Source organism: Martes martes (assembly GCF_963455335.1).
Source record: "Martes martes genome assembly, chromosome: 17".
In the NCBI taxonomy this organism is placed as follows: Eukaryota; Metazoa; Chordata; class Mammalia; order Carnivora; family Mustelidae; genus Martes; species Martes martes.
This window is the reverse complement of record NC_137905.1, coordinates 49,293,584-49,364,678: the sequence shown is the minus strand read 5'-3', so window position 1 is coordinate 49,364,678 and position 71,095 is coordinate 49,293,584. Positions and strand designations below refer to the sequence as shown.

General features: G+C 50.8%; 2 protein-coding genes across 2 annotated transcripts; both read left to right on the top strand.

Moving 5' to 3' along the window:
- Positions 1-14,799: 14,799 nt before the first annotated feature.
- On the top strand, positions 14,800-37,830 carry NOVA2 (NOVA alternative splicing regulator 2; the record flags this gene model as incomplete). The annotated part of the gene is made up of 4 exons (XM_080828742.1): positions 14,800-14,899; positions 23,393-23,536; positions 28,727-28,893; positions 36,748-37,830. The coding sequence occupies exons 1-4, from the start codon at positions 14,815-14,817 to the stop codon at positions 37,828-37,830; spliced, it is 1,479 nt and encodes a 492-aa protein (XP_080684868.1). The 5' UTR covers positions 14,800-14,814.
- A 29,335-nt stretch (positions 37,831-67,165) lies between these two features.
- Positions 67,166-67,582, top strand: NANOS2 (nanos C2HC-type zinc finger 2; the record flags this gene model as incomplete). Its single annotated transcript, XM_080829609.1, has 1 exon — positions 67,166-67,582. The coding sequence occupies one exon, from the start codon at positions 67,166-67,168 to the stop codon at positions 67,580-67,582; it is 417 nt and encodes a 138-aa protein (XP_080685735.1).
- Positions 67,583-71,095: the final 3,513 nt, after the last annotated feature.

Genomic DNA, 71,095 nt, shown 5'->3' with positions numbered 1-71,095 from the left:
CCAAGCCAGCATTAAGCGCTTTGCAGGCCTTGGCTTATTGAAACTTAACACCACTGCGACGTAGGGGCTACTATGATCCCCATTTTGCTATTAAGGAAACAATCGCAAAGAGGTACAGCCACTGCCCAGGGATCGCATGGCTTGGGAACATATATCTATTCTGAGCCAATGAGTCATCGACGGGGCTGGTAGAACTTGCGGAGTTTGGTGGGGGACTAGGGGAAGGGGGCGTTCCTGAAGAAAAGAAATACAAAATTACTAACACAAAATTGGGGTCTGTGGGGTGCCTGGGTGGCTCAGTAGGTTAAGCGTCTCCCTTCAGCTCAGGTCACCGTCCCAGGATCTTGAGATCGAACCCCCCGATCTGGCTTCCTGATCACCTGGGAGTCCGCTTCTCCCTCTGCCCTTACCTCTGTGCTAGTGCTCGCGCACTCTCTAATAAATAAATAAAACCTTAAAAAAAAAAATGGGTATGAACGTGAAAACTTAGAATATGAAATAATAACAAATTACATATTTAAAAGAGCTAACAAATACCACAAGCATTGCAAAATCCCCAAAGATAACGTAATGTTTTTATTAATTTACTGCCTGACACACCTCTTGTGGTAGTCGCCTACTTTTTTGGCTGGATATACTTATTTCATAATGTCCTAGTCTGCAGAGAGAAGAGAAAAGTAAATGAACTTTCCTCTAGTATGCGCTTGGTGGAACTTTTTTTTTTAGTCCTCATAGTTTAGAAGAAGTTTCACCCTCACAAGTCAGAATTGGTGATGTCATCGAAACATTTTGGAAACTGGTAAAAACTTTCACAAAGTTTAGCTCACATTAGCTATATTTTGGAAAATGTTTTTTGTGGACTAGCTTCTGGCTCAATCTTTTTTTTTTTTTTTTGAGATTTTATTTATTTGAGAGAGAGAGTGAGAGAATGAGCGTGGGGGGCGGGGGGGGGGGCACGGGCAGGAGGGGCACAGGCAGAGAGAAAAACAGATTCCCCTGCTGAGCAGAGAGCCCAATGTGGAACTTGATCCCCGGACCCTAGGATCATGACCTGAGCCAAAGGCAGACAACCAACTGAGCCACCCAGGCACCCCTCACTCAGTCCTTTTAATTACTAACTCACCTCCACAGGTGCTTGTGGAGTAGGCCACTGGAGCATAGGGTCAGGCCACGATAGACTATGGGCCTTGTACCTACTCAGCACCGCTCACAGTAGGAGCATTCCTGAAATCCGTTCCTAAAGCAGGACTGCTAGTTAGGCCATTTAAGTATATCTGAAAGTGGCTATGAACCACATCCCCATATCCCATGAAACCCAACCTAAATGTATCCTCAACTCACCTTCCCCTCCGCTAGATCCCACAAATGCTACTCTGGCACCACCCACGGTAAAGAGAAGTGCAACAGGGGGGAAGTAGAATTGCAAAGACAGTAGTCTTCACCAACTGCATTTAAAATATCCTCCTTTTGAAAACATGATGAAGACCTCAGACCTTAGGAGCGCACTGATGGACCTTTGCAAATGAGGGCCCTGAAGCTGGCATGAGCTTGGCTATCAACCCATCCTGAACATGTCATCATGCACTTAAGTGTCCATTGTGTGCCAAAGGTTATCACAAAACATCTTGCCCCAAAGCTTAAGGGCCAATCCTGCCATTGCCACTAACTGGTTGTGCACCGCCCCCCTGCCCCCCGGCCTTGGATTAGAATCCAAGACACATTGGGGAAGAGAAAAAAAAAGAATCCCAAAACATCCTCTCACCAGCTATGGAAGCTTCCATAACTCACGCCTCTTCCTCGAGCTTTGCTTTCTTCATTCATAAATGGAGTTCGATTCATTCCTTCACTCATCAAGCATTTACTGAGCATCTGCTATGCTCCGGGCACTTTTCTGGGTGTTGGGGGTAGGTACATCAGTGAATAAAGAGAAAAAGTCCATGCTTCATGAAAGGGAAACAAAGAATTAAAATATAAACAAATATATATATATATATATATATATATATATATATATATGTCAGATTGTAGTAGATGTTATGGAGAAAATAAAGCAGAGTGAAGGGGATAGGGCAGCCAGAGGTGCCTCAGAGAAGGTGACTTAGAAGAGAGACCTGAAGAAAGTAAAGGAACCAGCCTTGCGGGTACAGGGTTAGAACATTCCAAGAAAAGCAAACAGTGAGTGCAAAAGCCTGGAGGTTGGAGCCTGCCTGATGCATTTCAAGAACAGTGGGGAAGGGCACCTGGCTGGCTTATTTGGTAGAACATGTGGCTCTTGATCTCGGGGTCATGAGTTTGAGCCCCATGTTGGGAGTGGAGTTTACTTAAGAAAAAAAAAATCTGGGAGGAAGTCAATACTGAGTGAATGGGATTGTGGAATAAGACACCTGGGAGGGAGCCAGGGGCCAAGTCATGTAGGGTATTGGAAGCCACCATGAGGTCTCTGGGTTTTGTTCTGAAACGGGACCCACTGAAGGTTGAGGGCAACAGGGACACTTCTTTACTCATGTGTTAAGTGGTGAGGCTGGTGGCTGTGTTAAGAATAGGCTGTGAAGGGGGACCTGGGGGGCACAGTCAGTTGAGCGTCCAACTCTTGGTTTTGGCTCAGGTCATGATCTCATGGGTCATGAGACCGAGCCCTGAATCGGGCTCCCCTCTCAGCATGGAGCCTGCCTGAGTTTCTCTCTCCCTCTTCCTCTACCCCTCCCCCTAACTCTCTCTCTTTCTCTCTCAAATAAGTCAATAAATCTTTTGTTAAAAAAAGAATCAGGGAGGGGAGCCTGGGTGGCTCAGGGGATTAAGCCTCTGCCTTCAGCTCAGGTCCTGATCTCGGGGTCCTGGGATCGAGCCCCACATGGGCTCTTTGCTCAGTGGGGAGCCTGCTTCCTCCTCTCTCTGCCTGCCTCTCTGCCTACTTGTGATCTCTCTGTCCAATAAATAAATAAAATCTTAAAAAAAAAAAGTAAAAAAAAAAAAAAAAAAAAGAATCAGGGACACCTGGGTGGCTCAGTTGGTTAAGCGGCTGCCTTCGGCTCAGGTCATGATCCCAGCATCCTGGGATCGAGTCCTACATCGGGCTCCTTGCTCGGCAGGGAGCCTGCTTCTCCCTCTGCCTCTGCCTACCACTCTGTCTGCCTGTGCTCACTCGCTCTCTCTCTCTCTAACAAATAAATAAATTAAAAAAAAAAAAAAGAATCAGGGGCACCTGGGTGGCTCAGTGGGTTAAGCCGCTGCCTTCGGCTCGGGTCATGATCTCAGGGTCCTGGGATCGAGCCCCGCATCGGGCTCTCTGCTCAGCGGGGAGCCTGCTTCCCTTCCTCTCTCTCTGCCTGCCTCTCTGCCTACTTGTGATCTCTCTCTGTCAAATAAATAAATAAAATCTTTAAAAAAAAATCAGCTATTAGAACAATTCAAATGAAATAAAATAGTGCCACCTATGAAAAACATTTTGGGGGACGCCTGGGTGGCTCAGTTGGTTAAGCGGCTGCCTTCGGCTCAGGTCATGATTCCAGCGTCCTGGGATTGAGTCCCACATCCGGCACCCTGCTCGGTGGAGAGCCTGCTTCTCCCTCTGTTTCTGCCTGCCACTCTGTCTGCCTGTGCGCGCTCTCTCTCTCTCTAACCAATAAATAAATAAAATCTTTAAAAAAAGAAATTTTTAAAAAAGAAAAAAGAAAAAGAAAAACATTTTGGTAGTTCCTCAAAAAGTTAAACATAGGGTTACCGTTTGAGCCAGCAATTCCACTCCTTGATGTTGACCTCAGAGTATGGAACACCGGTGTTCAAACAAATATTTGACATGAATGTTCAGAGCATCCCATTCAAAACAGCTAAAAGGCGGCAACACCTCAAATGTTTATCCATAGATGAGTGGATAAACAAGGTATGGTATATCTATGGCATGGAATATTATTCAGCCATAAAAAGGAATGGAGTATTGGTCCATACTACCACATGGAGGAACCTGGAAAACATGCTGAGTGAAAGAAGCCAGACACAAAGGTCACACATTGCGTGAGTGTGTTCCTATGAAATGTCCAGAGTAGGCAAATCCGTAGAGACAGAAAGCAGATTAGTGGAGCCAAGGACTGGGGGTGGAAGTAGGGGTGGGAATAGGGGAGTCACTGTTTAATGGGTGTGAGGTCTCCTTTGGGAATGATGAAAGTGTTTTGGAACTAAATGGAGATAATGCTTTCACAACACCGTGAATGTACTAGATGCCTCTGGCTTGTGCCCTTTAAAATGGTTAATATTTTTAAGCAAAAGATTAAAAAAAACATTCAAATGAGAGATGATGGCGGCTTTTATGAGGGTGGTAGCGGTGGAGGTGGGGAGATGTGGTTAGAATCTGCACATGTTCCGGAGGTAGAGCTGACAGAATTCGCTGATGGATTGGGTGTCAGGAGGGAGATAAAGAAACGAGTCAAAATGACTGTGAGGCTTTTTGATCTGAGGAGCTGCGAAGATGAAGTTTCCACTTATTGAGATTGGATGACTAGCAGGTGGGGGGCAGGGAGAAGGAGGGATCAGGAGTTTGGTTTTGGACACGATGGAGTACCTCACGGACTTTCAAGTGGAAGTGCTGAGAAGCTAAGTGAATATATGAGTCTGAATTCTGGGGTGAGGTCCAGCCTAGAGAGATCTATAAATTTGGGAGGCCAAGAGAAGAAGACCAAGTGCTGAGCCCCAATGTTTAAAGACGGGGCACTTGGGTGGCTCAGTTGGTTAGGCATCTGACTCTTGACTTTGGCTCGGGTCGGGTCATGATCTCCAGGTCGTGAGATTGAGCCCCACATGGGGATCTGTGCTAAGTTTGAAGCCTGCTTGGCATTCTCTGTCTCCTTCCTCCTCTCTCTCTCCGTCCCCACCCCCAGCTCGCAAAGAAACCACAGAGAAGGAGCAGACACTGAGATAGGAGGGAAATCATGAATGTGAAGGGAAGAAAATAAACCTAGGAAGAGGGTGTGGCTATCAGTGAGAAGGCTCAAGCAGCATGAGGGCAGGTCACTGGACTGTTGGGTTGAGCCACATGGAGGTCACTGGTAACCTTGAGAGTTGATTTGGCCAAGTGGCGAAGCCACACCCTGGTTGGGGTGAGATATTAGTACAGACCTCTCTCTCTCTCTCTCTCTCTCTTTTAGGGTTTTGCTGTAATTCCATAAAGAACAGCAAAACACTGGAGCTGTAGTTAGATGAGGTTAATAAAGCATATTTGTATTAAAATGTGTTTTATGCCAATGAGAGCGACCCAGAAGAGAGCACACAATGGATGGTGCAGGAGAGAGAGGGAAGAATTGGTTGATTTATGTCCCTGAGCAGACAAGAGAGGATGGGATCTAGTGTCCACTAAGAGCGTCTCTGTATCTAATAGGAAGGAAGGCAGAGAATAGGGTCTCAGGTGCAGGTAGGAGGTTGATGTCCTGGGAACGTTCTGATGGCTTCTCTTCTCCCTCTGAGAATGAAGCAGGGTCCAGGGTGAGAATAAGGAGTGGGGTAGGGCTAGAGGTTCAAGGGGAGGAGAAGGTGTGTAGTTATTCCAGGAGCGTGAGAGAGTGAATGGACAAGAGGAGGGCTTCCAGGCCACCCCCAGGCAGGTGATCACGTAGCGTGTGTTTGTGTCCAGCCACATTGAGCTGGTGCAGGCACAGAGTAGGCGGAGAGCTGGGTAAGAACTGCGCACTGGTCTCATTCACATAAAAGCTGGGAACAAGACCTGGTGCCCAGGGAGTGCTAGAAAGGAGGACAACTTAATGGCTCGAAGTGCTTTGATTTGGGAAATAGAAGGGTTATGAAAAGAACAGGGACCAGGGTCTTGTTCAATCCTATCCGTTTACAGACAGGGAAATAGAGGCCCAGGCAAGTCCAGGTTTCCCACACCTTAACATGATATTTTTTTAAATTTTTAAAAGATTTTATTTATTGATTTGACAGAAAGAGATTGAGAGAGAGAGAAAGAGCACAAGCAGGGGGAGTGGCAGGCAGGGAGGGGGAGAAGCAGGCTCCCTGCTCAGCAGGGAGCCTGATGTAGGACTCGATCCCAGGACCCCGAGATCACGACCTGAGCCACAGACAGATGCTTAACCAACTGAGCCACCCAGGAGCTTCTAACATGATTTTTTTTTTTTAATGTGAGGTGCTATAATTATTATGCTCATAAAATGTCCCCAATAGAGGGACGCCTGGGTGGCTCAGTGGGTTAAAGCCTCTGCCTTCGGCTCAGGTCATGATCTCAGGGTCCTGGGATGGAGCCCCGCATCAGGCTCTCTGCTCAACAGGGAACCTGCTTCCTCCTCTCTCCCTCTCTGCCTGCCTCTCTGCCTACTTGTGATCTGTCTGTCAAATAAATAAATAAAATCTTTAAAAAAATAAATTGTCCCAATAGATAAACCCATGATCAGATTGACTGAGGTCATCAGCAAACATAGCCCAAGCCACCCTGGATTGTCCTACTGGTTATTACAGCTGATTACATAGAGAAATCATTAAGCCATAGGTGCTTTTCCTTTATGTCTCAGTGAGAGGCAGTGAGGTGGTTAATGAGCTTGTCTGCCTGGGTTTGAATCCCGGCTCTGCTTCTTACAGTCTACTTCTCCTGTGTCTCAGGTTTCTTATCTGTAAAATGGGGATGATAACAGCAGAAGGGCCTCGTAGGGATTTTTGGGGGGAGGCATGAATAGGTTACTACATGTAATCTCCTAGTACAATGCCTGCAAGAGAGAAAACACCAAATAACCATGGTGATTATCATATCGTCAAATCCCTTTAACAATCTAAGAGAGAGGTACTATTATGATCCTTTTTTGACTGTGACAGGAACTAAAGTTTTAATGCTTGAATGGGTTAGTATTCAAAGCCTTACACACACACACACACACACACACACACACACACACACACGGCTGCGCGTGTTTGTAATAATTCTGGGTGGAAAGGAAGAATAAAGAAGCCCAGGGAAGCTAAACTAATCTACATCGGTACATAAAGCAAATTTTTCACATTCACTAGATTGGCCAAAATTAGGTGGTCTTGGAACATCGAGTTCTGGAGAAGTATATGAAAGAACAGGTCATCTGGCTCGGGTATAAATAGGGGCATCCCTGCTGGAGAGCAGTCTGGCATTCTCGGAGGAATTAAAGAGAAGGATGCCTGACAACCCAATTTCTCCACTCTCCAACAGGTCTGTACGTGAGGTACGTATGAGGATGCGAATTGAGTGCAGTTCAGAGGCAAAGGATTGGAGGGAATTTGATGTCCACATTGGAGGGAATTTTAGGGCTTGAGAAGCGGGATGTCGACTCTATGGTGGGATACCCCGCAGCCACAGAGAAGAGAAAGATTCGCACGTCACTGCACTGCTTAGTAAATGCCTAATGCTAAATGCTTTAAGATGCCAGCTGGCAATGATCCTATGAGAAAAGTGCCATATATATATATATATATATATATATATATATATATATATATATTTTTTAGAGGGAAGGAGACGGAGAGAGAGAATCTTAAGCAAGCTCCATGCCCAGCCCGTGAACCTGATGCGGGGCTCGATCCTACAACCCTGAGATAATGACCTGAGCCAAAATCAAGAGTTGGATGCCTAACCGACTGAACCACCCAGGCACCCTGAAGGTGCCATTATTTGACAACCTCCCATTCTACCCAGAGAGGTTAAGAAACTCCCCTGAAGGCATTCAGCTAGCAAGCAGCCTGGTGGGTTACTTAAACCCAGGCAGCCTCTCAGAATCCTTTCAAGACTCACTCATCCTGAGCGAGAAATAAGCATAGCCACACAGAGAGCTCTCCAAAAGCACAATGAAAGAAAGATAATGAGGTTTGTGGCCCAATGACACTGTTGCAAATTTAAAACACACACAAAGAAACGAACTGTAAGGATACACATGAATCTTAATAAAAGAACAGAAGAAGGATGGAGGCCAAAAATTAAGCACGCTAGAGTGGATGCCTATGGGAGGGGGGCAGATGAAAGGGGGAAATTTCTAAAATTAAATTCAATCAAAGATGATTGCACAGAATCGGTTCAAGTCTGTGCGCTTGTGGTACCAAAGTAGGGAAGTATGGAGACTCCTAGGGGGAGGGGGAGATGGCGGGGGAGGGGGTGGGGGGACACATGTACCTGGGAGAAACTTGGTTGGAGAAGAGGGACCAGCAAGAAACAGAGGCAGGGTGGTAAAGCTGTGATGCAGGTAACCCTGCAGCCAGGCTGCCAAGGGTTCGAATCCCAACTCAACCCCAGGGGATTCAAATTCCCTGTGTCTTTGTTTCCTGTATTTTTTTTTTTTTAGTAAGTAGTTCTTTATGATTTTTTAAAATTAACATATAATGTATTATTTGTTTCAGGGATATAGGTCTGTGATTTATCAGTCTTACACAATTCACAGCGCTCACCATACTTCTTTTTTTTTTTTTTTTTTAATGCCAACATGGGGTTTGAACTCACGACCCAGAGATCAAGAGTCACGTGCTCTAGCGACTGAGCCCGCCAGGCACCCACCCACCCTAATATTTTTAAAACCACACCCTCCAGAGATATAACATAGAAAGCCCCTTTCCGCACCCCCCCCAGACCTAAGGCAAGAAATCTATATTGCTCCTGGATGTTCTTACGGAAAGTCCATTTTTCTCTCTCTTGGATACAGCACAGTGTATCCTCTGACTTGCCTTTTAAAAGGCTGGCTCTGGCTGCTGTGGAAAGGGGGCAAGAGTAAAAGCGGGGAGCCCAGAACGAGGATCCCGTGAGAGTCTAGTCGGGACCCGTTGGGGGCCAGTTACCTCAGTGGTGATGACAATTGGGGCGGGCGACCTGGGGTCAGATTGAGAATCTAAGACGGCAAAGGCTGATGGATTGGATGTAGGTGTGAGGGAAAGAGGGGGTGTCAAGGGCAAATGCAAGGTTTTTGGCCTGAGCGACAGGGAGAGTTTGGAATTTATCCCAGAGGCAGTCGGAAGTCATAGGAAGATGTTGAGCCTGGGGTGGGGGGAGCGGGGGGAGGGGACTCGGTCAGATGCCATAATCACCAAGGAGGCAGCCAGGACTGGGAACACAGGCCTGGGAGACAGGCCACGAGGATGGATTCTAGCCCTGGCTCAGCCCCCAGCTCACTGTGGGCTCCTGGGCACGATAAAACTATTCTCTGGGCCTCCATTTCTCCATCCTACAAAGAGCCTGGTAGGAATAAAAGCCCCCCGAAAGCCCCCTCAGGGCAAGTATTTTTGGTCCAAGATTCTCTGACTCAAATATTCTCAGGATGAGAAAAATACACAATCATTATTCAAGGACCAGCCTCTTCTTTTGAATCCTCCTCCCTGAAGTCCCCTTGGACGGGACACAGAATTTCTCTGGTCTGGGCAGGAGGGACATAACATCAGTGACAATGGCAGGTAGTATTTGTTGAGCGCACATCCTTGTGCCAAGGGCTGTCCGCGCTCTGTCAACACTAAAATCAGACAGGAGCCCTGAGAGGTGGGTGCTTTATTATCTGCCCCTATTTGTAAATGGGGAAACTGAGACTCTGAAGAGATGAAGTGATTTGTCCAAAGCCACGTAGGAGCGCCAGGACTCCAGTGATGTCTCCCCACCTGCACGGCTACCTATCACCCTGGTCCAGCCAGTCACCAGCCCCGCTCACCTGGATAGTCAGAGTCACCTTCTCGCTGGGCTCCTTCTACCCTCCAACCTCCCACATACCATGTTTTTCATACACAACTAGAAGGATCTGTGATAAAGCCGATGTCAACTCACATCCCTCCTCTACTCAAACCTCTCCCACAGTTGTCATCTCACTCTGAGTAAAAGCTAAGACTTTACAGTGGCCCTCAAGGCCCCGCACGGTCTGCTCCCTGCTTAACTGGCCTCATTCCTCCCACTCTCCCCTCCCCCACTCTGCTCTAGCTTCCCTGGGCTCCTCTTTCTTCCGCCAACATGCCAGGTGCACTCCTGCCTCAGGGCCTTTGCACCTGCTCTTCTCTCTGCCTGGACCCCTCTTCCCCCAGAGACCCATATGGCCCACTCCCTCACCTTCTCCTCCTTCAGGTCTCTGCTCAAATGCCACCTCCTCAGTGAGGCCTCCCCTGTCCACTATATTTAAACCCAAAGCCCTACTCTCACCCTCTTGTGTTCCGGCCCCTCATCCCCCTTTCCAGATATATTTTCTCTGCAGTCCTTATCATCTAACACACTATATATATATATTTTTTAACTTCTTTTGCACGTTGATTGTCTATTTCCCTAGCATATGAGCTTATGAGGTCAGGAGTTTGTGTCTCTTTTGTTCACTGCTGTATCTCCAGTGCCTAAAACAGTGCCCAACACATAGCACATGCCTGATAAATATTATTGTCAAATGGATGAATAAGGATTTGTCTTCAAGGCTGATGCTTGTAACCACCATACATTGTGTTCAAAACACTGTGTTAAATCTTCATGTGTTGGCTTCTGATCACATCTCTCCATCTCTCCTGCCCCTGCTAGGGTCCAGACAAAGAGCCCCTTCCTCCCTGGAGTCTGTTCTAGCTGGCCCCTCCCTCCCCCACATTGCCCTGTTGGTGCCCATGTCACTCCCCTGTGTAAACTCCTCCAGTGACTCCAGGATTGCATCTCATAACCGCCACACCAAGGTTTTTCATACTGTTGGTCACAACCAGTTAGGGGACTGTGAAATCAACCAACATTCTTCAGCAGAAAAGAATAGACCGGAGTCTGTGCGCAGAGTGTAGACGTAATGCAGACATAGGTAAAGTATGATTTCATGAAACTTTTGTTTCAGTGTTGCATGCATTCAATCTTGATGTAATGTCTCTTATCGTGGTCAAAACAGCTTGCAAAATCCTGTACTCCATAGTCTGGACTCCTAAATCCCATGCACAGACGGGAGGGAGACTATTGATACCAGCTCAGATTTCTCTCTTCGCTGGTGGGGAATCCAGGCCAAGTGGTTTCACCTGCTTTGGTTCTCGGACTCCTTGCCACACCCTAACCACTGTTACGGTTCTCCACTGATAGATGATGAGATGAGGCTCAGACTGGGGAAAGCCCATGCCTGAGGTCACAGGGCTGGGAAGAAGAGCTGACCTCCCTCCTCAAACTGCCCACTTGCTGGCTTGCCCTGCCCCTCCCAATCTCCCCCCCACCCCCATCTACATGGATGCCTCAGGTTTGCCACCCCATCCTCAGCACCCCAGGTGCAAGGTGCCTCATAGATCTTCAGCGGGCAGTACCATTTGAACTCCCATTTTGCAGGCAGGAATACTGAGGCTAGCAAGCATTTCCAGGAATCCACCATTCTATCACCCCGTCTCCCACCTTCTTTAAGTGGCAGGAGAGAGAAACGGCTAAGGCCATGCCTTTGACTGCCTGGGTTCAAATCTCATCTTTCAACACCGTTGATCTCAAGCAACCTCTCTGGGCCTCAGTTTCCTTTCCTGCAAAATGGGAATAATAATAGTACTTACCCTTCAGGCCATGCTTAGGACTTCAGTAAGTTGGAATACATGCAAAGTTCTTCGCTCAGCAGGCACACCCCTTTGCTGGGAATCATCCCAACAGCCCTATGTAATTAGATTTCTCTGTGCCCCCCAACATTGTTGTGGAGACCCAGAGGCCCTTGCCTGTGTTCCTACAGCTAGAAAATGGGAGGTTGAGAATTTGGAGGCAGATAGGGCTGGGCTTTTAGCCACTGAGTCACAATAGCCCTTGGGGTATTAGTATCGGCAGCAACAGCAGGAGCATTTTCCAAATTAAGGAACATGAAACTCAGAGAGGGTAAGGACATGCCCAAGTCACACAGTGTGCTGTCAGAACCAAGATTTAAACCCAGGTTTGTGTGTGTCCGGGGGCAGGCTGACCTTTGCCCCATGACCCCCACCCCCCCCCCCAGTAAAGCTCTGATGGAGCAGGAGGAAAAAGCACATCGAGGGGTGCCTTTGCCTCAGCTCGGTCTGAGAGGGGGTCTTCTACCCTTGGCTCCAGCCCCTCCCACCCTAAGGTGACTGCTCCCCTGAAGACCTGGGGGTAGAGGTACTGGGGTGGCATGGATGATGGCCTCTGATTGGGGCCCTGCAATCCCCCAGGATTTGGTGCTTGGAAAGCTGACGTTAGGTTGCTATGGCAATGGGTTTGGGGCGGTTGCCATAGCAGCAGAACTAGCCTGGGTTTAAAAATATCTAGGAGGAGGTTTGTGTTTGTGTGTGAGTGTGAGTGCGTGACCAACCGTGCTGTCGTGTGTGTCCAAATGGGAGGGCTTGGGGGGGGGGTGGTGTGAGCTGGGGCTGCAGACATGACTTGGGGGGTGGGGGCTGACCGATACTGGGGATTTCCGTGTGTGCTGAGCATGTCGCTGAGTGGCCTGTGAGGTCCCGTGTATTTTGTGCATTCGACTACGAGAGCCCTGGATCTGAATGTGTGTGATTATCCAGTTTGTGTAGAAGGCAGGATTGGGTCTGTTTGTCAGTCTACATATCGCATGTCACTAGCATGTATGCCTTATGTAACATAGGCTGTTTATGTCTTATGACTTTGATCATGTACTTGTAACTTCTCAGGGTATGTGTGGCCAAGTGTGGAGTTATTTTGGCTTTGAACATGTGCACCTGGGACATACTCGGGTATCAGATGTGTGTCTCTCTATTTTTGCATGAGAGCCTGTGACATATATGGTCCACATGACTGAATGTGCATTATGCATTATGGGTGACTGTGTGTGTGTGTACCTATCCCCATGACTCTTCTTCATATATCAGCCTATGCCTGTGTGAAACTGTGGAGTACACACCTGTGTGTCTGCAGGAGGGCTGGTGTGACTGCGCGTGTGCTGGGGATGTGGAAATTCATGCCAAACTCTATGGATGTAGGGATATGTACCTGTGTGATGGGAGTATATGTGAATCAAAGGGTCTGAGGTGTGGAGCTCGGCCTGACCCGGGTGCTTCCCTGCATCTCTCTTGCCTCTTCCTTGTCTCCATAGCAACTAGCTCCTCAGTTCCCTCCAGGAAGGCGGAGGGGGAGGATCCAGACTGCAGTGGACCACAACCCCCTCGAATCCCCCTTGGCTCTGGGGACAATGGGGGGGAGGGGACAGATGGGAGGCCACTTCATCCTCCCCAGGCCATCTGCTACCGTCCCCATCCTGGGGACCTGAGAGCATGGCAAGGGAGGGGCAGAGTGGGATGGAGCAGAGGGAGGGCCCCCCAGCTGCCACAATTACCCCCACCTAAGCCCCCTGTGAGCCTAATCTTGTGTCTGGCTGACATAGGAAAAATCCTTGAAGACAAGGAATTCAGGGAGAACACTGAATATTAGCAATGATCCACTCCAAAGAAGGGCCCCCTACTTCAGGTTCTGAAATTAAGCTTGTCCTGAGTTCAAATCCCAGTTTCCTCTCTGCTTGTCTACCTGTGTGCCTTTGGATGAGCCACACTCCATTTTCCTGAGCGTCCACTTTGTTGTCTGAGAATCAGGTTTTCTTAATGACATGAATAGTAATACTTTGTCTATCTACAAGGGCCAAGACTGTTTTGTTCGCTCTTGTACCCCAGTGTTTGGGACAGTGTCTGACACTTAGTAGGGGGTTTGTAAGTGATGTTGATTGACCTGGGCACCACCTGGATGTTAAGCTCAGCTCTACACGGCTAACACAGGTATTCATTAAATTCAATTCCCTGAGCCCTTGCAGTAATCCTGTGTTGATTCTTCAAGAGATGAATGAAAGATTCGAGAGGGAACTTCCCAGCTGTCAGAGGTGGGAGACATGTGAAGTGAGATTTCTTATTGGGACCAAGTGACGTCACTGAGGCTCAGTTTCCTTCTCTGTAAAAGGGGATAGTAAGAGTACCAGAGTCGGTTGCTCTTGGAATTAAACGTGGTATGGTTTGTGGAGCGCTTACTTAGAACCAGAGTTAGCACACAGTAAGTGCTCAATAAACGTACATTACAGGTGAGGGCTGCGGAAGGTGTAGATGAGCCCAGGGTCCTTCCTGTAGCCTGGGGGAGCCTGGTCCCTCTCCCAGCTGAGAGAAGGGGCGTGGTCAATTCGGGGGGCGTGGCCCGAGCTTCAAGGGAAGACCAATGGGGGCGCCGAAGGGCGCGGCCCTGCCCGGCATGGGCGTGGCTTTGATCGGGTGGGAGGGGCCAGGCCTCTGTGGGAGCCTCCGGGAAGAAGATGCTCGGGCCAGCAGCCACCGCCAGCCCTGCCGCCGCTGCCGCCCGCACCCGCCGCCCCCCGGGTCCCCACTAGCGGCTGCCTCCGCCTCCCATCTCCGGTCCCGCTCCTCCGGCCCCCCGCCCCGAGCAGGGTCTGGGGGGCTCGGCCCTCCACCCGGGGGAGCAAAGAAGGGGGTCCGGACCCCCCCAGTGGCGCGGCCAGTCCCTGGCCTCGGTAATCTTGAGAGAGACCCCACCCTTCAGTTCTCTCCGGGCCCTATCGGGGACCCCCCTTGCCCTCCCGTCCTGCTCACATCCGCTCTCCAGGCTCTGTCAGCCCCCCAGAACCAGCTCCCTCCCTTCTTCCCTCTCCAGGGTTCCCCCTCCCCCATCCCTCCGCCGCCGCCCCCTCCCCCTCCCACATCCCCTTCCCTCCCCCTCCCCCCACTCCCGTCCCCCGCCCCCCCCCGACCATGAGGATGATGGCCGCCGGCGCGGTGCACGGCCTCTTCACGGCCTCCGCGGCCCCGCAGCCGCCGCCGCCCCCGCCGCCGCCGCCGCCGCAACCCCAGCCTCCCCAGCAGCCGTCGCCGCCGCCACAGCAGCCGCCGCCGCCGCCGCCGCAGCCGCCGCAGCAGCAGCAGCCGCCGCCCCAGGCCCCCCCCATGGAGCCCGAGGCCCCGGATTCCCGCAAGAGGCCCCTCGAAACGCCCCCCGAGGTGGTCTGCACCAAGCGCAGCAACACGGGAGGTGAGAAAGGGTTGCGACTCGGTGTGGGGGAGCGGGCAGGGGGCCTCGCCTTTCTCCATCCTCCTCCCCCCGCCGTGGCAGGTGCAAGGGCTCTGGGGCGGGGAAGGGCGCCCCTCCCTAGACCCGGGAACTGAGAGGGGCGTTGGGGAGGGGGCCGGACCCCCTCCCCCTCTCGCCGCTGCCCGGGGCTGGGAGCTTTGTCTGCGATGAGAGGGGATGGGGGGGAGGGGGTGGTTAAGTGTCCTTGGGGGGCGCAAAGGATGGGGGGCGTGGGTCCTTCTGGGCGGGCGTCTCTGTGTCCTTGAGGGGTGTGTGATGTGACCCTTTCGGGGCAGGGGTGTTCCCGGGCTGGCGTGTCCTGGCGGGGGGGGGGGGGGGGGGGGGAGGGGAAGGAGTAGAGGAGGCCTGTGGACCTGGAGCTTCCCAGCCTCCCTCCCTGGGGATGTCCTGAGCAAGGGTGTCCCAGAGGGAGGTGTGAGTGGGCCATGGCCGAGATTGTGCGTGGGGACAAGCTGGGTGGGTGTGTTGGGTGAGATGGAGGAATGGGTGGGTGTGTAAAGCTAGGTGGGAGAATGTGTAGCTGGGACAGGTGTGTGTGTGTTTGTGTGTATGTGCGCGTGTGGGCCCTGTAAGGCCTGGATGTGTGACATTAAGGATCATGGATATGACAGGAAAGAAGATGTGTGTGTGTGTGTGTGTAAGAGACAGGGTGAGATGAGGGGCTGGGCTCTGTGTTTGAGACCCTCAAAGGGGTACGTGTGGCAAGGGAAAGTGTGTGCATGTCACCCTAGAGGGGGCTGTGGCAGTGTGACACATAAGTGAGAGGGTGTGTGTGACATGCAAGGGGGTGTGTGGGGGAAGCTGAATGGGCCAGCTCTGGGTGTGAGCCATGAGAGGCTGTGTGGATCAAGGAAGGCAGTTCAGTGTGTGTGACACAGGCGTGTCTGGGGTGGGGAGGGACCAGGAGAAGCTGGCGAGGGTATGTGACAAGAAAAGGGTGTGGGTGTGACTCCAAAGAGGCTGTGGCTGGGTGTGACACATGGAGGTGTGCAACAGTGACATCAGAGGGGGCGTGTGCGACAAGGGAAGGTGGGTGTATGACGGGAGAGGTTAGGGCTCTGTGGGTGAGCTGCACGAGGGTGTGTAACAAGGGGAGGGAAGGATGGTGCCGGTGTGACAGGGAATGTGTGTATATGACACCTAAAGGGTATGAAAAGGGAAGGGGTGTGTGTGTGTGTGTGTGTGTCTGTAACAAGGGGAGGGGGTGTGTGTGAAATGGTTGAGTATGTAACTAGAGATGCGGGAATGTTTCTGTGTGTGAGAGAGACAAGGGATTGTATGTGTATGTGTGTGATGTCTGAGTGTTTGACAACACAGAAGGTATACGTGTGTAAGACAGGAGGGCCCCCACTGTGTGTGTGACCTGAGGAAGTATGTGTACCAGAGAATAAAAGACAAGCGGGGCACTCTGGCGGGTGTCTCTCTGGCCAGGGATTCAGGAAGGAGGTAGGGAATTTCAGAGTCTCAGAGCTCAGCCTCTTAACTCCCTGGATGGAGGGAGACCCCAGAGCAGACAAGCCCCTCCCTGCGGTCACCTTGGCCAAAATCTGCTTCCTCTGGCCTTTTCCTCCGGATGGGAGAGGAATGACCTGGGGCAGAGTGCATGCTCTCCACTCCGCCAGGCCCTGTAGTGGGTGGGGTGGGGACCTCCCACCTCCTCCCCTGGATGGAACACAAGCCAAGTCTCTTTCCTCCATTCCAGCACCGCCCTCCCCCTCACCTCCTGCCCAGGTGGGACAGGAATCGGGGACCCCCTGGCTGCCTGTGAGAGGGTGTCCAGCAGAAATTGAAGGAAAGGGAAGTTGGGGGAGGGGTGGGAGGGAGCTTCCTGTCCTTCTTCCTGCTCCCCCCACCCCCAGCACACACATGAATATGTCCCAGCCAACTTCCTTCCCTTCTTCCTGCCCCACTGCCATTCCCAGTGCTGGAGAGAATCAGGGACCCAGGCGGGGACCCAGGCGGTCCCTGGGCCTGACCTGGCGGCCCAGCCCTGCCCCTGCTTGTGTGTGTGTGTGTGTGTGTGTGTGTTGGTGGTGGTGGTGGGGCGTCTCATCCTTCTTTTAAAGGGGCTGAGGTGCTCCAAATCTGATTGCTCTGGGCAGCATAACCTAACAATAGTGTCGGTCAGGCCCAAGTATCTGGCACCTACTAGAAGTCAGGCTCTGAGATATGGGTTAATTTCCTAATACAACACTCTGGGGGAGAGGATTTGAGCTGCTTTTTTGCATGAGGAAAACAGGCTCAGCAAAATGAAGCCACTTTTGCCCAAAGTCACCCAGCTCATAAATTGGTGGAGCTGGGATCTATCCAACCCTGGGCCGTCTGGCTCCAGAGCACATGTGCTTTAACCCTGGGCATCCTGCCTCCCTCAGCAGTGGGGAGAACTAGGATGAGCCCTTAGGGACCCTCCCCTCTGGGCTTTTCCACCTCCCCTCCTGGTGACCTGTGGGGAAACTGAGGTCCGGAGATGCAAAGGGACAGTCCTCCATTTACAGAGACACTCAGGAGATAGTGTTGGGCAAGGATCCGGGATTTTCATCTCAAAATTGAGGACTCCTTGCGATAATAACTGTCATGACTGGGGGATGCTCCCTCAACCTCACCCCTTTCCTGAGCCTCAAGAGTCACCATCTGTCAAGTGGGAAAATCACAATAACCACAAGGATAACAGTAATAATCACTACCCGTATTACGGCTCTCTGCTTTATAGGCAGTAAGTCATGTAATTCTCCCCACACTCTGTGATGTAATAATTAACCACAATAAATTATAATAATGGCTAATATCTATGGCCTGCAGAGCGCCAGGAAGTCTTATGGAAAAGACTCTGTGCTCGGCACAGACCCATCACGTACTCTGTACAATTCTTGTATGTTCCCCTTCTTAACAGATGACACACTGAGGCACGGAGAGGCAAAGTAACTTGCCCAAGGTCAGTCAGCTAATCAGAGGCAGAGCTGGGGTTTGAACCTGGGAGACTGGCTTCATTATATGGGTAGACACTATAGTGAACCCCATTTCTGGGTGAGGAAACCGAGGCCCAGAGGGTTGAGGGAGACTTCTGGGGATGTCATGACAAATCATGGCAGACGGGGCAGATCAAGCTCGGGCCCGCAGAGCCAGCCTGCCTGCCACTTCTGCCTGTTCTCCGGGGCTGAGAGAGGAGATGGGGGCTGTTCCCACTAACGTCTGGGCTCCGGTACTGCCAGACGCCATTGGGAGGGAGACAAGGCACTTAAGGACAGGAGGACTGGGGAGGGGGCCCGGAGTTGAATGGAAACTCAGATCAGGAACTCACTCATCAGAGAGACAAAGGGCTGTAGTCTAGCGGGACAATACCAAGCGACCCTCCCCACCCGGAGTACAGATGAAACTTCAAGGTGTTCCTTGCTCATAGACACACGCGCATGCGCACCAGTCACACACACACACACACACACCCTTCCCCACACCCCCTCCCCGCCCCGAATGAGCTTCCGGCCCCCAGGTCTTGCTCCCAGCATCCTCGCTGTTTCCCATAAACACGATGTCACCAAAGTTAAGAGCCCCAAGAGTGAGACCTTCCAGGGTCCATCTCATCACAGCCTTGGGCTTGGTGTGGGACCTCAGGCAATTGATTTCACTGCCCAGAGCCTCAGTCTCCTTATCTGGAAAATGGGAGCCGTTAAGATCTGCTGCTACCACTCCGGGCTATTGTGTGGGTTAAATAGGACTGTATATATGATACACACCGCAAATCGTCAATACACGGTAGCTGTCGTTACTACGATCAGTGCCACCGAGAATGTCATCGGAGACTGTTGCGCTATCCCGCGGCGCTTCGCCCTGTGGAAATCATTCCCGACGCACCTTTCTTTCACTCAGAGACGGTGTCACAGCTCGAAGATGGCATCACACCTTTGGCATGCCGTTCCCCCCCCCCCCCCCACTTCAGTTGTATTGCATTTCACGGGAACGGGCAACACCGTCATTCACAGAGACTGCCTCACACACCTGCCGTCCCCGCCCTCCTGAGCGGTGCTGCTCCCCGCTACCGTGTTGTCTTGTCTTCCACCAGCCACATCCCCACACGCTCCCACGACAGTGTCAACATCACACCCCTGCCGCCTCACACCTCCGTGGAACACATCGATACTTCCGTCCCCAACCCTCAAGCCAGAGCAGGTCCCATGAGCTCGGCACCCCAACTTTGGTTTCCCCTAGACCTCCTGTCATTGAAAACAACACACCCCCATCCCTTCAGCTCCCTTTGTCATTAATGACCCCTCCCCCTTTAAAACCGCCTATCAGGGTCAATTCTCTGATAAAACATTGTGACTCTTACCACACAGCACCCCAAATATCTGGGGTAGGTTATCATTATTTAAGGAGAGAGGGATATTGGTTGCTTTTTGGAAACTCCAGAAGCATTTCTGAAGAAGGTGGGCACAACAGGGAGGGGGAGACTAGTAAAGGGAGGACGGCCCCTTCCCAAGGTGGGAATGCTTGAAGTTGTAGCAGGAGGAAAACCAGCAGGAGAGAAATGGGCACCTCTAGTTCTCCAGTCACGGTCAAGGGTAAAGGGAGCTGCCTGAACCCCAGCGGAAAAGCTAACGGGGTGGGGGGGGGGAGGGTGGAAGTAGGTGGGTGTGGAGTTCTGGCATTTAGATCCTACTTCAGTAGAAGGAAGAACTTTTTCACAAGCAGAGCCTTGGTTTCTCAAACCGGGTGGGAGCGTGTGAGGTCTGGGGGCTCCGGCTTCCGCTGAGGGTGCATGTCTCCCCTTGCTGCAAGGGAGGCTGGAAAGAGAGGCCTGGCTTTTTCCTGGGGGACGTGGGACTCACATAGCTCATTAAAGGGGAGGGGGCAAGCATACTCCCAAATGGGAAAGACATGCAAAGGATTCTGAAGAGGATCAGAGGGGTCTGTTGGCCACAATGGGGACCCCTGTCCTGCGTTCTGAGCTTCTGCAAGTGGGAGATCCCACCTAGTCATTCTCCATAGGAGGCTGGCCTCCGGTCGAGGCTCCTGGTTTATACTAGTCTGATACAGGGACCCTCAAGCACCCAGTAGGGGCTTAAGAGGATCCATGGACAAACTTTTTTTTTTTTTTTTTTTTTTTTACCATTGTATGTTTATATTCTATGCTTTGGAGGGGAAAACATAACCAGCCTTCAGACTCCGAATATTAGCAGTGGTTTTTAAGTGTCCTCTTTAAAGAGATGCATTTACATTTTAAAAAGTGAGTGGACTTGGAGGAAATGGTCTGTGTCATGTTCCCTGCTGTGTCACCAGCACCTCAAACAAGGCCTGGCACAGAGTGGGTGCTCGGGATGGATTTGTTGGAGGAAGGGAGGAAACAGCACTGACGGGATACATCAAGGGCAAAGGCAAAAAGTGGCATGAGGAGGAAGAGAGTCAGAGAGATGCGGGACAGGGTCTCACTTCCATCAGTGAGAGCTCATTCCTCCTCCAAGAAGCAGAGAAAGGCCTGGGACATCCTCTAGGGAGGAAGTGATGAAGGAAGTGGGGTCTCCCCTCCTTCTCCCATCACCCAATGAAAACCTCAGGCCTCAGAGGCTCGTCTCCCCACTTGCAGAGCACTTATCCTGGGCCAGACACTGTCAGAAGAACGTTGCTTGTGTGTCTGACATTGGTAAATGTCATGATGATAGTGGAGGTGATGATGGCTAAGGTTTCTTAAGTGTTGCAGGTGCCTGAGACCAGCCTAAGTACTTTACGGTTTATCGCTTAATTAATTACTATAGTCCCGTGAGGTAGTGCTTTCATGTCCCCATTTAGCCGATGAGAATACTGAGGCCCCACGAGGTGAGGTGGTTTGCCCAAGGCCCTGCGTCCCGTCAGGGACAAAATTCACACTCAGTCTAAGGCTGTTTCTGCTGTTGCATACAGAGATTCCTGGGGAAGGGGAAGGCAGAGGGCACAGAAAATGGGGTGGGGGGGTGTACCCAGTTTTCTTCAGAGTAGATGAATACCTTCTACCTTCAAGAAGGAAGTTGGGAAAGAGGCCCTGGCTGGAGAGAAGATAAGGGTTGAAGTTAACGAAGGAAAAAGTGGATAGAGTCCTTTGTGAGAATGCCCTCCCCATCTTTCTGAGCCTTTCAGAGATGGAGGACTGGTCTCCCATCTCTGTGACAGGTTTAGGGGTGGGGGCAGGCAAGAGGCTGCCTCTGTGAGCCCAGGGAAGAAAGTGAATTCAGGGGGGTCAGGATGATTGATGGGAAGGCACTCTGGGGGGCTAATTACTTAATAGGTTTAATGGTCTGATGAGGCAAGTTTAAGTGGATTGCCTTGGGCTTAGGGCAACCCCTTCATTCTGGACCCCCTCCCTATGCCTATGAAACCACATCCAGTCTCTCGCCCCCACACCCCCATCTTAACACATCAGGGATCCCAGAACCTTCAATCTAAAGGGATCAGGCAGAGATGGGCAGGGCTTCCGCCGCCCCCCCCCCGCCCTGCCCCCACCTTTACCAGAACAGTTTCTCTTTTATCTGCTCTGTGTGTTGGAGTTTCATGTGAGACATTGAAAATAGGTTTCCTTTGCTTAAAAGAAAAAAATTTTAAAAACCACTAGGGGATGTTTTAAGACCTTAAGCTTTGGAAGCAGAATGGCCTGGCTCCTCCCTTCCTTTCCCCAGTGTTTATTGCATGCCTACTGTGTGCTGGGCCATGGCATGAGTCCCTGGGACACAGGGGTGAGCTCCAGTGGATTTCTGTGGTACCCTGTTCTGAAGGCACAAAACGAACAGGGGAGGATCCATCTCCTCCTCAGAGTTCCAGGAAAGCTTCCAAGAAGAAGCAACATTTGAGTGGGGACCTGAAGGACAAGAGGAATTTGCTGTGGGAGGGGAGTTCCAAGCCAAAGGAACATGCAAAGGCCCTGAGGTGGGTGGGAGGAGGGAATGTTTAAGGAATAAAGAGGAAGTAGGTCCAATGCACAGAGAGGAAGATGAGGACGTGAACCTGGAAAGAAGTGCAGGGCCAGGTCACAGAGGATCTAATACTGAGAAGGCTCCAGAATTTCTACCCTATGAGAACTTAGGGACAGCAGTTGGATTAGAAGGTAGAAGAGGTTAGGCATGTGCCTTGAGTGCATTAACAAAGCGCTTTACACATGACCAAGAAAACTGGTCCCTAGCAAAGGATTGCCACAGCCCCACAAGGGACCACTGGCACCACCTCACCACCCCTGGGTCTTGGAGACTGTCCTTGAGTGCGTTGGTCTTCGGAAAGTGCTAAGCAAGTGAGAACTAAGAATGAAACAGAATTGCATTGGAATCTCAAACCAGTGACTTTCTGGGTGCCCTTGGGCAGCCGACCTTGGGTTGGTGCCTTCACCACCTGCATACCTCAGTTTCCTCCCACATAAAAATGGAGCTCATTATAACTCCTTCACTGGGAGTTGTAGGGAATGGTTGAGGTCAAGCTTGCAAAGCACTCAGCCCGGGACAGGGTCCATATTGAGTGCCGAGGGATCTTCTGGAAACCTAAGTCAGATCCTGTCCCTCCTCTGCTCAGAGCCATCTCTGGTTCCCATGGTCCCCATCTCACTTGGAGTAAAAACCAAAGAGCCTACTGTAGCCCCACCACTACCACCACCCCTCGCAGCCCCTCATCCCTTTCCACTCTTTACCTCTCTGCCTCAGCCCCAGTTCCACTGGCTACCTCACCTTCCCTCAGACAACTCAGGCACGGTCCCACCCCAGGGCCTTTGCACTTGCTCTCCCACGGAGGCACATGTTTCCATTCCCACCTCCACAGCCTGAAAAACAATCAGTCATAAGGGTTCAGAGCCTGGACTCTAGAGCCAGGTTACAAAGTACTGCTTTCATAGCATCAGTGTGAAAATTAAAAGAACTAGTATTTGTGTAGTACTTGGAACAGAGTCTAGTGTTTACTAGGTTTTGTAGAAGTGTTTGTTAAACAAAAAATGCCACATTCTTGGGGAGGGCTTTCCTGCCCACCGGCTCTGACACTACAGCCCCTGCAATCCCCCTTCCCTTCTCCTGCCCCCTTTTGTGTTCTTGGTGCTGACCACCATCCGACATAAAGCATACTGTCTGTCTCCCCCTCCTTCTAGAAGAATGTAGCTGTGTGAGCTCTTGGCTGAATCACTGAAACTCTCTCGGCCTTATTTGCCTCATTTGCCTGTGAAATCAGGGAGTTTGTCTGTTTTCCTCACGGCTGTTTCACTAGAACACTGCCAAGCGTGTGATAGCAGGTGCTCAGTAACTATCCATGGAATGAATGAATGAATGAGTGAGTGAATGAATGAAGATCATTATGTCTTTATTCTCCCTGCTGCTATTCTCATGGCCATTGCTCCTGTATGTTCCTGTGATGCCAGGGGTTTCCTATGACCACACCATGCTGAGGGGGAAGACCCCTTCCCCGGCCTCCCTTACCTCCCCTCCCCATGTGCCCCTGCAGAGGAAGGCGAATATTTCCTGAAGGTGCTGATCCCCAGCTACGCGGCAGGCTCCATCATTGGCAAGGGCGGGCAGACCATCGTGCAGCTGCAGAAGGAGACAGGAGCCACCATCAAGCTCTCTAAGTCCAAAGACTTCTATCCGGGTGAGCCCTGGCCCAGGACTCTGCCCTTGGCCTCCTGTCCCTCCCACCTGGGCCCTGGATAAGGGGGAAGAGCTGCCCTTGGGGCAGTCATAGTGATGGGGGCCTCCCCTCCTCCTAAGGGGACAGAGCTGCCCTCAGCCCCAGGGGCCAGGCCTGAGCAGATGGGGGTGGGGGCAGGGCAAGACAATGGGCCTGCTGCATATTCATGAGCTCATTTGCATGATGTGCTGGCAGATGTGCCCCTTCCCACACACCTGCCTCTTTGGGTCAGTTGGAGTTGCTGGAGGGGGGTGGGCAGGGAGGCAGGTGTCAGGGTGTCCCCTTGGGGTTGGGGGGCCAGCCAGCCGTGTTGCACACTCCCCCCCCACACACACACACAGACTTCTTTTCCCTCACTCTTTCCTTTCGGATTTCTCTGTTACCCCATCTTGCCCAGTTCGAGTCCCGCTGGTTTTCTCTGTCTGTGTCATTCTTCCCTATGTCTCTCTCATTCTGTTTCTGACTTTCCCGTCTCTTGCTCCCCGAGTCTCCATTCCCATCCACCTCTCTCTGGCTCCTCCTGCTCTTCTTTTTGTTTCTATCTCTCTGATTCTGTTTGGATGTCCCCCACCCCTTGTCCCCATCCGTCTGTCTTGTCCATCTCTGTTTTCACTCCTCTCGCCCTCCTCTATCTCCCCCGTCTTGTCTTCCCACCCCCTACCCCATCTTTTTCTTGCCGTCCACCTCTCATTGTCTCATGTTTTTCTTTCTCTTGCTCCTTAACCCTCTCTGGCCAGGCATTCACTCAGCCAATATCCAGTAGCACCCCCTAAATGATCTGCTGGATCGCCCTTCATTTCTTCCTGACTCTAGTCACCCACCTCTCCCTTCATGTTTCCTTCCCAGTCTCAACCCCCACATACTTTTTCTCTCCTGCCTCCAAACCAGCCCCTTTTCTGCCTCTCCTCCAGCTCTCTCTCTCCCGTGGCCATAACATTTCCAAGTCCCCTCCCTCCCTCTACTGTCCCCTGCTTTATCTGTCACCCTCTTTGGCTCCCCCTCCCAAGACCAGTGCCTGGGCTTTGACATCTAGGGATATCCCCCGGGAAGGGCCCCCAGAATTGCATCTTTGGTCCAGAGCTGATTCTAGTTCATCCTTAATCCCCTTGGATTTTTTAGGTCAAAAACCAAAGCTGGAGCCCAGGGTCAGGACACATTCATATTCTCTCTCTCCCTCTCTCTCTCTCTCTCTCCCTCCTCCCTCCACCCACCCTGCCGCCCATCTCACTAAGCAGCTTTAGCAAGAGGTTTAGAGAACTGTCCAGGGAACCAGGCACACACCCCCAACCCTGCTTTCCTCTTCTACCCTGCCCCAGTTTCCCCCACACACCCCCTAGGCCACAAGATATGGATAAGACCTCTGCTTGGGGCATATATCTGAGGACACTTGGTTCCTTATGCTTGGACCATATTCTGTGACATGAAACACATCATCTCCTCCCAATTCAGTGACATACCCCACAGGCCAGGCATCTGAGAACCCCAGAGGATGGCACAGTCGTTGGCTTTCTTGGGCCAAATACTATTCAAACAAGCAATATGAGCCAGCATTTCTCCCCAGCCCCAGGACATGTGTCCAGCGCCCCCTCCCCACTGCTGACATGGAATTTTCAGATCATAAAGCTTGTGCCACCTCATAGATGCAGGACGTGGCCCCACACATCCTAGTCCAGCCCCTAGGACTTCCCAGGACCCACAGGAACACAAGAAATGTGTTGAAAGGAAGAGCATTTTTCCCTCTGCTCCTGGCTAACACCCTTTCATTCATTTATTCAACCTACATTCTCTGATTACCTATTTTATGGACAGAGATGAGGATAGCAGTGACTGAGATATCCCCCCCCTTTCCCTCACAGATCTCACGGCCCAGTAGGGAAGACAGACTGAGCACCAGCAATGACCCAGCATGGTCAGGGCTAGGACAGGGACGCCCAGAGAATGGTGGCAGCCCAGACAGGGCACCTGACCCAGCCTGGAAAGGTCAAGGAGGGCTTCCTGGAGGAGGGGCCCAGAACAATAAGTAAAAGTGAGCTAGATAAAAGCAGAGAAGAGCACTCCAGGAAGATGAACTAGCATGTTCAAAGGCTGGAGGGGGAGTTTGTTCACTGTGACTGAAGCAGACAGGGCAGATGAGAAATGACAATGGTGAAACACACAGACAGATGGACACACACATACACATGCATGCACACATAGGCACACACACACAAACACACACACACTCACTTGTGTCTACTACATGAAACAAAAACCTACCTGACCATTATCCCCAAGAGAGGGGCAGAGCACAAAGGTTGTCCCCTCCTTGGTACAGGAAATGCCAAGCCCCAGACTATCCTTCCGGATCATTCATAGAGAAACTGAGACCCAGAAAGAAGCAGGCATTTGCCCAAAGCCACGCACACAGACTTAAGTACACGCACTCAGATACCGTAGTGATTCCAAACTGCTTCTGATTTGGAGCATTTGCCTTAAGCTCTGTCCCCAGAAGAAAAGCACAGACACACAACACACACTTTTTTAAAAATTACTGATTTATAACATATTGCCTTAAAGTACAAAACCGTAAGAGATTACTTCATAAATCCATACATACTCTTTTTTACTATCAAAAATACGATAGCAAAAACGGAGTCATCTTATGCCTTCTTTCCAACACATGCACAAGCACACACACAGTCTGCATACCCCACATCGAACACAAGGGTGGCTCAGTGGTTAAAAGCTCAGACTCTGAAGCCAGACACCTCGGTTCGGGACCCTGAACTTTCACTACTGGCTGAGTGAACTTGAACAGATCCCAAACCTTCTCTATGCCTCAGTGTCCTTAGCAGTAAATTGAGAATAATAATAGTGCCTACCTCCTACATGAAGTGCACAAATATATACGAAGTGCTTAGAATAGTGCTTAACGCTTGGTATTTTGTAAGCACCAGCTGTCATTATTGGACACTCTTTCAGGGGCTAACTGAACCCCCCAAAGCCCTCATGGACCCAAGTTAAGAACTACAAAGGGTGGGAAATCCCAGACTCCCTGAGCTGGAAGGGAGCCTCGCCAAAATGGAGAGCAGACCCATTTCAGCCAGGCTCTCCCTAGGGCCCCCCCCCCAGTTCCCACCCTGACCCACACCCTTTCCTATTTACACCCAGATGGAGGCAGCCTGCACGCTGACTCACCCTTGGCTCAGACCAGTCCATTGTTCTGGGGTTGGGGGGAATAAGTGAGGAACAGTGGCCCAGAGGAGATGGAGGTTATCAGCTATCCAAGTGCCCCCCAAGACAGTGACACCTGGACACATGGATAGACTGGCATGCCAGGCTGAGAGATGCCAGTGAGGGCTCAGGATGGGGGCACCAATGTGCTGCGCTAGAATGCCCACGGGAGACTGGGCCCTCACCCCCAAATGTCCCAGACACTCAGGCACGTGGAGCCTGGCGCGGGCTCAAGACCTTTTATAGACCCAGGGAGCTAACTGGTCCCTACAGGCAGTCCCACCCAGAGAGAGAGAGACAGACACCCACTCCACACAGCAAAAATGTGCAGCTCGGCCAGGCACACACACTTTCACACCGGTCGGTCACAGTAGAGCTGTCTTTGTCTGGCGGTAATGCATACAGACACACACACACACACACACACACACACACACACTTCAGTCCTCCTGTCATACTGACGCTTGAGTCTACTTTTCGGTCTCTCTCTCTCGCGCTCGCTCACATTGGCACACACCAGTGATAGAACCTTGTCTGTCTGTCTCCTACACACAGGCTCATGCACATAGACATGCATACCACACACCAGGCACCCAGATAATCTTTCGAGCGCCGAAAGGTGTCTCATGGTTTCTTTGCTGCCAACACTCACGCTGACATCCAGTCTCAAAGTGATAGTCATTCATCATACAGCGTCAGCGCGGCTTCCTGAGATCCTTTGTTTCTTTCTCTCAAACTCTCCTGGACAAGCAGCTCGGTCTCACAAATGGTGCATACATAACCTTGAACATCGCAGTGATACCCAAAGTCTTTCCCATGAACAAGGGTGCACACATGGCTACTGGATTCACTGTGTCGTGCTGTTGGTTTACAACTCAGTCTCTCCCACTCTTTCTCTTACACACATACACAGCTAAAGACAACTGAGCCATTCCAGCCCAGGTATACACATGCATGGACACCTGCTCATGCACACACACACACACACACATACACACACCACTCACCCAAACAGCCGCACAGGTATATTCGCACTGGTCAGCCTGTCACCCAGAGTCTCTATCCCACACACATATCCCAACATCACCCAGAGTTGGTTTCTCTGCTCCTCGCTGCCTCCCTACCTCTAGAACACACACATACACACACAGAGTGAGGATGCCTAGGTTAGAACCACAGCCAAAATCTAGACACTCTCCAGCAAAGGCATCCACCCCACTCTCCTTTCTCCATCCCTGAGCCCCTACCCTTCCATAAGTTGCCTCTGCTCTCCCCTGTCCATACCCTTGCCCTCCCCCACCCTTCAGCGCTCCATCTGGTGGGTCCAGGCGGGCACTCTGGCCTCTCTTCTGCCTCCCCCATCCCCCAGCCCTTCCCCATCCTCTCCAAAAGCCCAGAGGCCTTCGCTGCAGGCTTTCAGGGGTTGCCACGGCAACGGGGCTTCGTCCCTCGTCCCCCTGGGGGTGGGCTGAGGACCCGGCCAGCCAGACCGATAAGGGGGTTCCAGTTACTGTGGCAACCGTTGCAGGCCTGAGCTCTCGGCTTCTGGGGTGGGGGGTGGGGGGGTAGTGAGTGAATGGTTGCCAGAGCAACCAGGAGCCGGCAAGGACTGGGAAGAGGCAGCTGAGCCCTGTCTTCCCTGCCCAGGGCTGCTGTGGGCATCGCAAAGCACTTAAGCATCATTCTTCCATCCCCTGGGGTTGTTTTGGGGGAGGGACACGAAGTGCAGATTATAAAACAGGCATTCCACTCACTTTCCCAGCTACCCATCATGGCCTGGGAGTCCATGCCAACTTCCCCAGGCTTACCATGTGACCTGGGCCCGGTTAGGTCCACTTTCCAGATCGAGGTTTCTCTTTCCATTAAATGGGGCCTGTCTCCCAGGAATCTTCTCATTCCTGTGTGATGAGGGTGCCCTCTCTCTCCCTTGCTCAACAGGAACCACAGAACGAGTATGCCTGGTACAGGGCACAGCAGAGGCCTTGAATGCTGTGCACAGCTTTATTGCTGAGAAGGTCCGAGAAATCCCACAAGCAATGACCAAGCCTGAGGTGGTCAACATCCTTCAACCCCAAACCACGATGAACCCCGACAGAGCCAAGCAGGTCAGCAGGGGCAAAGACTGGGTTTCTGTAAAGCCGGTGAGGCTCAGGAGAAGACACTTCTCCCATATCACTGGATTACTGTGGGAGTTGAATGGGATAACGCCGATAAGATATTTGTCAAGCAAATACATGGTAGTAATTAGTCGTATATTTAGGGAGTTAGCCTAGGGACTCCAACCTCTTAGAGTGGGCTTATGCAGAGACGGAGTGAAGGTCTGGGAGAATTTGTCCTAGACGCCCCCCCACTAACGCCCCCCTACACCTTATCCCTCCTTCCTGGGATTCTCTAGACCCTTTCCTTCCTTCCACCTCATCCCATTGTCTCCCAGAGCAACCTGCCTCCCACTTCCTGTTCTCACCGGAAGTGACTTCATTGATAACCCATCCACATCCAGAAAAGTTTAGAAATGGCCTCATACTCCCTCTCTCCATTAATTATTGTATGGTGTAGCCACCACTTGGGAGAAATGGGTATTTTGCTAGCGAGAGAGGGGGCAGTTCCCTCTCCTACACAGCCCTCTCTAGGAGGGATGGAAGGAGGAGGACAGCGCCTCTTGGTTGCCTCAGTTACGGGGAAGCGGTGGCGTAGGGGCGTGGCAGGGAGCGGACCAATCACTACCCCGGCCTCTCTGGTTGCCATGACCGCGGTGTTCTCTGGGCAGGTGGGCTTGCTGCAAAGCCCCTGGCGTGGCCCTGGACGGGTAGGAGGCGGAGGGCAGTCGAACTGCGCACACTCCCCGTTTTCTCCCCCCTTACCCACTTCCAAATACTTGCAAACACGATGCAGAGGAGCAAGAGCTCCTGGCAGGAGGACAGGGGGCTTGTGAGGGTTCCTTAACTTCCGCCTAGAAGCAAAGACCAGAGAGAGACCCTCGGTATAAGGAATCCGAAATTCTTGGGAATTCAGTTACCCTGAGATGGGAGAAACCACGGACCTGAGTTCCCCCAAGCTCCTGGGGAAAGGGTGGGCGGAAAGCCCTGGAAGAATGCTGCCAAGCGAATCATTCCCAAAAAAGACTTCGGGCTTGGGGCTTGGAGCGTGGCTGCTGTCCTTGGTGCTGAAGCGGCTCTGCCTGGTCTCTCCCGAATCCCTTCGCACCAGCAGGCCTCGCCATCTACACGGTGGCAAGGATATTGCCTTTTTCCTCCGCCTTGGTCGTGGCCACAAAGGGCTCAGAGTTCATGAAGAGTCTGCACATGTTTCAGGGAAAATGGGGTCAACACCGTCTGCACCTGATCCTTCCACCCCTCCCCCAAATCCACAGAAACTCTGAGATAGTGGAATCGAAAGGTTATAGGACCAGGATTTTTCCTCTCCTTATTCATTACTTAGGGGGCTCTAAAGAATGAAAGAGATAATGGCTGAAGGCTCTGGAGTCAGATGTTGAGCTGAATCTTAGTCTGATAACTTATTTCTTTACCTGTGCGACCTTGAATAAGTGACTTGATTTCTCCATGCCTCATTTTTCTCATCTGCAAAATGAGATTCATTATGGCACCTACTTAAGGGCAGTGATCAGTGTTCACTGTTGTTTAAAAAGCACTTAGCATGTATTCCTAATTCATAGAAAGTTCTCAAAAAATGTTAGCTGCTGATATTATTATGGGATTTTTAAGTCAGGAGACAGGTCTACTCTCTTTCTACATTGGACTTGCTGTGTTACTCTGGGTTCCTTTCCCTTCCATAAGCCTCAGTTTCCTTTCTTTACAGTGTGGAAGCTGAGCCAAACCAGGGATTATAAATTGAAATGCCTCCAAGATTCAGCAAGGGAACATAAAGAATTGAGGACTCTGGCCTCACCAGAGAGATATGATGCTATCCCTAAAGGGGGCAGCTGCTATTCAACTCAACTCAATTCTTGCCCTTTGGGAATGTAGACAAAGTGTTGCCACATCTTACAATTTTTCCAGAAGAAGACAGAAATATTTGAAATCAACCCATTTTTAAAGGTTGGCTCAACCTTAAAACGACTATGTGGCTGTGGGCTACCTGCGGCCCAAGGACCACCAGTTTGGCACCTCTGGGTTATACCAGTGGTTCTCAGCCTTGGCTGGTATCTGAAACATCTAGGTGGCTTAGAATCCAGATTCTTGGTTCCCAGCCTAGAGCCACTGAATCGGAATTTCTGGGGTGAAGGCTTGGAAATCTGAACAGAGATTCTGGACTGGGATCATATCCTGGCTCTATTACTATCTCTGTGACCTTGAGCAAGTTACTTAACCTCTTTTGCTTCTGTTTTCCAAGCCTTAAAATGTGATAATAATAGTGTCTGCCTATTCTTGTAAGGTTGCTGTAGAGATTAAGTAAGTGACTATATGAAAGTGTTTACCAAAGGGTCTGGCAAATGGAAGGACTGTTAGCTGTAAAATTATTATTCTACTATTACTATTTGAAAATCTCCACAGACTTGCAAATCAGGGGAACAGATGTTCTCTGAGGTCTTTCTGGCCCTAAAACTCCTACAATTCTATGGCTCTGTGATTTCAAGATTTTTGATGTACATTATTCTAAGACTCTGCTGTTCTGACTGATGTCCTGGCACTCCAGATTCTATGAAATTGCACCTGTGATCTCTCTGAGATGCTGTGGGTCTACCACCTGGGCCCATCATGAAGACAGTTAACCATTTGCCGAGGACTTCCCATGTGACAGGCACTCCAGTCATTGAATATTCCCAATGGTTGTATGGAATAGCTGTGGTTACATCTGTGTTGGAGGAGAGGAAATGAGGCACAGAAAGGTGAAGGCATTTGCTTTCACCATTTCTTGGTGAATAGTTAATTCATCCTTTCTTTTTTCCTCTGAATGCTGTATCATACTAAATACCTTTTGATTCTTAGGTCTGGTTTCATGCATTCTATTCTAACCTCTTGACTTGTCGGACTCTTTTTCTGATGATTTTTTTGAATATATAAATTGAGATATTAAAAAAATTGAGATATAATTCCCATACTGTATAGTTCACCATTTTAAAGTATACCATTTAGTGCTGTTTAATATATTCACAAAGTTGTGCACTGGTCACCTAATGTAATTCCAAAACGTTTTCACCACTCCAAAAAGAAGCCTTATATGCTTTGGCAGTCACTGTCCATTGTCCCAGCTCCCCCTTCCTGTCCCTTCCAACCACTAACCTATTATTGGTGTCTATGGATTTGCCTATTCTGGATGTTTTATATAAATTGAATGACATAACACATGGCCTTTTGTGTCTGGCTTCTTTCCCTTAGTGTACTGCTTTCAAGATTAATCCGTACTGTAACATATATCAAAACCTCATTCCTTTTTACGGCCAAATAATATCCCACCATACGCATGTATCACATTTTGTTTGTCTATCAGTTGATAGTCATTTGGGTTGTTTCTTTTAGCTATTATGAAGAATGCTGCTATGAACATATGTGTGGGTATGGTTTTCAGTTCTTTGGAGCATATACCTATGGATGGAATTGGGTCAGATGATAGATCTAAGCTTTCGAAGAATTGTCAGACTATTTTGCAAAACAACTATACCACAGATGTGAGATTTAAATCCAGGTCAGCCCATGGAGGTAACAATGACAACAACCATTTCTTGAGCATCTACTATGAGCACATATTACCTGAACACTCACATGGCACCGTACACTAAGCACATAGTAGGTGCTCAGCAAATGGTGCTTGTTTGATTAATGGATAATGATCTGCCTGCCCGTAAGGGCCAAGCAGAAACACAGCTAAGGGACACTGGTCCCTGAATCAAGCTCATCATTTCATGCTCAGTTAAGCTTCATAATAAATCTGTGGAGGAGGGATGGATATCCCCATTTTATAGATGAGAAAACTGAGTCTCAAAGAGGTTTAGGTCACTTGCCCAGCATCAGTGGTGGAGCCAAGATTTCCAACCTGAGCAAATGTCTCGAGAGTCCAAGGCATTCACACAGTCTTTGCTGAATGCATACCAGGCATTCCCCTAGGCACCGAGAACCCAGTAGTAAACAATACAGACAAAAATCTCTACCCTTGTAGATCTAACATTCTTTCATGTGGAAACCGAAAACAAGCAAGCAAATAAAAAAGTCAGAGAGTGAAAAGTGCTATGACAAAAGACAAAGCAGAAAAAAGAGGGGGAAAGAGTCCTGGGGAATTTTTTTCTCCTAACTTTTTATTTTGAAAATGTTGAAGAATAATACAATGAACTCTCTATACACTGCCCTTAGATTCAGTAAGCGTTAACATTTGCTTTATCTCTTTACACACATGAACACACACAAGCACTTGTTGGCTTTATTTGCTTGGTTGTTAGGTGGTCTGTTTGTTTTTGCTGATCCATTTGAAAATAAGTATAGACCTCATGACTCTTCATCCCTAAGTTCTTGAGCATGCATCTCCCAAGACTAAGGATGTGTCCTGTGTTGTTATGTTACTGTTATCGCACCTACAAAAATTAACACCAATTCCACGCTATCAGTTAATAAAAAGTTCACATTCACATTGTTCCAAAATATGTTATGTCTATAAAGTATTTTCCTATCCAAAATTCAGTCAGTATTCCTGCATTGCATTGAGTTGTTATACCTTATTAGTCTCTTTTAATCTAGAATAGTCTACTATACATGTATTTTTAAAGATTTTTTTTAAGATTTTATTTATTTATTTGACAGAGAGAGATCACAAGTAGGCAGAGAGCAGGCAGATAGAGAGAGGAGGAAGCAGGCTCTTCGCCGAGCAGAGAGCCCGATGCGGGACTCAATCCCAGGACCCCGAGATCATGACCTGAGCTGAAGGCAGAGGCTTAACCCACTGAGCCACCCAGGTGCCCCTAAAGATTTTTTTAAAGTAATCTCTACACCTAACGTGGGGCTTAAACTTACAACCCCAAGATCTAGAGTTACACAACACTCTACTGACTGAGCCAGCCAGGCACCCCATCTACTATGTATTTTGAAGGTAGAGTCAACAGAATTGCTGACTGGATGCTGAGTGGCAGGGAAAGAGAGGACTTCTAAGTCTTGAGTCTGAGGAGGGAAAGGGTGCATTTTCCACATACTGAAATGAGGAAGACCGTGGTAGAAACACATCTGAGCAGATGAAGTGTTCCACTTTGGATTTTAAGTTTGAGGTGTCCATTCAATATCATTCCAGAGATATGAGGTTAGCAATTGGATACAAGTCTGGAGGTGTCTCTGCTAGGGACATAAAATAAGCAAATAAACAAGTATCAATAACTGGGGTGGTAAGGCCTCTTTGTGCCTTAGTGCAAAGACCTGAATGATGAGGTGAGCCTCCTTTTCTGGGAAGGAGCATTCTAGCTGAGGGCATAGCAGGTGCAAAGGCCCTGAATCTGGATGAAGCTTGCAACGTGGAGGAACAGCAGGGAGTCTAGTATGCCTGCCATGGAGTCAGCAAGAGGGAGGGAGGGAAAAGTCGAACTCAGATCAACAAAGAACAGAGCAAGTAGAGCAGTGCTTCTCAGGCTTGTCAAACCCCATGTCCTCTTTCTCCAACAAATATTTTCCCAGCCCTCTTTCCTCTGAAATTACACACACACACACACACACACACACTCATTTCAGTACATGGAAAGCACATATAATGTAGATGCATTACCTATCTAAATCCCTTAAGATTTTCAACAGTTTTATTAAGATATTAATTCACATACCTACAATTCACCCACTGAAAGCATGCAGTTCAAAGTTTTTATTATATTCAGAATTGTGCATCCATGCCCACGATCAATTTTAGAACATTTCATTTCCTCATAAAGAAACCTTGATCCCCTTAGCTATCACTCCTCAATCCCCACAGCTCAGCACCAGCCCCCAGCCCTAAGCCACCACTAATCTACTTTCTGTCTCTATAGATTTCCCTGTTCTGAACATCCATATAAACGGAATCCTACAATATATGGTCTTTTGTGTCTGGCTTCATTCACACAGCATGTTTTCTAGCTTCAACCGTGTTGTAGCCTGGATCAGTACTTTGTTCATTTAAACTGATTGCCAAGGAATATTCCATGGTAGGCATGTATAATTTCTTTATCCCGTAAGACTTTTTTACATAAAGGAGAAATGAAAGGAAGGTGATGTGTTATGAAATGAGATGAATTTTAATAGGTAAATGTTACATATTACTACAGCAGAAGTAATGCCATAGTCAGCTGCTCACACCTAACACAGCCCGAGAGACAGTGACAAACACAGTGACCCAGGGTGTCTTATCAGAGATGCAAATAAGACACACGGCATTACTACTGTTGTCATGGTGGTGGTTGTTGTTGTTGTTTTTAAACGATGAACCAGTCTTGGTAAAGTTCAGAACAAAACGAAGTACAATCTTCCCTTCCTTGACAGGTTAGTTGCATTCCTGGAAATTTCAGTAGCTCTTAACCACGTGGGAAAAGGAAAATACTAGGTACTTATATGGATCGTGGGGTTCAGGTCTGGGCTCTGAGTTTTATAAACAGACTTTTTGCCAACACGAATGTCCAGGGAGTCACTTAAAAAGTCATACGGGCGGACGATTGGTCGGTTGGAAGTTGTAAAGAACTGACATCCAAGGCCCAGCCCCACAGCGTGGCCGCATCTGCCTCCTCAGTCGTCATGACAACCAGAAGCGCTCCCACAAATTTCCCAAACAACCCTGGGGGCCGCCTCAGAGGCGGAGAAGGGAGGCGGGGGCTTTAGCGGGTAGAACCGCCCGGTGTGAGAGGATTGAACAAGAGGAACCTATGTGTAGAAGTGCTCTTGGATATGCCAAAGGAGACTTTTGGTTTTGGAAGCTCCCCCTCCCCCACCGCAGAATTAAGATAGATCAGATTGCGGCGGCAAAAGATGGGCCTTTCTGCACCCAAGAAGGGGACCACTGTATTTAAGTGTCCAATCATCTCAGATGTGAGGTTTATCTTCATTTTACAGCTAGGACAACTGCATTAGATTGCTAGGGCAGCCGTAACAACGGACCGCAGACGGGGTGGCTTAAGCACCAGAAATTCATTTTCTCAATAGTTCCGGAGGCTAGAAGTCTGAGATCTGGGGCAGGGCTGGTTTCTTCCGAAGCCTCTCTCCTGGGCTGGGAGATGGTTGTCCTCCTCTCCGCATTCTCACACCATCTTTCCTCTGTGTGCGCCTGTGTCCTAATCTCTCCTTCTTATAAGGACATCATTCCTTTTGGATTAGGGCCCACCCCAATAACCTCACTTAACCTCATTGCCTCTTTAAAGACCCTCTGTCCAAATGCAGTCATATGCTGAAGTACAGGGGAGGGGTGGGTCAGACCGCAGCATCCGAATGTCGGGGGCAACAATCTGACCCATAACAAAAAGAGGGTTAAGCGCAGTGACCTTGCCAGTAGGGTGGGAAACACCACGGAGCAGGAATCCAAGAGGCCGGATTGCAGCTTCTCCACAATCTGGGTAACCCTGGGGGGAGTCCCTTCCTCTCCTAGGTCGCAAGTGACTCCTCTGTAAAATGAGACTTAATGACTCCTTTTCTGGGGCTGGGAGAGTGTTTAATATTTCTAGAAGGCGTGAACACCAATGCAAGCTGGGAGCACCCGCTGTCCTGGAGGGCACCCGCTGGGTCAGCCATTAAGTCTTTAAGGTGCTGGAGGGAAGGGAAATCCCAGGGGTCCCAGGGACACGGGACAGGGTGCCTGAGAACCTACCGAGAGGACTTGGAGTACTAGCTCTTTTTTTTTTTTTTTAAACCAACCAATATGAAAGTATTTCCCTATTTTTTCAAGGGGGCACAGCGGGCCTGATCTGGGCCAGGGGAGAGCGGGGGCGAGTGAAGAGTGCAAGGCCTTGCCTAACGTTAAGGTTCAGTCTCCACTCACCGTCCTAAAGACCCTCCCTCTCGCCCCACACGCAGGCCAAGCTGATCGTCCCCAACAGCACCGCGGGCCTGATCATCGGCAAAGGGGGCGCCACCGTGAAAGCCGTGATGGAACAGTCGGGTGCCTGGGTGCAGCTGTCCCAGAAGCCGGAGGGCATCAACCTTCAGGAGCGCGTGGTGACCGTCAGCGGCGAGCCGGAGCAGGTGCACAAGGCCGTGAGCGCCATCGTGCAGAAGGTACAGGAAGACCCCCAGAGCAGCAGCTGCCTCAACATAAGCTACGCCAACGTGGCTGGCCCCGTGGCCAACTCCAACCCCACCGGCTCACCGTACGCCAGCCCCGCCGACGTGCTGCCCGCCGCCGCCGCCGCCTCGGCCGCTGCCGCCTCCGGCCTGCTGGGCCCCGCGGGGCTGGCGGGCGTGGGCGCCTTTCCGGCCGCCCTGCCCGCCTTCTCAGGCACCGACCTGCTGGCCATCAGCACGGCGCTTAACACGCTGGCCAGTTACGGCTACAACACCAACTCCCTCGGCCTGGGCCTCAACTCGGCCGCGGCCTCCGGGGTCCTGGCCGCCGTGGCCGCCGGTGCCAACCCCGCCGCCGCCGCGGCAGCCAACCTCCTGGCGTCCTACGCGGGGGAGGCCGGGGCGGGGCCCGCCGGAGGGGCCGCCCCGCCTCCGCCCCCGCCCCCCGGAGCCCTGGGGTCCTTCGCCTTGGCCGCAGCAGCCAACGGCTACCTCGGGGCCGGGGCGGGCGGCGGGGCGGGCGGCGGGGGTGGCCCGCTGGTGGCCGCCGCAGCTGCAGCCGGGGCCGCCGGGGGCTTCCTGACGGCGGAGAAGTTGGCAGCCGAGAGTGCCAAGGAGCTGGTGGAGATTGCGGTGCCTGAGAACCTGGTGGGGGCCATCCTGGGCAAAGGGGGCAAGACGTTGGTGGAGTACCAGGAGCTGACAGGCGCGCGCATCCAGATCTCCAAGAAGGGAGAGTTCCTGCCTGGCACGCGGAACCGGCGGGTCACCATCACGGGCAGCCCTGCGGCCACACAAGCCGCTCAATACCTCATCAGCCAGCGGGTCACCTACGAGCAGGGAGTGAGGGCCTCAAACCCCCAGAAAGTGGGATGAGGCCTGTGGTGTGTGCTCCCACCCTCCTCCCGGCCCCTTCTCCTCCTCTTCCTTCTCCTCCCCTCCCCCACCCCACCCCCAACTCCTGACCTCAGCTCGGGTGTAGTCCTGCTCCTCGTGGGACGGGGCTGGGGTAGGCCTGACTGCACCCCCCCCCCCCCGGTAGTCATAGGCAGGATTGAGTGATGGCTGGGGATGGGGCCCAGAAGCCCCCTCCCCCATCTCTGAACTGACCCCCTTCTTCCTTCCTCCCGACGCTTGGCTGGGCCTGACCCTCCTCTCCCAGGGCCCGGGTCTGTGTGATATCTGTATATATTGCATTTTGTTGATTTTAATAGAAAACAAAGTGTTATTTTCTCTTTCTTTCCCTCCTTTTTTTTTCTTTTTTCTTTTTTTTTCTTTTCTCCCCTCTCCACACCCCGCCTTTTTTTTCCTTTTTTTTCTTTCTTTCTTTCCTTTTTTTTTTCTTTCTTTTTTTTTTTTTTGGTGAGGATTTTTCCCCCCTTTGTAAGTTTTTGTTTTCATATGGGAGGAGGGGAGGGAGCCTCTGGGCCGCCTAGAATGAGGGGCCTCCCCCAAACAACACCCCACCTCTCCTGCTTTCATTTCTGGATCTGAGAGAAGGGACGGGAATAGAGGTAGCTGAGGAGTCTGAGCTGAAATGGGGTATTTGGAGCAGGGACCCCAGAGTTCCCAGATTTTCTCAGCGACTCTACCCTTACTGGAGTTGCCCCTCCTACGTGGGACTGTTCACTGTTTTGTTGTCAGGTCCTATGGGGGGAGGGGGTGCAGTGCTGCTGGGAATGAGGCCAGCTCTGGGATTGGTCCAGTCCTGTGGGCAAGACTCTTGTGAGAGAGGCTGGAACAACTTCCTGGGGCATCTTCTGTGGTTTTACCTAGAGTAATGGGAATGAAGGTCCCTGTTGGGATATCACTGAGTCAAGTATTTTCTGGGGTGCTGCTGGTACTCCTCATGATGTCACGGGAAGTAGTTCCCCAGAGGTCACTTCCTGTGATGACAGGACAGACAGGTACTTCCTATGATGTCTCAGTAGGCCTCCCTTGAAGGTTACTTCAGCGACATCATGGGGGCATGTACTTCCTGTGGCAGCTCCAGGTTATTTCCTGTGATGTCATTGGGACGGAGCATGCACTTCCTGGATTGGGCCGTGGCCAGTCACTGACACTCCTTCTCTACCCACACCCCTCCTCGGTGGGTCTTGGCCTGGGGGTCTGCCTAGGAGGAGAATAAGGGGTGGGACTTGGATCCTATCTGGAGAACTCTAAGGAAAAAGACCCAATACTGTCAGGGTCATCTCTATCCAAATACACCAAGTCTGTGAACTCACCTGACAGGGAGGGGTGGGAGACGGAGCTAGTGAAAACTGTTAAAGACCCCCCATTCCCACCCCCGCCTTTTGTGTGCATGCTTGTGTCTGCGTGGCTTTGTTTCATTGAGTCTGGTGAGCCGAATGTGTGGTGGCTTGGTCGGGCCACCATGACCCAGTGTAGGGTTCAGTGAGCCACGGTAGGGTCCCTGGAGCGCGAATGCTTCGTGTGGTCTAATAGATTAAGTTGGCTTGTGGTTTCCAGCAAGCTGGAGTACTTTGGTAGTATCGGAGGGATCAGAATGTTTTGGTGCTCTTGCCATGGGCCTTGAGGAGCTAGAATATTATGACAGAGTCTGCTAAGCCAGGCAGCCCTGAGAGTTGGTTTGGGAGTGGCTCCCTGAGCACTGTGACTGTGGTCAGCTCTAAGGCCTTGTTGGCAGGCTGAGGTTTCAGGGCCTGACAACCCTATGGACTTAGGATAGCTGAGACCCACCTCTACCTTCATCCATCTCCCCCTCCCCCTTGGAGACCACCTCCACTTCCTCCAACCCAAAGCAGGGCCTCCAGTGCCCTGGTTCCATCATCAGCATCTCTGGGGGAGGGGCACCCCATGCCCACCCTCTCCCCCATTTGTTCCCCTCCTAGGTCTTCCAGACCCTTCTCTACTCCATGGCTTTGGGGGAATCAGGCCTCCTCGTCTCTCTCCCACAAAGGGAGAGAAGAAAAGCCAGAGACAATTCCCACCCCTAAAGCCTGGGAGACCCCTGCCCCTCGCTAGAGAGCCACCCCCAAATCAAAATGTGAAAATCCCTAGAAAGCAATAGCCTTCAAGGTACCTTGCACTGAATTTCCCACCCTGGCCCTTCCACCTGATGGGAGGCTGTAGCTGGGCACTAGGGTGACTTTTTCCATGCCCTCTTCATCTCCAGGGTGGGGGGCAGGCCCCATTTCCCCATCCCCCATCTCCCATCGCTGCTGCCCCCACCCCTAATCTCCAGACTGAACCCAGATGGAGATTCGAGTGCCAAAACAATTCTTGATGTAACTTTGTACATATCTTCTGCAGGGGGGGAGCTTTTGGGGTTGGAGGTAAAGGTGGCCCTGGGGGCCACTGCTCCCCTCTGCCTCTCAGAAGACCCTATGGTATTTCACAGTCTCTCCACCCACCTTGGGTGCAGTGTCTAGCTGGAATATCCCCCCTACAGCCCCCCAGGCCCCCATGAGGAGGGGAAGGAGCCAGGGAGAGGTAAAACACGGTCTGGGAGTGGGGAGGTGGGATTTGAAGGCATTCATTTGCATATCATTTGCATCCTCAGCTGCCCTGGTCTGTCCTATGCTTTCTATAGCCCCATTCATGGGAGTCTGGGTCCCCATCGGAGGGACCCAGTACTCCTCTCACACAGACACGTCTCTGGAGGCTGGGCCTCCCGAAAAGTGTTCCCTCGGGGTATCTGTGTGACAACCCCCTCCCTATTCACATTTCTCGGGGACCCCCTACCCCACCAGCCAGGACTATCTGAAAGGTAGTTTGCTAGCTCAGTGAGCTAGTTTGCTCACCAGGTTGGTGAGTGGAGAGCCACACACCTTTCCCTGTTTTTACCCTAGGAAACTCACTCTACCATCTCTCCCGTCCCTTGAAAGTCTCTTCTGCATTCTGACCTCAATCTTTTGTGCTGCAGTATGTTCAGAGGGGACACAGATGTGGGGTCAGGGATGGGGATCATTGAAAAACCCACCGCCTCTTTTTCCCCCCTCTCCCCTGTTAGCCAGTCAGATCTCAGAGACTCTGAGTGCCCCTGCTCTTCAGCACCCAGTAGGTGCTTAATAAGTGTTTGCTGCATTGAATTGTCTCCCTGTTCTTTCCCATTTGCCCTCCAGCTCCCAACATCTTCCTCTTGAGTCTCCCTCTCTCTCTTCTTCTCTCGTTTTCTTTCTCGGGCTCCCTATGGCTTTCTACTTTCTCTCCTTGTGGCTCCCATTGTCACCTGTCCTGTCTCTACCTTTGTCTGTCTTTTCCCCTCTTCTCACCCCTCTTAAATCTCTTTCCTCCTCCCACCTTCCCACTGATTAAAAAAAAAAAGTGCCAAACTTCCTTGGAACTGAGCCGCTCTGGGGGGTGGGGTGGGAGAGGGAACCTCAGATAGAGGGGAGGAAATGGGACCATCCCTCTCTGAGGAGGCCCCTAAGAGGCATGGAAAAAGTCTGTGGACACTTAGCTAAATTGGGTCCCCCTTCCTCACCCCTCCCACCCTGAGTTTTTCTTAGAATCTTTGTAAGAAAAAAAAAAAGACAGAAAAAAACTCCTCTTAAACTAATCCCTAACCTTTTGGACCGCCCCCCCCCAATTCCACCAGCCGGGGAGAACCCCACTTGCCTCCTTCGGACAAATCTGTAGAAATTGGGGAGGGGGAGACAAGCCCAGCCCCTCTTCTGCTGGCCCCAGGGATGGTGTCAGCTGGATTCCAGAGAAGGACCTCAAAGCACTTATGAGAAGGAGGGGTTCAATGTGCCAAATTCACCTCTTTCATCCCCCCTCTCGGGGGCTCTGAGCCAACCTGCCCCAGCCACCTTCTTCTGCCCTGTCCCAACCATCTCTCCATGGGCAAGGAGACTTCACTGCAATAATTATTAGGGGATTAGAAGGTGAAGATCGTGCCATCTTTATCTGCCCTAACTCCTGCCCTGGACTTGTAGGTGGGAATTATTATGGGTACCCCAAGTGGAGTTTGGTAAGAGTTGACTTATAGACGGTTGGGGACCTATACTTGGAAGAATATGGTACCACTTTCCTCTGAGTGGTATTTCTTCTCCCCCTTCTTAATCCCCAAGTCCGTCAATAACCCCTCTTTCTGTTTCTCTTGCCTAGTCCTCCATCCCACCCCCTCTTTATTTTGTTTCTGATTGGTGGCCTGCTGTGGAAAGTGAGGGAATCCCCCTGCATTCATTATTGCTGTTGCAAGACCAGGATTTGAGGTCGTGATGCGCTGAGCGGTGGGAAAAGTATTAACCAAGAGTGGCGACGAGGGTGGCAATTTGGGCGTCCAGGCTGCTGATTGGGTGCACACCTCTCGCGACAGCCAGGCAGGCCTTCGCGCTGTTTGCCACGCACCCGCCCCGCCGACTTTGAACTCCGAGGCCGGCTGTCGCGAAAGCCTGAACCGGATGTCACGACGGGGAGAACGGGATCGCGATGCCCAAGTTGGGGCTCTGAGGGCCGGGGACACAAGTTTACGGCTCTCGTGGAGTCGCGACACCCAGCCCTGCTATCCGATCCCTCGCCACTGCAGTCAGCTGTCTGGACGCCGTGGTTGAGAGACTTGTCTCCGTGGCGCCGCTGCCGGTGTGTGTAAGGTCCGTCTCGGTGCCCTCTGCCAGTCGCGTTGGGGATTGCTGGGTGGCAGGGAGGGAGATGGGGAACGTCTCTGGGTAGGCTTGGTGGGGGTGGGGGCTGCTGGTATTTAACCCCCTCTCAGCCAGTCCAGGACACTCTTGTCTCCCAGAGATAATTGGGGGGGGGACCGCTTAATCCTCCTCCCCCCAACCCTTTCCTCCTCCCTACCCGCTCCACCCCCCCCCCCAAAACCACCAACCTCTCATCTTCTAAGTGACTCCATCACCACCGGCCACCGGGACCTGCGGCCTCATTGCTCCAGCCCGCCCCACTCGACCGTCAGACTCGCTCATCGAACTCTTTTTGATTAACCCTTTCTGTGTTCATCCCACGGAAAACTGTGTGTCCGGCGAGGGGGAGGGGGTAGGCGAGGGGCAGTAGCTACCTTTCCTCCATCTCCTCCCACCGCCCATGCCTCCCCACCCTCACCCTATCCCATGCCCTACCCCCATCCCTCACCACTAGGGTCCTCCCCGCTCTGGGGAGAGTGACCTTTATAAATATCTCAGCTGTTTGGCTTTGTCCCTTTCAAAGGCGGGGCCAGGGGCGTGGCCTCCAGCCAGCGGAGCGCTCACTCTGGCCCCACTCCTTTCTGTGCCCCCACCACTCCCCACCCCTTCATTGTAAATAGTCACTTTTGTACTGGGTTTGAGCCAGGGGACGTGGGGAGTCATTTTTTTTTTTTCTTTGTGTTGGCATCTCAGGCCCCTGGAGGCATGGCCCACATCCCGGTTACATTTGGGAGAATCCCAAGGTGTGTCCTCTTACCTGTCCCCAGTGCTAAGGATTTCAATGTATCAGTATTACTCCTAGAGCGATGCGGTGACAGATCCCCAGGCAGGGAGGTGGGAGAGGCGTGGAAAGGGGTAGTCTGACAGGAACGTCTCAGTTGTTCCCATCTACGAAATGGGTTAGCTCTCCGGGTTCCCTGAGGAGCCCCAGTGAGATAATGGTGGAGTTAGACTCTCTCTGCCCCCTTTCTCTGTTTGGGGCAGCCGGGGTAGGAGGGTTGGGGGAGGGTATGACTATCTTTGGACAACTGACTGCTGAGTCCTTATTGGGACCTTAAGCTCGCCTCTCCCGGGCTTATTCTCTCTCTTGGAAAATGGGGGGCTTGGAGGATCTGTAAGGTCCCTTGGGTGTCCCCAATCCTTAGATTAACAGTCCAAGCCCAGTGCTGGCCCGCTGCCTGCTGTCCCGCGCTGACATTCCATTTCTTGGGCCCAGACCATCCGCCATGTGGCCATGCCTCCAGTGCCTCCATTCAACCCCCTCTAACTGATTCCTTCCATCCTCTGCGACCAGAGACGCCGCCCACCCCCACCCCACTCCCCACCCCCCACCCCACCACCTCCAGAAGCTCCTGGCTGGGGCCCGCTGCCCTCTCCTCTCCCCCCTCCGCACATTGCCATGCCTGGGCCACGCCCCCCACCCCCCCACCCCCAGTGTCCGTCGTGTGACCTAGTGCACCATGTATTAGCTTCCATGGCCCCCACCCCGGCCCCCACCACACCCCTCCCCCCCTCCCTCGGCGACTTCACCTTTTTTTGCCGCGATAAACGCCATCTCAGCATCTGTGTCTAATGTTGTCTTTTTTGCTTGACATCACACACTCCTTCTTAACCCATCCCCTTCCCTCTCCCTCCTCCCTGCACCTCCACCCTCATCCTAAATTCTTGCCCCCCTTTACCTCGGGGCTCTTGGGTGTCTAGGGGAGGGGGTGGGGGGACCCCTGAGGATGGGCCCAGGAGGGGGAAGGAGGGGAAGGGTGGATTATTCTCTCTGGACTGGGTGAGCACCCAGAGGAAGTGTGTCCGAGGGAAGCAAGGCTCCAGGTGTAGCTGAGGGGTCAGGGGGCGCTCAGTGTCCAATCAGGAGGGTCGATGCCACCATCGCTGCCACATATACTTGGCACCACAGTCCCACAAACGCACCCCTGGACTCACGTCCACACACACACACACACACACACACACACAGAATTGCAAATGCACAACCCCAACTAGAGTCAGGATAGCCTCGGGTTCCCTTTTGGAGTCAGGTAAGATCCAGATTCAGATCCCAGTGCTGCTCCAGAACCCTGGGAATTTGCCCCTCAGAGCCTCTGTCTCCCTACGTATACAAAGGAAATGTTTTTAATGGTATTTCTATGATTCATGCTAGGATCCAGTTACAACACCCACTTAAAAAAAAAAATAGTGAGCACATACAAGGTGTCAGGCACCTTTCTCAGTGCTGGAGGTAAAGCTGTTAACGAAACAGACCCCCAAAATCTCTGCCTTCATGGAACATATATTCTACTGAAATCTGGAAATTCTTCTTTGGCTCATGGAACTAAACATAATTCAGACATTGCCAACAATCGGCCGGCAGGCCTATCTGGGGCGCACGTGATCTCATTTGACCTGAACAGCGTTTTGTGTGAATTTGGTGCCAGCAGTTAAGCCTCGGGAGACTTCTGAAAATGTGGGTTGCGAGACCCTCTTGAGAAATCCGATGTGGCATCTCTGGGTGACCAGAACTGGCTGGAGTGGGCCAGGCTCTCCCCATCAGCCAAGGCAGACAGCCTCAGCCCCTCCCGACCCTCCACTACTTTTTTGTGTTATGTGCCCCGCCCTGGACACATTTCAGTTCGTGACCCTGCGGTCAGGGTTTAATATGAATGTCCTTACATTGTGGAGGAGTCAGGGCTGGCTGGGCAGGTGACGATGTGCCAAGGAGAAGGGAGAATGGCACGTGAGATGGCTCTCCATCTCACAGGTTTAGGGTCTGCTGTGACCCGGGCACCTCGTTTCCTCTCTCTGGGTCTCAGTCTTCATGTATGGAAAAGACCCTCCAAAGCTGTACTTAACCTTCTGGAATATTCCAGGAGGATCCCACGAGTGCCTAACCCCTTCAGTGCCTGACACAGAAGAGATGCTCAGCAGGTGGTGATCACTGTGGAGACCCCTCTGACCGAAACCTAATAATAAAATAACTCTAGGGAAGGACAGAAACCAAGGGAGAAGGGACAGGGCAGGGACAAAGTGAGAAAGAGACAGGGGGTGGGAATGAAGAGAGTAGCAGACATGGAGAAGGGTCCTCAACGGCTTGGGGTGTGTTTTTTTGTTCATCCACTCATTCATTCATTCATTCATTTGTTCAACAGACATTTATCGAGCACTCCCTATGTTCTCAGGCCCAGGGACATGGCAACAGCCCCAAGTCACTGCTCCCATGTTGCCAGCCCAAAAGCCATTATCTCCAACTCTTAGTGCATAGTAGATGCTCAAAAGTCTACCATTCCCTGCACCCCAGGCAACTCTGGTCCTTGCCTGCGGGCCCTCAAGTTTTGCCTGGGGTTCAGAAATATTGCCAAGACCAGCCATTTTCTGGCAAAATAGAGGAATTTTCCACCAGGAAGCAGGGAACTTAGAAGGGATATGGGGGTGGGGTGAGGGTTTGGTCTCTATTTTGCTGTGTGACTTTGGGAAACTCTCTGACCTCTCTGACCCAGGAGGTGGAAAGGAAAGGAGATGAGGTCGGGATGCAGGTGAGTAATGGGGGATTCCTAACTCCCTGAAAGCCTCCAAACCTTGTCCTCTGGTGGGGGCAGGGGTGGGCTTCAGGGGTGGGGGGCCTCGATGAGAAGAGAGATGAAGAAAGAAGATGGAGGAGTTGCCTGGAGGAGGGAGATGGCCCTAGAGACAGGGCCGGGATGGGAGGACAGAGGGAAGAGGGGGCCTAGGTGGGGGGATGGAAGTGGCTCTGAGAGGCCACCACACATCAGAGCAAGGTCGCCTGGAGGGAACAGAAAAGGTAGAGGCAGACTGGGACAGAGGGAAAGACAAGCACAAAGAGGAGACAAAAGAGAGGCAGAAGCAAAACAGAGATGGGGATAGGATGGCCTGATGCAGCAAATAAAAATACAGTATGTTCAGTGGGATTTGAATTTCATATTTTAAAAAAATTTCTTAAGTGTAAATACGTCCCATGCAATATTGGAGCCGTACTTACACTAAATATTAGCTGTCACTTCTCTAAAATCCAAATGTAACAGAGCATTCTGTATTTTATCTGGCAACTCTAGAAGGAAGAAAAGAAAGACATCTGAGAGGCAACAGTGAATTCAGGACAACTAGTCAGAGAAGCCAGGTTATCCGAGTCCACTACCTGGACTCCTGGATCCGGCCTGCCTGGCTCACTGCCCCGTTCGTCTCCTGGGTCCCCATCTCTCTGCCCCTGGGTCCACCTCTCTTTGCCTCAGTCTCCCTCTCTTGCAGACCCTCTCTGTTCCCTCCACCCCTCTTAGTCACTCAGGCATCATCTAAGCTCAGGAATCGGCCTCAGTCCTCAAAGGTGGCTGAATCACCACTGTCACTTCTGCCCAAGTCAAGTGGGCTGGTCTTCACGCGCAAGGCCTGAGAGGCGAGTGGCAAGCAGGTGGGGAGTCCATTCAGAGACACTATGCTTTCCTCAGTCAGGGCTGTTGAAGGTTGGGGCTGGGAATAAGCATGGGGGGAAAAATGAGACATTCTATTGGAAAAATACTCCATCAGCAGGCTAGGCTTTGGTGAGTCTGGCAAGTCAGTAGCCTCCCTAGGCCCCCTCCAATCTCTGGCCTCCAACTCTGCCTTCTGTAGAAGTCTAGTCTCTAAAGGATCCTCTCCACCAACACTCCCACGCCGACATTCTGGGGAGAGCTCTGGGACACTGTTTCTGCCCCCCTCTCCCTATCCTTGCCTCTGCCTCTGCTCCTCTCTGCCTCAGTTTACCTTCAGTATTTCTCTGGGTGTCCGTGTCACCCCATCTCCCTCCTATCACTCTTTTTCTCGCCCTCCCCTTAAAAAAAAATCATCATCTCATTGTATCCCTGCAGGGCTCTGTCTCTCTCCTTGTCCCCGCTGGAGGTGGAATCTCTCCGACTTTCTGTTTCTGTCCGCCTCTGCATCGCTTTCACCCACTCTGTGTACCCAGTATTGCTCAGTGGCGCGAATAAAATCCACTCTGGCCAGTGTAAATAGAAAAGGACTTATGAAGGGACACAGAGCCTGTCTGAGCCTTCAAGGCACCCCCAAATCCACCCTCCAGAAATATCCGCCCGGGAACTGCCACTCCTCCAGCGCGATCAGGAAGCCTGCCGCTGGCTCCGCAATCGCACCAACTCTGAGAAATCCCCAAACAGGGCAGTGGCCTCGCGGCTACCTCCCTCCCCGCTGACTTGAGTTAGAAATTCAAGCTTCCCGCGAAGGCATCTGATTGGTGGAACCTAAACCTCCTTCCGGAACCCCACCGCAAGGCATTCTGGGAAGTGTAGTTTTTGGCTTGCCAGTCTGTGCAGTCACCGGAAAGTGCTACACGAGAGTGAACAGACGCTAGGCGGGAGAGATGTTGGGGGGACCCGTTTTCTCCCCATTATTGCACACACTCGTTCTCTGTCCACCTCTGTTTCTGTGTGCCTGTGCTTCGCACGTTGGGTCTTTCTGTTTGTCTCTGTTTTTCTCTTTTTTCCTCTTTTTTCGCGGGCCAGCTGTATTTTAGTCCTTCCATCTCTGGCCTTCTCTCTCCTCCTTCGTCGCCACTGCCTGTACCGAGCTCCACGGCGGTCCTGCCTCATCCCCACCCCTATCCCCAGTTCCAGCTCCAGTGTGAGAGGAGTCTCCCTCTTAGCCTTCACCCCATTCTCAACTGAACTGGAGGCTCAGAGCCGTAAGGGGGGGAATATATGAGTGCCCCTGGTTCCACGGACAAACTAGGAAGAGAACCCAGGCTTTCGCGCTTCTCAGCGGCTCTCACTGCAGGCGGACATGAGCCAAAAGCTTAGTGAGTTCCTGGTCAGCTGAAAAGTGGTCACAGGGGCTTGGGGACAGAGCCACGCCCTCTGTTGACCAGGTGTAATTGAACACTCAACTTGCTTTTGTGGAAGCTGTGGCCACTGCCACCCCAACCCCTCTTCACTCTTCTTCCTCTTACCCAATCATCTTAGAACTACAGGGAAATGGAGCTGCATCCTTCTCAGGAAGTACATGGTCATTCAAAAATATTCATTAAGCGTCTACTATGTGCCAGGCAGTGTTCTAGACATTGAGTAACAAAAGAGACAATTTTCCCTATCATGGGGAGCTTGTGCTCCATGGGAGGAAATGGACAGTAAACAAGATAAGTAAACCACACACTACACTAGATGATAATACATGTCATGAAGAAAAATGAGGCTGAGAAAGAAAACAGAGAATTCTGGAAGAGAGAGGCACTGCAATTTTCAATAAGCTGAATGGGAAGACTTTACTGGAAATGTGACATGTGAGTAAAGACCTGAAGGAGAGTTGGGGGTGGGCATGTGGATATCTGGGGAAGGAGCATTCCAGGCAGAGGAAACATCAAATGCAAAGAGCTTGGGGCGGGATGTGCCTGGAGTATGTGTGGACAAGCAAGGAGGCCAGGGTGGCTGGAACAGAGTGAGCAAGGAAAGGGTGAGAGGAAATGAGGTCAGATAGGAAACAAAGGGGGCCATTTTATTTAGAATCTTGGGGGCCAATATAGGACTTTGACTTTTACTCCTAGTGAGATGGAAGCCATGGGAGTGTTCTGAGCAAAGAGATGTGAGCTGACTCAGGTTTTAACAAGATCCCTTTGGGTTGAGGGCTAGAAGAGTGGCATGAACATAGAGCCCGGGGGAGGGTGACTGCAGCAGTCCAGGAAGAAGATGATGGTAGCCAGACCTGGTGACTGTGGAGGTGGAGAGGGATGGTCGGACACTGATAGAATGTGAAAGTAGCACTCTCAGAACTGACTGGCAGACTGGACGTGGGGAGTAAAAGAGAAAAAAAGAGTCAGGGATGACTCCAAATCACGTGAAACTCTTAGAACTGGTGTTTGGTTCCAATTAGGATTAGAAATTAAGGATCAAGCTAAGGTTAAGATTAAGGATCAGTAGCAATCAGTATTGGTGGAGTTTCACTTGAGGTTTGAAGACAAGGTTAAGATTCAGGTAAAGGTGACAATTAGCGCTGGTGTTCAGGTTATGGCCGTGGTTGGGGTTAGGGCTAGGTACCCAGGACCTGGGTAAAGATTGGGTATAGAGTTAAGACAGCTAGACTCAAAATCAAGGCTAGGATTATACCTAAAATCAGGGCTGGATTTGGATCTTAGGACTGCATTGGGGCTGACGCTGGGATCAAGGTCAGGGTGAATCTCTTCTTAGGACCAGGGTTAAGGTTTAGACTTGTGATATAAGTGGGTCATAATAATCAAACTTACAGTTAAGGGTTGCATCAGAGCCAAGGAGATTAGAAAGAGAATTAGGCCAAGACAGGGGTGGCACTAAGGACAAAGTTGAAGTTAGGTTATAACAGAAACAGAACTAGGAATTTACTGGAGGTCAGAGTCAGGTAGGTCAAAGGTAGAGACTAAGATTGGGGTAAGATTACCTTTAAATGTTGACTCAGTTTTTGGCAGGATGTGGGTTGGGTCCTAATATGAGAGGACATTGTCCCACCACTGGAGATGGATGTGAGTTGAAAATTCAGGAATTTTAGCGTGGTCTTGTCAGCTTCCTGTATGGGAAGGTAGGGTGGGCATGGTATTAGGTAAGGTAGTTTTAGCTGCTATAACAAATAAACCCTGACATCTCAGCAGCTCAGGACAACAGTCAGTTAGCTCCTGCTCACACAGCAGTACAATGCGGGCCTACAGCAGGTGTCCATTTATGGGCTCCACCATCACCGGGAAGGGGAAGGTGCAGAAGCCTTCCTAACTTCTTTCTGTCACTTCTGCCAGTCTTCCATTCACGAACACTAGTCACTTGGCCCTTACCAGTGATACAAAAGGGGAATCTGGGAGGAGAAGAATGGATTAACAGCCCTGGAATTAATGGGGAGAGATATCCGTGGACAGTCTTCAGCCTGGCGTTGGAGGGCTGAGAAGGGGCATGGCCAAAAGTCCAGATAGATGGCAGAGATTGAGAAGGCAGAGAAACTCAGAAACAGAGAGAAATGGACAGAGACCACAGAGAGGAGGGGAGAAGTCAGAGAGAGGGACAAGAGACTTAGATCGGGGACAGTGACACAAAAGAGAGGGGAGCTAGAGAGATGGGGGATAGACACCCAGAGTGAGGGAGACAGAGATCAAGAAGGGGTGAGTAGAGACCCAGAGAAAGAGAAAAAGAAAACTGAAAACAGAGAAATCCAGACAGGGTGGCTGGGGGCAGAACCCAGAAGCCCCCTCCTCACCTTTCCTGGAGCCACCCTTCCCCCCTCTCTTCACTCAGTGAGGCATGACCCCCACTCTAGGTCGTTCCCAAGTGACAGCTATATGTAGCTCATTTGTTGATTTTAGTAAATGAAGTGTCATTTTCCCCTTTCTTTTCTTTTCTTTTCTTTTTTTAAGTTTTGTATCTTAGAGGCAAGAGGGAGCCTACCCAATTCTGACCACCCCTCTTTAAAAACAAAACAAAACAATCATAACGCTTTCCTCTCTTGCTATAGATTCCAGAGATTGGGTGGAACTTTGAAGATGAAGGTAGAAAACAAGTGGCCTTTGGTGAGGGGCATCCCCACATCACCCTAGGTGCCTTTGGCTCTCTTCTCCCCACCGGAAGACTGATCCCTGGAGAGGTTTTTGGAAATACAGATCACTTACGGACAAAGAGGGGGTGGGCAGAGGTCTCTGGGTTCCACTTCTGCCTACACCCCAAGGCCCAGAGATTCATGTGTCCCTAGGGCAAGATGTACTTCGCCAACCTCCCATGGCAAGACCTTTTTGAGGGCGAATAAAGTCTCCAGGACCCACACCCCTCCACAATCTAGTGACTGCTCAAGGCCTAAGGCATTTTGTGGGGGGGCGGGATCAGGCGCTAGACTGGGGTGGGCAGGGGTCTGTGCGGGACCAGGTGGGGGGAGAAGGCGTGGCTAGAGCAGGAAGGGAGGAAGGCTTGGTAAAGTGTGGGAGGGTTTGAGCACACCTAGACCTGGAATTGACAGGTGGGCGTGGCTTCACGGCTTCCTGCCTGGGATTGGAGGGCTGAGGCGTGACGGTGTGGTTGGGCGTGGCTAAGGAAGGCCGGCCTCCCAGACAGGGGAGGTAGCTCTCGCTTTCTAGCCCTGGGATCGCAAGGCTGGGGAGAGGGAGTGGTTCGGGTTCGCGCCGGGGTCTGAGAGTGGATGCCAGGGGTAACCTTGTAACTAGCTACGGGAACAGAAGATCCGGAAAGTATCAATGTAGCTCCTCCAAGCGCTCAGGAATACACGGGATGGTAAACATAACACCCAGGGGACGCACAGTGAAGCTGATGGAATGTCACCCCGCACACGGTGCTGAATGACACACTAGACCGAATAGGCTGCCCTTGAGGAGCCCCCCCGCCGCCTCCCCGTCGCAGGCTGGGTGGCACCTGACATGCACCATCTCCTTGAATCCTCCCTCACAAGGCCTTATGAGATAGAAACTGTGATTATCTCCATTTCACAGACAAGGAAAAGGAGGCACAGAGACGCTAAGTAACTTGCCCGAAATCGTCCAGCTAGTGAGCCGTGAGCGGGAGTTGAAGCCACGCAACCTCCTTCCCGAGCCTATGTTCTGATTTACTAAGACTCAAATACTCCCACAGACTCCGGGAGCAGACACAAGGTAACAAGCAGCAAATGTACACAACGCACACCCTGACTGGATGATCCTCTCCCCGCCTTGCCCACCGCGCCAGCCGTGGGACTCCACAGCTCAGCCCTTCCGCCTTTCAAGCCTCGGGTCCTCCCCGGACCCAACAATGACACTCCTTGCCTTTGTCCAGCCTTCCCGGCATAACTAGGGTTAAATAACCAAAGTTTCTAGCCACTGAGCCAGAGACCTTTGGAAAGACCTAGCATGAACTTCAGGTGTCCTTGACCCCTGAGATTGGGTTAACTTGGAGGGAGTCTTCGCCTAATAGCTAAGAAGAGAGACTCACCCTTCCTTTGTCATTGACTGCCTATGGGATCGTGGGAAAGGCTGTCTCTAGTTCTCTTTTTCCCATCTACATAATGGGGATCATCAAGGACCTTCCTTCTGGGATTGCTGCAAGGACTGAGTTATGCTTAGAGCACTTAGAACACAGCCTGATTCAGACTAAGGGCTCTGTAGGTGCTAGTTATTAGTAGATGTGAGTCTCAGTTTATCCGTTTATCTGTCTGGGGGGCTTGGCATGGACCAAATGGACGCCTTAACCCTCTGAAACGGTGCACAAAATGGCATGCATTTACATACAGCTTTTATTAGATTCCCCAGTGGGTCCCCCCAGATGGTAAGAGAATCCACAGAAAGGCACAAAGAGATGTCTTTCTCCATAGCAAGGGACCCCTAATTCCATCACTCTCTGCTTATAACCCCTACCCTGACCCCAGGCTTTCCATGTAAAAGCCTCACTACCCAACATGGTCTGCAGAGTCCCACTCCAATGGCCAACCCATCAGGCCGATCTTGAGGGAACCTGAATTCAGCCTGGCTGGCTCTCCTTCCCCCTACCCCCATTCCTGGTCCTCTCTCTGCTCATCAACACACCAAATTCTGCCTTGCTTCAGGGACCTTTTACATTTGCTTTTCATCTTCTTTCCAACTCAACATCCTACCTAAATAGCCACACAACTCACCTCACCCCACCCCAGAGTCTCTAACCAGTATCCTTTAGAGTCTTTATAGCACAGAACGCCATTCATTCATTGATTTCAACATGTCTTTAAAAAGTGTACGTGCCAGGTGCTGATCAAGGCAACAGACACAACAGTAAACAAGATGGGCGTTGCCTTCACTAGGGCTCACACTCTGAACCTCTTAAGTATTTGCTTATTTGCTGCTCTGTTGTCTTCCTCCCCCAACCCACCCCCAAATAAAATGTTTACTCCCTGAGAGCAAGGAGCATTCCAGTCTCCAGCTCTTTTTAAAATGTTAAAATGTATCCTAAGCCAGATCTCTGCGTTGTCTCAAAGTGTCATTCCCGACATTACTTGGTAATTCCAAAAAGGAGAAGACACCTACACATGGGGTGATGTGAACAGCACCTTAACCAAGGGATAGAACTCCGCATCACCGATAATGCCACAAACAAAGGTCACATGCCCCCACACGCCACCACTCTCCACATAGAAGGACAGGATAGCACCTTTACTCTACGATTGCCTGAAACGCACACATCGATTCATAAGGAAATATCAGACAAACCCAAATTGAGGGACACTCTACCAAACACCTGGTCTACTTTTTTTTTTAATCTCAATCTCATGGAAAAGAAAAAAGGTAGGGGACTGTTCTAGATTAAAGGAAATGGAACAGACATTATCACTAAATGTAGCATGGATCCTGGTTGAGAAAAATGAACCCCACAGGTATAAAAGACATTACTGAAATGATTAGAAAAATTTGAGTATCTTTATTTGATAATAGTACTCTATTTATATTCTAAGTTCCCAGAATCGGATAACTGTACTACAGTTGTTTAGGAGAAAATACTTCCTGTTAGGAAATATGTGCATGCTGAAATATGTACCAGAGTAAGTCATGAACGATGTCTGGAACTAACTCTCAAAGAAAAAAAAAATATATATATATATAATATATATATGTCATATATATTATATATATATATATTATATATATATATATTTGGACATTTGATTTTTAAACACATGAACTTTTTATAGTATTGAGGTGCTTGGTTGGCTCAGTTGGTGGCGCATGTGTGACTCTTGATCTTGGGATTGTGGGTTCAAGCTCCACGTTGGGTGTAGAGATTCCTTAAAAATAAAATCTTTCTTGGGACACCTGGGTGGCTCAGCTGGTTAAGCATCTGCCTTCAGCTCAGGTCATGATCCTGGACTCCTGGGATCGAGTCCCACATCGGGCTCCCTGCTCAGTGGGGAGTCTGCTTCTTCCGCTGACCCTCCCCCCTCTTGTGCTCTCTCTCATTCTCTCTCAAATAAATAAATAAAATCTTTTAAAAAATAAAAATTAGGGGCGCCTGAGTGGCTCAGTGGGTTAAAGCCTCTGCCTTCGGCTCGGGTCGTGATCCCAGGGTCCTGGGATCGAGCCCCACATCGGGCTCTCTGCTCCGCAGGGAGCCTGCTTCCTCCTCTCTCTCTGTCTTCCTCTCTGCCTATTTGTGATCTCTGTCTGTCAAATAAATAAATAAAATCTTTAAAAATAAAAAAATTAAAATTAAAAAATTAAATCTTTCTTTAAAAGAGAATATTTGATAGTATTAAGAAATTATGATTATGGGGCGCCTGGGTGGCTCAGTGGGTTAAAACCTCTGCCTTCAGCTCAGGTCATGATCCCAGGGTCCTGGGATCGAGCCCCACATCATCGGGCTCTCTGCTCAGCAGGGAGCCTGCTTCCCTTCCCCTCTCTCTGCCTGCCTCTCTGCCTACTTGTGATCTCTGTCAAATAAATAAATAAAATCTTTTTTAAAAAAAGAAATTATGATTATTATTTAGGTATCATACCGTATTGCTATACTTTAAATCTTAGAATTACATACTCTAGCATATGTGATTGAAATGATATTATGGCCGGGGTTTGTTTTAAAAAATCGAAGAGAGGCGCTTAGGTGTCTCAAGTGGTTAAGCATCTGACTCTTGATTTTTGGTTCAGGTCACGATCTCAGGGTCTGGAGTGAGGCTCCACTCAGTGGGCAGTCTGCTCGAGATTCTCTCCCTCTCCCTCTGCCCCTCCCCTGATTGTGTGCACACACTCCCTTCTCCCACTCAAAAATAAATGAGTGGATCTTTAAATCATCTAACGGATGCCAGAGGCGTGGTGGGAACAGGGATGAAAGAAAAATGGCCACGTGTCAGGAACCGCGAAGGCGGGTGATGGGTCTGTGGCTTCACTAAACCGTGTTCTCTACTTTTGTGTGTGTGTTAATCTGCTCAGGCTGCTGTGGCAAAATACCCTAGCCTGGGTGGCTTTAATAATGGAAATACGTTTTCTCATAGTTCTGGAAGTCTGAGACCAGGGTTCCGTCCAGTTTGGTTTCTGGTGAGAGCTCTCTTCCTGCCTTGCAGACAGCTGCCTTCTCTCCTTCTCATGGCGTCCTTATGTGGCCTTTCCTGTGTGCTGGTGGGGACAAAGAAAGAGACAGAAACATTAAGAATTGTGTGCTTTCATGTCTCTCTCCCTCTAAGGATACTAATTTCATCAAATTGGGCCCCACTCTCAGGTTCTCATTTAACCCTAATTACTTCCCCCAACGACCCCCTCACCGAATGCCGTATGAATGAGGCAGGAAGGGAACACCAGTTTATCCCATAACAGTGTATGTATGAAATTTTCCATAATAAAAAGTTCTTGGGGGAGAATTCTCAAATGCCAGTGTGCACCAGAATCGCCCAGAGTGCTGGTTTAAAATACAGCTACCAGGGTGCCCGGGTGGCTCCGTGGGTGTTATGTGTCTGACTTTGGCTCAGGTCATGATCTCAGGGTCCTGGGATGGAGTCCCTCACCGACCGCACTGGGCTCCCAGCTCAGCAGGGCATCTACTTCTCTCTCTCTCTCTCTGCCCCTCTCTCTATCCCTCCCCCTGCTTGTGCTCTCTCTGTCTCTCAAATAAATAAATAAATACTAAGAAAAGGGGGGGGCTTTTTAAAACATCTCTAAAATACAATGATCACACCTAAAAATTTTTTTAGAAAAATTCCTAGTATCATATGATATAACTGCCATGTCTCCCCAGCATGTTTGGACCTTTGAGAAGAGTTTTTTTAAGTTTCTTTCTTTCTTTTTTTTTTTTTTTTTTCTGTAGTAATCTCTCCATCCAATGTGGGGCTCGAACTCAGGACTCTGAAATCAAGGGTAACATGTTCCTCCTAGTGAGCAGCCAGGCACCCCAAGCAGCTTTTAGTCTTATGGTGAAGAATTTTTCATGGTGGGAGATGAGGCCAACAACTACGGACTGTTCGATCTCCTGAAAACTAAAAGTTGTCCGAGAAAAGACGTGTAATCATAGCATACTAGAAGGCTCAGCTGGGGACAGAGTTTTACTTATTCATAATAATATAGGCATGAATATTGATCTAATAATAAATTGGGAAACAATTCCACAATGAGGAAGGAGAGGGCGAGTGCCTTAAGGGGAGGGGGCCTGTGTGTAAGAAACTCCATCACCTTCCACAGTGGAAGTCAAAGGATAATGTGAAATCGAAAAATAAGTAGAAATTTAAACACATTATCTAGAATCCTGGGAGTAAAACACCAAAAGAAGGGGTGACAAGAGTTCAAAGTGGTTGGGTAAGAATAAAAATTAAATTTAAAAAAATTGTTGACATAAAGCACACCGGGGGTCCTTACTGTGGAACGTCCGTAGAGCCTCTCCGAAGGGTGGGGGTCCTTGAGCTGTAGGGTTGTGCATTTGTGTACGTTTTGTTCAAAGAAGCGGGGTGCTGGACTCTGGAAGGGGAAGGCTTCTCTGAGATGAGGCAGCACGGGGTGGGGAGAGGCAAGGCCATCAGGATTTGTGAAGAGCCCAATTCATGTTCAGGGGACCCTCATCCTCACCCCACCCCACCCCCAAGGAAGCTGAGGACCCCCCCCCCCAGGGAAGGCCAGACTATGGTCCCAAAAGGAAGCAGAGGGCACATTCTGTTCAGCTCATTTGAGCGGTTGTAATTTACAAGGGTGTAACTAACCCCCAAGGGATGGTGCCGTACCCTGGGGCAGGTAACGTGGGGAGCAGTGGCCTCTCCAGGCTGGGAACTGTGAGGAGAGGAAATGGGGGGCAGCGGGGGGTGGGGTGGGAAGACGTTGGCTGAATCCAATGGGAAGCCAGATCGCATTGATGCGTATGAGACAGCGCTAGGAGAGAAGGGGAGGTGTGGATCTGACAGGAGCTAATGGAAGCCACCCACAGCGAGGAGCGGAGAGACAGACCTGTAGGTCAGATTCCATTCTTAATCAGAAGGGAAGGTGGTGATACCCAGGCTCTTGGTTCGGGACAAACCTCTCCCCTGCATCCTGGGCAGACCCCCTCATCTCTTCCCCGCCCCTCCCCAAGTGTTTCTCTCCCCTCACCATCCCTGCTCCACCTTCTGCAAATGCTTCTCCGGTGAGGAGGGTGGTTCCTGGAAAAGCAAAGCAGCCACACTGGACCAGAGAATACAAACAGGTAATCAACATAAGAAAAGATGCTCAGTGGGTTTAGCATCTGCCTTCCGCTCAGGTCCTGATCCCAGGGTCCTGGGATAGAGACCCACATCCAGCTCCCTGTTCAGTGGAGAATCTATTTCTCCCTCTCGCTTTTCCTGCTTGTGCGCTCTCTCTGTGTCTAATAAATAAAATCTTTAAAAAACAAACAACAAGTAATCAACCTAAGAAAAGACACTCAGGGGCACCTGGGTGGACCAGTCAGTTAAGCGTACCACTCTTGGTTTTAACTCAGGTCATCTCAGGGTCCTGAGATCGAGCCTCATATCGGGCTTCACACTCAGCGTGGAGTCTGCTTGGGATTCTCTCTCCCTCTCGCTCTGCCCCTCTCCCCACTCATGCTCTCTCTCTCTTTCTCTCAAATCAATAAATACATCTTTTTTAAAGGTTTTATTTACTTATTTGACAGACAGAGATCACAAGTAGGCAGAGAGGCAGGCAGAGAGAGAGAAGGAAGCAGGCTCCCTGCTGAGCAGAGAGCCCGATGCGGGGCTCGATCCCAGGACCCTGGGATCATGACCTGAGCCGAAGGCAGAGGCTTTAACACACTGAGCCACCCAGGCGCCCCTCAATAAATAAATCTTTAAAAAAAAAAAAAAAAGACATTCACCTTAGTGAGCTTGAACATGAGAATGAAACCAGGAAGGAGCTTTAGGAAAGGTGCAGACATGAAGAAGTTGCAGTCTGGCCATCTTCTTAAAGATAATAGGTTGGCAAGTTATTTTTCTCTGCTTCGGATACTGGCAGGCTGAATTATTTGCGTCAACTCTCCCACTTAACACAAGGGAAATGCTGGCTACCTGTATTTTCCCGTCTCAGAAGCAGTGAAGAGAAAACAGTTGGGCCATTTGTTGTAACACGAATCAGGCACTTACCAGGGAACCCAGCAATCACACGATGGGTGCTTTCTCAGAGAAATGAAAATACACGTTCACACATACAACAGGCCCATGAATGGTCACGACAACTTTATCCAAACAGCCAAAAATCAAAAACAATCTGGGTATCTTCCAACAGGTGAACAGTTAAGCACGTTGTGATATTCCCAGCCCATGGATGACAACTCAGCAATAAAATCAAATGAACTCTTGGCACATACAACAGCTTGGATGAATTTCCAGAGAAGTATGCTGGGGGGGGGGGGGAGCCAAGCCCAAGAGGTTGCACACTGTATTATTCTATTTCCGTAACATTCTTGAAATGACAAAAATCATAGAAATAGAGACTAGAATATGTTGCCAGGGATTAAGAAGAGGGTAAGGGCCAGAGGAGAGGTGAGCGTGTTTATAAAAGGGCAATCAGGTGATCCTTGGGGTGATGGAAATGTTCTGTATCTTTTTTTTAAAGATTTTATTTATTTATTTGACAGAGATATCACAAGTAGGCAGAGAGGCAGGCAGAGAGAGAGGGGGAAGCAGGCTCCCCGCTGAGCAGAGAGCCCAATGCGGGGCTCAATCCCAGGACCCTGAGATCATGACCTGAGCCGAAGGCAGATGCTTAACCCACTGAGCCACCCAGGAGCCCCAAGAAATGTTCTGTATCTTGATAATGGTGGTAGATAATGCAAACCTACACATTATAAAACCACATGGAACTAAACGCACACACACACACAGATGGGTTCAAGTAAATGCAAAATCTGGACAAGATCAGGGGATTGTACCAATGTCTACATCCTGGTATTAGTAATTAGTAATTAGTAATTGTTTTGTAAAATTAGTAATTGTTTTGTAAAATATAGTAATTGTACAATTAGTAATTGTTTTGTAAAATATTATCATTTAGGCAAACTGAGTTAGGAATACATGGGATCTCTATTATTTCTTATGACCGAGTGGGGACTCTACAGTTTATCTTAAAATAAAAAGTCTCATTTTCAGGGTACCTGGGGGCTCAGTCGGTGAAGTGTCTGCCTTCAGCTGAGGTCATGACAGTGATCACAGGAAGTAGCAGAGTTGGGATACAAGCCTGTGACTCCAGAGCACATTCTCCCTCCACGTCAACTCAACAAAGGCGCGGGTGTGGGGAATTGTGAAGATCCATTACATTCATTCACCCATCTCTCCTGTCCATGATGTACCAAGCCTGGGAATACTAGAGAGACTACTAACCAGATGCTGCCCTGTGAGGTTTACGCTCTAGTAAAACCAGCTAATGTTAAATTAGATGATCAACAGGGTAATGACAAAGTAAAGAAATAATTGAGGGTGAGACCGAGGACCTGGGGGTGAGAGGGTGAGCTCTAGCGAAAGCATGGCCAGGGAAGGCTGATTTGGGCTTGGGCCAAGAATTGGATGGAGCTAAGGAGCCAGCCTTACCAAAATAAATAAAAGGGAAAGAAGAAAGGCTCAGGGAAGGAGAAGCAGCAAGTGCAAAGGCCCTGTGGCATATCTGAGGGTCAGAAAGGAGGCTTGGATGGCCGGGGAGAGATAGGAGATGAGGTCAGAGAGATCACACTGGAGGCTTTGGGTGCCAGAGGGGAATGTGGACATGGCATCTAGGGACCTGTAGGTCATAGCTAAATTTGGGGACTGTATTCTGAGATTCACAGAGAATGAGAGATTTGAAGCAGGAGCAACACAACTTGATTTGCATTTTAGAAACATTTTTCTGGGGGCACCTGAGTGGCTCAGTGGGTTAAAGTCTCTGCTTTGGGCTCAGGTGGTGATCCCAGGGTCCTGGGATCAAGCCCCGCATCGGGCTCTCTGCTCGGCAGGGAGCCTGCTTCCCTTCCTCTCTGTCTGCCTGCCTCTCCACCTACCTGTGATCTCAGTCTGCCAAATAAATAAATAAAATCTTTATAAAGAAATCTTTTACTGCTGCTATGTGATATTCAACAGAGCTCCTGGCTTCTATCCTCAACTCTCATAGTCTTTTCCCCCATCCAGCAGCCAGATGGACCCCTTAGATCTTGAATTGAAGCAGACCCTTCTCTGCTCAGAAAACCCCATCTTCCCTGGCTCCCCCCTCACTCAGAGCACGAGGCAGATTTCTTAACAGTAGCCCACAGGGTCCTGCATCATCTCTCACCTCCCCCCCATGTTCCTTAAATACCTAAGGCGTGCTCTGACCTCAGGGCATTTGCCCTGGCTCTTCCCTCTGCTTGAGACAATTTTCCCCACATGTCTATAAGAGACGGTTTCCCCACATGTCCTCTCTTACCTTCTCCAAGAGACCTTCCCTGACCACTCTCTATTTCCCTACCCTCTTTTTTTTTCTCTATAGTATATAACCTTACCCAGTAAATTTCTATCATTTGTTTGTCTTGTTATCTATATAAAATTCCGCTCCATGAAGTCAAGCATTTCTGTATGTTTTGTTCCTCACTGTACCTTCAGCACCTAGAACAGTGCCAGACACACACTGAGTAATCAGTAAATATTTGCAGAATGAATGAGCAAATATCCCGGTGTCTCTATACCTCTGCGTTGCATTCCTCAGTAAATCTTTAGTGAGGGAATAAAATTACGTATAATGGCTAAAGCTCACCTTGGACATCCCTCCGCTAATGACTTTACCTGTGTTGCCAGCGGCCATCCTCAGAATAGCCCCTTAACAGGAAGTCTGCTGTGATCCCCCTTTTGGTTAAACGGAGGAGACAGAGTCCAGAGAGGTGACATTACTTGCTCAAAACCACACAGCTGGGAGTGGCCGTGTCAAGATCTCCCGCCAGACGCAACAGAGATCTCGAGGACAATGACTGTGACTTCCTTGGTCCTGGGGAAGTCTCTCACCTCCCTGTCTTTCTTTTCTCTTTCTTTCTTTCTTTTTAAGATTTTATTTATTTATTTATTTATTTGAGAGAGAGAGCATGAGCAGGGGGAGGGACGGGGAAGAGGGGCAGGGGAAAGGGGCAAGCACACTCCCCTATTGGGCAGGGAGCCGGGTGAAATGCGGGGCTTCCCCTGGGAGCTCAAAGTCAGGCTCAATGTCATGACCAGGAGTCAGACGCTTAACCCGCTTAACCGACTGAGCCACCCAGGCGCCCCCTCGCCTCCCCATCTTTATCTCTACACAAGCATGCCCCAAAGTCCCTCTGAAAATCCCGACTGCCTCTCTCTGTGTGCCTCCCCCACTTTCTCTGGGTCCCCCTCCTCCTGACTCACCCTTGCCCCGCCTGCCCCTCTCAGGACTTCCAGGCACCGGGCTGAGAGGGAAACTCACCAGTAAACAAGGCAGCCTTGCAGTCTGGATACTGGAGCGGCCATGGTGGGGGTGGAGGTTGTGAGGGAGTAAACACGTTGGCTGATGAATTTCTCATCAGTATCATCTCTGCCTTTCCCTCAGTACACAGCCCCAGCCCCTTCAGGGAAGCAGGCTTGTCTGAGGAGGGATGTCTTTCAGTTACTGATCCAGTGAAACACCACCAGGAGGTGGAGGAAGGGTAGACATGGCGCTAATAACAAAGTCCTAGAAAAAAACGACTGGGGGTGGGGGGTAGGGGGTGGGGGTGGGGCATGGGATAAGCAATAAAGGGGGGAAAAAAAACTCAAAAAGTCTTGCAAGCAACAGAATCCGAGAGTCTCCAGACCTAGTAGGTGCCATTATTAAGGGGAGTCATGGAACCTCGAAACCTCCACCTGTCCATAGTCACCCTCACGCACGCAGCGGATCCCACCGCTCCGGAGACCGGCACTGGGTCCACACGCAAGGACTCACAACTGCTGAGCGAAAGGTCCCGACTGTGACTTTGTGGAAAACACTTTGCCCAGAGACCCCCATACTCGTCCTGGTCCCCCCCTCCAGGAGCCTCATTCTTCTATGTGGTAGATTCCTGTCTCTTCTCCCTTCAAGAAGGTACATCCCTGTCCGGCAGATCTCATGGGTTCTCTCTGTGAAAATCTATGTGACTCAGCTACTCCCATCCTTCCCAGGTTCCCACCTCATTCTACAGTTCCCACACCTGGCAAGTCCCACCCTGCTCCCTGCTTTTTTGGGGGAGGGGGGAGCAGAGAGAGAGAGAGAGAGAGAATCTTAAGCAAGTTCCACACCCAGCACAGAGACCTACACAGGGTTTGATCCCACGACCCTGAGATCGTGACCTGAGTCAAAATCAACAGTCAGACACTTAACTGATGGAGCCACCCAGGCGCCCCACCCCTGCTCTCTGCTAACCACTTTTGCAGACTTTCACAGGAAAAGGGATGATGTCCTGAGTTCGGCTCCAGCCTACCCTCACTGTCCATATAACCTTGGACAAACCCCTCCACCCCTCTGAGCCTCCCATGGCTCATCTGATAAGTGGGGTTCTTAATGCATTATACAGGGTCTGGGTAGGGCATAATTCTGACCCAAAGGAGATGCTCAGGAAATAAGGGCCCTTAAAATTATCGCCTTAACTGTGTCTTAATTATCTTAGCTAATATTTAATAAACTCATCCAATGAACCAGGCTCTACATTCTGGGACAGGTGATGACACCATTCTCTCTTGACAGATGGGAAACCAAGGCTAGGAGATGTTAGGTAATAAGCCTGCTCGGCTAGCAGGTGGTGGAGCCAGGCTAGAAACGGGGGCTGATTAATGAGCATTTACCCATGATGCTGTCCACCAACTGGCCAGGGGTGTTTTGTTCTCGAGTCACCCCACTGCCTGACCCAAGGACCCCCCACACTCTAGAACAGAGAGTTCTAGACTCACTTCTTCGGGGAGGTGAACCAGCAGAAAACTTCACAGTCGACTATACGATCAGGGGGATCCTTTTATTTATAGATTTCCAGAAAGTGCTTGGTGTGCACATGAATCCAGGGATCTTGGCCAGGAACCATGGCTTGAAGAACTGAATTCTTGAATCCTTCCCATCCAGAGGCCTGTTTCCACAACAGCAAAATAAGAAAGTGGGGCAAACTAGACTAGATGGTCTGGAAAACTCTCTGGAGCTCTTGGACCCATTCATTTATTCATTCATTGTGCTGACTAGTATTTATTGAGGCAGTATAGGGCGGTGGTTAAAGGCAAAGACTTTGGACTCTGGCCCACCCAGGTTGGAATCCCAGATCTGCTGCCTGCCAGCTGTGTGACGATAGACAAGTCACCTAACCTCTCTGAGCATCAGTTGCCACCTTTGCAAATCATGACTAATAATAGCACTTACCTGAAGAAAGGGATGAGGGTTAAGTGACTCTAGTTGTGTATGGCGCCTTGTGGGGACAGCCTCAGCTCTCGCCTCGGGGGCTCACAGTCCAGAAGGGAAGACAGACCAATCCCCAACCAGTGGTAACTCAGAGTGGGCAGGACTGGGATGTGGTCACCTAGAGAAGTTGACCCAGGGGTTCAGCCTGAAGGTCAAGAGGGCTTCCTGGAGGAGGAGACATTAGAGCTGAACAGTGACAGCCATTGTAACCACTCAAGATACAGGAGTCACCCATGTGAAAACTTATTATTGGTCCGTGGACATTTAGCGCAAGGAAATAGAATGTGGTCTGGAGGGCCACACCACCTCCATCCATTCATTCATCTTTTTCTTTTTTTAAGATTCTACATATGTTTTAAGTAATCTCTACACCCAACATGGGGCTTGAACTCACAACCCGAGATCAAGAGTTGCCCACTCCACCAACTGAGCCAGCCAGGCGCCCTCACTCATTCATCTTGTTAATATCCCCTGCTCTGCGCAATGCCCAGCCCTGCACTGGGCAAGGCTGGGGACACATCAGTGCCCAAGACAGCCCTGATTCTACCTCCCAGGGCTCATGGATTACCACTGAGGACAGATACTGAACAAGTCATTATCCAAATCATTACTTCAGAAAGGAAATTACAAAAAGCTAGGAAGAAAGAAAACTTTTCCTGTGATATTCATGAATTTCCTCCCTTTGTTGCCTCCCAACCATGAGCCCATCCACAGAAAAAAACACATTCACTCAATAAGCATTTATTATGTTCTTTCTGAAAGCATAACATGTTGTTTCCCATTGGGGATTTTTAACACACTTTGTTCAGACTTTGCTTCCTGAGCAAACTGAGACAATGTGAGCTGATGGGGACAGCCCCACTGCCCCTATCCAATCAGCAGCAAACAGAAGAGCATCCTAAAACACATTTCTCCTATGTCCCTCCCCTGCTTATAGCCTTCGGTGGCTATAAGGCTATAAGGCTATAAGCCTGAGACAGGCTCCCTGCTCAGTGGGGAGTCTATTTCTCCCTCTCCCTCTGTGATCTCTCTCTCTCTCTCTCTGTCTCTCTGACAAATAAACAAATTCTTTTAGAACAAAAATGAATAATAATAGGGCACCTGGGTGGCTTAGTCAGTTAAGCGTTTGCCTTCTGCTCAGGCCGTGATCTCAGCGTCCTGGGATTGAGTCCCACATCAGGCTCTCTGCTCAGCAGGGAGTCCTGCTTCTCCCTCTCGCTCTCCCTGTGTGCTCTCCTGCTCTCAAATAAATAAGTAATCTTACAAAGTAAAATAATAATAATAATAATATTCTGAAATTAAACTCACAGATAATATAGACCACCAACACACAGGTTTTATTTTTAAAAAGTAGTATTGTGTCCTGAGTTACAAAGGGGAAATAAAAGACAGCCATTCATAATAAAAGAATAATCTATTTTCATGTATGAATGCTCAGAGAAGGCCAATCTAAAACACATCTCATTAGGCAGATACTAGCATCTCTGTGGAGACTCCCACAAATGAGACAGGGACAAACTGTGTGCTGTTTGGACAGTTGCCACAGTTACCATAGCCTGGGGTGGCGGGGCTTCTAGAAATAGTGAACAGCTCTGAATAACAACGTGCACAGTGGTTGCGTTCCAGGAAAAGTCAGTGTATCCAAAAATACAGTAAGAGCACTAGCATTTATATGCAAAACGCAGCTAGGTTCTAGACTCAGATCATCACAAATGCATTTTTCTACATATATGGGTGCCCAGTGGGGACACTAGATGGTAACGTGGGGCCCAAGACAGATCTTGGTCATGTGGATCGTGGAGTTCTCCGGCATCCGCAGTCCCCGCCCCCTAAATCCAGTCACTGCCAATGACTGTGACAAACCCAAAGGGCTTTGCCGAAACATCCCCTAAAAGCAATCTATGATCTGACCGCCTCCAGCCCGTACACGCAGGGCTGGCTTATCTTGGGATCCTCGCTCTGTTCTGTCCACCCCACCCGTTCTGTCCCCCAACTTCAGGGTTCCATATCTTGTGTCCCTCTTTCTGGAAGATTCTTCTTTGTGGTCTCACCCTCCAGGCCACTTCCCCCCAGCCCCGTCTCCCTCAGAGCACCCTGTTTATAGGTAACCGGGTGTCTTGGGGTCTACTGTTTTCTAATTTGCTGGCTGTTCCCCGCAATGCGCTGGTAGCGCGTGAAACGGGCGCCAGGTTCGCTGTGGTCACTGGTGAGTTTCCAGCATCCAATGACATAAGGAGCCTCAGTGACTCTGCCCTGAGTGGTCAAGGCGACAGATGAGGCTAGTGGAGGAAGAATTCCTAGAAGGGGGTGTGGGCAGGAGGCAAGCTTTTTCTTAGCCCCTGAGGTCAGGGAGGATGTGGGACAACACACAGGGTCAAAGTAGGGCGTTCTAAGTGAGACTGTGTCAGGCCACGGCCTCTAAGATCAACTCCCAGTATTTCTAGAGTCAGACTGGGCGTGAATTCCAGCTGTGCCACTCCCCTGCTGAGCAACCTTAAGTACATTCCTTAACCTCTCTGAGCCTCACATCCGTCTCCATAAAACGCAAGTGATAATGCCCACCTCCCTGCATGGTCACAAGGCTGACATCATGGGGATCTCACAGGTCTCACAGATCTCATTTCTAGAACATAGATCTCGCTTATACAGCGTCGAACACCATAGTGTGATTCAACAAATATGTTGAATATTTGGCTCCCAGTTCAGGACCTGGGTCAGAGGCCCAGCTCTGTCACTTGCACACTCTGTGACTCCAGGCCAGTGAGTATCCCTCTCTGGGCTTCAAGCAACTCGTCTATCACTGGGAGCTCATAACTGCGTTTCCCACATAGACGCTGTGAGAATGATACCAGATAGCGTAGGAACTGCTGTGCAGCACAGTGTCTGGCCTGGGGTGAGGACCAGTTATCATCATCAGGAATGGCTCTGGGGTATCTGGAGGCCCGTAGCCTCGGACTAAGGGAGGATAGGGGGCAAGGGTGTGTTTGCACACATGGAGCTTTATGGAATGGGTAGGGAAACTGAGGCCCAGGGAAAGGAAGGGCTTTTCCAGAAGTCGCGGAGGCGGAGCAATGACCACAGACAAGGGGAAGGGCCTCCTTCCCCCTCTCGGTGGGGGATTACAGTCGGAGGAGGAGTAGGACCGTGGGCAGGGAGTGGGCCCTTTAAATCCTAAGCTCCACCTTTGTTTAGAAGGGTCTTTGGGGGAGTATAAAAGGGGGGTGCAGTTCCTCTCTGCTCCAAAAAAGCACCTGCTGCTCTTGTCCACAGGCCCCCAAGCCCTGGCCTCTCTCTAGCCGCCCCCCTCTTCCCGCCCCCCCCCTCCCGCCTGGGAGCCATGCAGCTGCCGCCCTTTGACATGTGGAAGGACTACTTCAACCTGAGCCAGGTGCTGTTGGCCCTGATCCAGAGTGGGGGGCAAAGGCCCGAGGCCCAGGGGAATGGGGACCCGAGGCCCGGGCCCTCTCTGGGGCCGGAGCAGGGCGTGGGAGGACCGGGAGCCAGCAGAGGCCTGGCCACCCTGTGTAATTTCTGCAAGCACAACGGGGAATCGCGGCACGTCTACTCCTCACACCAGCTGAAGACCCCAGAAGGCGTGGTGGTGTGCCCTATCCTGCGACATTATGTGTGTCCCCTGTGCGGGGCCACCGGGGGCCAGGCCCACACGCTCAAGTACTGCCCACTCAACGGCGGCCAGCAGTCTCTCTACCGCCGCAGCGGGCGCAATTCGGCCGGCCGCAAGGTCAAGCGCTGAGGACACAAGGTGCCCGCCCCACAGCAGCCCCCCAATCCTCCTGGTCCAGTCCCCGCCAAGTCCCCGGACCCTTCCCCGCCGACTCCCCCAGCCCTTGGGAGCTTCTGGCTCCCAGAGCTCCGTCCCCGCTGGATCCTGAAACACTGGAGGCTACTGGGGAACCAGGCCAGCTCTGCCCCCGGGGACCTCACAGGCCTTGGAGGTCTGAACTGGGGGTGTCTGTGGATTCTCGGTGCAGCAGGACTGCACGGCCTTGGGGCTCCTTCTGGGCCCCCCGTTCAAGGCTCTTTTCGTCTTTCCCGGGCTGCTGGGGATGCGAGCCCTGCCTGCCCCCTTGACTTCTCAGCCCCGTGGTTCCATTCCTTCTGGAACTCTTGGACCGGTGGACCTACAGGACCCAGCGTGCTCTCCCAAGCCCGCCCTTAGAATTTGGAGAGCGTGAACAAGACTGGCTTGGACGCTCGAGCCGAGAACTTCCAAGATGGGATTCTGACACGAAACCTGCTTTGTCTACCTTCTCCAGCTACCTGTAGACCCACCGGTTTCATCACGGACCTCCCTGGACTGTTCCTTCCCTGCCCCAGCAGCCCATTCCATCAGGAGCTGGGGAAGGGAGGGGACACGCTGTGGTGGGGGCGGGGGGGGGGTGCGGGGGAGGGACCTGGTCCTCCAAAGCTTCTCTGGGAGTGGAGAGCCTTGGGGCTCGCGGACACCCCTCAGCTCCCCCTGGTCGACCTTCTTGTTGATTCTGTTTCACTGCACTCTCATCCCCAACCACAAGTCACCGCTGGACGGTTCCCCCAGCAGGCGGAGGGCATCTCTCCACTGCCTCCCTCCCACCTTCCAAATCCTCATGGCTTGTTAAAGGTCTTTTTTTTTTTTCCCTCCCGTTTTTGTCCCCATCCTCCAACGCTTAATCCACGAAGCTCCGACAAAAAAGGGGTTTCAGTGCCCACTTGAGAAAGGCAACTGCCTCGATTTTCTTTTAGGGGAGATGGAAAAAGAGCTCCGGTCAGATTGTTAAGTTGCACATTTTTTTGGCTCAGGGCTGGGGGCCTGGTGTTCAGTTCTGGTGAATAAAGAGTGTTTCTGGTTGTCTTTGAAATCACTCTGGTTCTGTCTTCTCCCCTGGAGGCTGGGGGAGGAAGCCACGTTTGCCCCAGTGGGGAGGCAGAACAGGAAGGGGTCCTGGGTTCCTCTCACGATATGCCCCTCCCTTTACATCCCCGGACACAGGTCACCTAAGGACTGGTCCCCCACGTCCTTTTTCATGCCCTTCCTGGGGCTCTGTCCAGGGGTCCCCCTCCCTCCCTGCTAGACCACAGGTCTTCCAGGACCAACTTGAGGGTAGTTCTTTTTTGTTTGTTTGTTTGTTCGTTTTGTTTTAAAGATTTTACTTATCAAAGAGCGCACAAGCACGGGGAGGAGCAGGCAGAGGGAGAAGCAGGCTCCCCACTGAGCAGGGGGCCCCATGTGGGACTCCATCCCAGGACCCCAGGACCAAGACCCAAGCCAAAGGCAGGCACCTAACCAACTGGGCCACCCAGGCATCCCCTTGATGGCAGTTCTTAAACTTCGGGCTCCCAGATCCCCTTTGGAGAGGTGATGGGAAAAAATGATCCTTGGTCCCTTGAAAATCCACATATGCACGAATTATCTGAGGGTTTCTTTTATCCCAGCAGGCCACAAATATTTATTGATCACTTACCTTGTGCCAGGCATCTTTCAAGGAACTGGTGGATACAGCAGGGAACAAAGATGACATGTGAGCAAAATCCAAACAAAACAAGGCAAGCAGAGACTATCTGGAGGAATGGCATTCCGGGCAGAGAGGACAGCAGATTCAAAGGCCCTGCGGTGGCGGGAGGCCAGCTGAGTCATAAGAGTGAAGGCCAGTGAGTCACATGGGAAGGGCAGTCGAGAATCTTGCAGACCCTGGTGAGAACTTGACCTTTATGCCCCCCCACCCGACCCCCGCCCCAGACCGTGACGTGCACCATGGGCCCCTTCATACATACCTCAGTCACATAGAGACCAGAGATCCCAGTTTAGGACCTCGCAAAAACACAGCTCTATGCACAACAGAGACCACCCCCCAAGTTAAATTAAACAATAGATAAAAAGAGGACTCCCCAACCCCAGAGCTGTGGCATGTCCCTGGCAGCAGGGTGAGCCCCAGAAGAAGAGGGAGCTGCATCGGGCAGGAAGGTGATGGCCTTTCAGATGGGGCTATGGAGGAGAGCCTTGTAGTTTCATAAAGGAACCGTGTCTGACAAAGTGTGGGCAGCAGGTGTGGAAAGGGAGAAGGGGTGTTGCACACTGTACTTGGGGACCTTACAAAGGGTTGGGGGGGACACTTTAGACACTGAGAAGTGAGAGGGAAAGATGCTGAGGCGGTTCTGGAGTGTGGAACGTAGGAGGTTCTTGGGGACAGCCACAAGTGCTTCACAAGGGGACACATCCCGGAAGCTTCTAGACACCTGCGATGGGGCTCAGAGGAGAGGGCTGGAGACAAGCAGTTAGAGGTTGTCAAGTGTGCGGGTTGGTTTTTTTTTTTTTTGAATGAGTTAAGTCATTTATGCAACACATAATTAAGTGGCACAGTAGCTGACGGAAGGTGGGACACTAAAGAAGTCAAGGGAACAACAGACCCTGAGCCCCATCTCCTCCAGCTCCTTGCACCTGCAGAACTCCGTGCACCTGTGCACAAGTTTCCCTTACCAGCGGCTTCTCATGACCTCTACACCGGACCGAGACCCAACACCCCACTCAGCCCGGACTCTCCACGAGTTACCGCATCCCGGCTGCACCCCCCCGGATGCCCAGGGGAAGGGAGAGGTCTGGGTGACATGCAGGGGTCTGCTGCAGGTTCCGGTTGGGGGTACAGGGTCAGTTAGGACATGGTGAGCATAAGGTCCTCAATGGGTGTTATGAGTTGAATTCTGTCTGTCCCCCGAAAAGATATGTTGAAGTCCTAACCCCCAATACTTCAGAATGTGACTCTCTTTGGACATAGGGTCGTGGGAGATGAAATCAGTTAAGATGAGGTCATATGGGAGTAGGGGGCGCTCTTAACCCAACATGACTGGTGTAATTATAAGCAGAGGGAAGCAGGCACCTGGGTGGCTCAGTCGGTTAAGCATCTGCCTTTGGCTCAGGTCATGATCCTGGGGTTCTGGGGTCGAGCCTGGAATCGTGGGTGTCCCTGTTCTGCAGAGAGGCTGCTTCCCCCTCTGCCTCTGTCCCTCTCCCCGTTCATGTGCTCTCCCCCTCCGTCTCTCGATCTCTCAAATAAATAAGTAAGCTCTTCAAAAAAAAGACCCAGGGCAGCCAGAGGCCACAAGAAGCAAGCAAGGATCCTCTTCTGGAACCTTCAGAAGGAGGGCAACACTGCCGGCAGCTTGGTCTCAGGATTTCTAGCCGCCAGAACTGGGTGAGTATATTTGTATTGTTTTAAGCCACCCACTTTGTGGTATTGTTACAGCTGCCTTTGGAAACTGAGGCAGGCATCCC